At 41.1% G+C, this 72089-nt stretch overlaps 3 protein-coding genes across 3 annotated transcripts in view; 1 reads left to right on the plus strand and 2 right to left on the minus strand.

Annotated features, from left to right (window-relative positions):
* Window positions 1–3027, minus strand: part of LOC124273363 (AP-2 complex subunit mu-like) — a 15309-nt gene extending 12282 nt beyond the window's left edge. The window contains exons 1-2 of the mRNA XM_046708600.1: window positions 2953–3027; window positions 2217–2310 (exon numbers count right to left, since the gene is read on the minus strand). The gene's annotated coding sequence lies outside the window, so the exon portion shown is untranslated. The remainder of the gene's footprint in view (window positions 1–2216; window positions 2311–2952) is intronic.
* Window positions 3028–3355: 328 nt separating this feature from the next.
* LOC124273364 (60S ribosomal protein L22-like) lies at window positions 3356–5889 on the plus strand. The gene is made up of 4 exons (XM_046708602.1): window positions 3356–3509; window positions 4625–4756; window positions 5109–5230; window positions 5684–5889. The coding sequence occupies exons 1-4, from the start codon at window positions 3501–3503 to the stop codon at window positions 5826–5828; spliced, it is 408 nt and encodes a 135-aa protein (XP_046564558.1). The 5' UTR covers window positions 3356–3500; the 3' UTR covers window positions 5829–5889.
* Window positions 5890–15291: 9402 nt separating this feature from the next.
* Window positions 15292–58203, minus strand: LOC124273365. Its single transcript, XM_046708603.1, has 7 exons — window positions 58046–58203; window positions 25577–25846; window positions 23448–23606; window positions 22173–22442; window positions 21804–21860; window positions 20852–20933; window positions 15292–19421 (listed from the first exon to the last, which is right to left on the minus strand). The coding sequence occupies exons 1-7, from the start codon at window positions 58098–58100 to the stop codon at window positions 18941–18943; spliced, it is 1374 nt and encodes a 457-aa protein (XP_046564559.1). The 5' UTR covers window positions 58101–58203; the 3' UTR covers window positions 15292–18940.
* Window positions 58204–72089: the final 13886 nt, after the last annotated feature.

The following is a 72089-nucleotide window of genomic DNA, read 5'->3' on the forward strand; positions in this document are numbered from 1 at the left end:
GCTACAAAACGCCCCAGCCAATTTGGTCAAAATGCCCCAGATTTTTGGTCAAATCGCCCCAGGTTTGGTCAAATCGCCCCAGCTACAAAACGCCCCAGCCAATTTGGTCAAAATGCCCCAGATTTTTGGTCAAATCGCCCCAGGTTTGGTCAAATTGCCCCAGGGGGGTAGTCAAAATGCCCCAGTGTATTTAAAATATTTAAATATATGCCATAAATGCATAGTTTTTGTTAACTTCCATATTATATACTTTGTATAATAATATATAGTAATATTTCTGATAGATTTTCTATTAGTAAACTGATAAGAGCAAAAGTAATATTCATGTATAAACAACACTATCATACCAATTATTTGCATGTTATTAATGCTTTTGTAAAGAATTACAAGAATAAAATGAAATGTTTGTATAAAATGTTTATTGGCCGTAAATGCATAGGTTTCTCAACAAGTATGGTATAATGCTAATCAAAACAATCTAGAGCTTTTGTTAATTAATCTTGTCAAACAGTGTGGATAAAAACAGGCTATTAAAACATGTTCACTAATTGACATTCAATGCTGTGTTTAGTTAAAGGAAATGTTGAGGCTCGAATGTATGAGCATTTCAGGCTATAAAAACATATTCACTAATTGACCATCACCTATCGAGATTCAAAAAATGTAATTTTGAACGATTTTAATATCTACAGTCATTTTGACTTAAATTTCGGTAGCAGATTTTGTCTAATCATACATTCTCGTCTCGAACTTGAATGTAGTGACCTTAATGCGCACAAATATGAAAGATTTATATCTCTGACATCATCTTGCTCTTGTGGCCATAACTATGAAGACTCTGCTCATTATTTCTTTTCATGTACTCTTTACAACGATATACGTCAAATTATGTTTTTTTATACTAAAGGATTTGACCTAAAATCAATTTTGTTTGGAAACCAACGCTGTTCCTCAATAGTAAAGAAAGAACTTTTAATTTCAGTGCACTCTTTTATAAATTTAACAGGCAGATTTGATCCCAAAATATTTTGTTTATATGACATATACCGTTTAACAATGATTGGCGTTATTTCTCGTTTTTGCAGCATTTATATATCATTCACATTGTACATTCATCATGACGAGTTTATTCTTCCTTCCATTGTATCCCAGAGCCGTATTCATATAAGCTTATGCTTGTTTACCAATCCGGTTCCTTTCTTTGGAAATAAATATGTTTAAATAATAAATATTATACCATACTAGTTATGATTACATAATGCCATTTGTTGACCAAAAACTATTTACAGCCAATAAACATATTATACAAACCTTTCATTTTACTCTTGTAATTCTTTACCAAATAATTAGTATTACAGTGTTGTCTATACATGAATATTACTTTTGGTCTTATGAGTTTACTAATAGAAAATTTATCAGAAATATCACTATATAATATTATATATAGAATATAACATGGAAGTTGACAAAAACGATGCATTTGTGGCATATATTTAACCAATTTAAATACATTGGGGCATTTTGACTACCCCCCTGGGGCAATTTGACCAAACCTGGGGCGATTTGACCAAAAATCTGGGGCATTTTGACCAAATTGGCTGGGGCGTTTTGTAGCTGGGGCGATTTGACTGGCACCCATCAGAACCACAACATCTTTTTTATTTGGCCTTACCAGAAGGGAAGACAATAAGATAGCTGGAGTTACAATATGTATTAAGATACATTAATCACAACAGGCCTAACCCGCTCAGCCACCGCCACTTTTGAATTTGTACTTTACTGACAAAGTGTAATCCAAAATACAACATATGCTACATTTGACCACTTTCTAAATGGCACTGTGTATTCATGAGCATTGATCTATGCAAATAGGGATACAAGGAAATGTGTCAACCACTGAACCAGGTCAGCAAGCCTGACCACTCCGATCCCCGTTAGTCGCCTCTTATGACAAGCATGGGTTGTTGAAGACCAATTCTAACCCGACTCTTCAAGGGCAGTGGCTGACTTGAATACGAGCAAGTTTCTATTGTCAAGATTCGTTAACATGCATCATATCAAATCATCAAGCTTGTTCACTTGATCCAGTTACAACCCAAATTGTTGCTAGACTAATGTTCGTATATCTGTATGTATACAGATGTATTTCTGTACTACTTATCTACTTGCATTAATTACTGCTTTAAAAAATGAACATGATGAAAACATCTTCTTACCCAATGTCATCTCTGAACACTCGGGAGATAAGGACTTCGCCCTTGTGGTTGTATATAAACAATCCCCCCAATCATATTGCTAGTTCGCCATCAACTGGAAATAGATATCAAATTGACAGTGGCAATATTCGATAAATCAGTTCAACTATTTTGATCATGAAATTCTTCAAAGGCATTTAGAAGTTGGTGTAGTAATACAAGACAAATCTTATGGATAAGATTCTTGCCCCTTCTTCAGGTGAAGAAGGGGCAAGAACTAGCCCAGAAACGTTGTGAAAAATAAACCAAGAAGTTGTTATCCATAAGATTTGTCTTGTATTATATTGATCATGCTAATTAGTCACGTTAAGTGTGTGACACACCATTGAACACTCAGTCGGACTAACAACATTGACAGGTTACGCCCCTTCCTGAATGTGGTTGCATCGTTTGGCAATACTCAGTTAACACACACATCGCCTTTGCATAGAGCATATGTGTCCATCCTATCATAATATTAATTCGTTCTTAATGCAACACATATGACAGGTTTATTCATGAACACCGAACAGAAGAGCAGGTAGCGATGTAATAGCGAACCGGTAATTTATGCGTTGCTCGGTGTATGATGCCCGCGATCACATATTTTACTGATTCTTTCTTGAGATCAGGTAAGATAACTGCGCACAGCATTCATTGAAAAATCGTATTTTTCTCGTCAGGGCTCAGTTTTATTAATGTAACTAAAATACCCTACCTCATTTGCTGCGTCAAGGGGAGGTTCCGCTCGTTCAAGGCGGAATATATCCCACAATTCCCTCACCATATAGTTGTGTGTCGACAAGTGTTATGTATTTGTTTCGAATTTGAAATAAAAGCGTAATATCATTTCAAATGAATACATAGAGTATATTACAGACATATTCTGATTTATGTCTTGTTGACATATGGTTACTTGATAAGATATGCTTTAATATGGAGTAAGAGAGACACATTACTTCCATTGATATAAAGTTTATCGTAAGGGTAATAGTCCCCCGTGGCTTGAGTTTGAGGCTGGGCTCCGGCTGTTTGATTTTGTGTTAGCCGTTAAGAAATTCGCAAGCGCGAAGGCATTTGCCAACCAGTCTTACGGACTTTTCGCAAAAAGCACACATATGTTTAGTTTTAACCTTTTAGCTAGTGTTAATGAGGTAATTTCTTATAATCTGATGTTACAAATAAATATCATAAAAATAACACAACCACTCTAAATTTCCGGTGAAGAGACCCACGTGCCTGCCTCTTTGACTCTAGGCCGCCATCATGCCAGGAGTGAGTTTCATATGCTCGGGAATTTTCTCGCATTTCTGAAAATATCTTGGTTCCTGCTTTTTAAAAACACATTTTACTTAATATCTTATCTAATTGTCTTATTATGTTGGCGTAAAATGATTCATTTCATTATAATAAAGTCAGAATGCATAAATAACACGTGAGCAGCGATATGGTACTGCGGGATGAGATAGGTATTATATTAGTTTAGCTGCTTTGCAATCAGACCAGCAACCAATGAAGAGAAAGAAATGAGTGTTTGCAACACCTGCACAGATACCAAGTTTGCCATTTCAGCAGCAACATATATTAAAAATTCCCAAATATAAAGTTATGAAATGTCGCATTTAGAGATCTATGTTCTTATTTACTGAAGTTGTGAGGTATTTTAATATTGCAGTCGATGTAATAACGGAAAGTTCAGCATGAAAACAAGCCTTGCTGGTTCTGTTGTGCTGATTAGATCCCTCCCCCATTGTGGGTTCAAATCCCAAATGGAATGGGGGTGGGGTGATAAATTTTTAAAGTGTCACACCTAAGTGTGTGTGTGTGTGAAAATATCCACATATTTCAATGGATGTACATCTGAGATTTTTTTATTTCGGAACTCTAGTTCAGGATGCGGAATGACTTCCGCCCGTATCCCCCCTTAAATTTCTAGTCGAATCATATCACCTGAATATATATATTCCTCATCTGGTAAGGATGAGTTTTAGCATTTTCTTTAATTGTATCTTAACATACTGAAAGACATATCCAACTTTTAAAAATGCCTCTCAAAGTAACTTTTCCTCATGGTTAAAAATAGGGGGGATACGGGCGGAAGTCTTGCCCATTAGTTTTCAAGAAAGCATTTGTCTCAAAATTGAAGAAATAGGTGTGGAACATATTTTTACTATTCATCATTGTGGGTGATATTAGGTATCTATGCCACTTGATTGGTGTATTATTGCTTTGCTACCTGGATTATTCATGGTGTATTGCAGCTAGTGCAAAGATATAGATCATAGCTGTGCAAAAACTTAATTTTCACGACACTGATCTGAATAAATTATTGATGAATGCTGAATTGAACATTTTGCAAGCATCTCGTCATGATGAAGCTTTTGTTTCAGAAAGTTACAAAACGCAGCAAAGGTCCCGTAAAGAAGGGGAAGGGCAAAGGCCGCAAGAAGCGAGTCACCCTCCACTATATGGTGGACTGCACACACCCTGTTGAAGATGGCATCATGGATGTAGCAAGCTTTGTAAGTACAAAAGAGGCCATCCACCGTCTTTTCTAGTGCATTGAAAACTAATTCCAGTTCTTAAATCCAACCATTTCAGATCAGTGAAATCCTTTTATGTCAAAATTGGAATGAATGGCATTAAATTAGCTTATCACAAAGCTCTTTGAAGTTTAACTTTTCTTCTGTTTAGTTCAAGTCAATACCAGATTTTTGTTTTGTAGTATGTCACTAAATTGAGTTTTATGAACAAGGCTATTTTAAGTATTTGGGTGTACTAACACATGCTGTGGGATTAGGGTCACCTTCCCTAATCTGATTAGGGCTATCTTCCCTAATCTGTACCGCCATGTCATGGCTTGTGTTTTGACAGGAAAAATACCTCCATGAAAGGATCAAGGTTGATGGCAAAACCAACAACTTTGGCAACAATGTCACACTGGAAAGGAAGAAGAACAAGATTGAACTTACCTCTGAAATCCCCTTCTCAAAGAGGTATGTGTTCGTAGCAACACAATTATTCCAACCTGCGTTCTCAATCCATATACTGGATTTGTGTTATGTCAAGTACATGAACATGTGAAGCCCATTTCTGGTGTCCCCTGCCGGGATATTAATGGAATATTGCGAAAAGCAGCATAAAATTAAACTCAAGTACATGTTATTAAAGTAGTGGACATGCTTTAGAGGGTTAATAACAAGTTACCGAGATACAATTTTGGAATGAATCCTTGTTCGCCCATAATTTTGTCAGCAACGTACCTGTGCTTGTATGATTTACTGAAGACTTAAACATTACTCGAGGTTTTCCTCCTACATCAGATGTCATGCTGTGACATCTGGAACAATTCCATGTAGGATTAAATCCATGTTACCATAAATGCTTTTTGTCTCAGTGTAATACTTCCTACAATTTATACCTTTGCCTTTGATTCTTTTTGTGTCTAGGTATCTGAAGTATTTGACAAAGAAGTACCTAAAGAAAAACAACCTCCGAGACTGGCTCCGAGTGGTGGCCAGTACAAAAGAGGCCTTTGAACTGAGATACTTCCAGATCAACCAGGATGAAGAAGAAGAGGAGGGTGACGAGTAACTTGCGTCTCATTAACAATGTTACTTTGTATCTTGTGAAGGCAATAAAGACATTTATTGCAGCTTTGATTTTGTTACAATATATAGTGGTATCGGTTGTCCATGCAAGTTATCAGTTTGAAAACTATATTTCTTTAAACTTTGCTTGTTTGGTGGGGGTCTGGACGTGAACTCAGGCATTTGATTGCTCAGGATATTTTGAAGAAATATATTTCATGTTTTCAAGGCAAGTTACTTATTCACCAGTTAACAGATTCCTCTGGATGGTTGATTCCGGGTCATGATGCCATAAGCTAGTCCAAGCTGATGATTGACTGGTCTGATAGGGCAGGATCGAATCAATTTGTTTCTACTTTTTATTGAACTTAAATGTCATGATGCATCTGTACTGTTAATGACTTGCATGGAAAATCGAATTCCAAACACAGTAAGACTTCTAATGTCTAGACCTCGTACAGTGGATGCATACTTCTCATTGGATTGTTTAATCCAGACTTACATTTGCAGAGCTGGTAAATTGGTGGGTGTGGCATTAAACATCAAGCAAACCAAACTTGGCATATTGTTGACCTATGGTTGCCCTGCTTGTTTGGTGTGTAATGCAGCTATCAACTATGACTGTTCTCTAAATAGTCACATTTCGAGCAGACTATCCAGTGACTGTAACAAGAATTGACCCAAGTTACTGGGACAATGACATGCATCAAGCAGGACAACCCGGTTCCATAATACTTTTCATCGAAAAGGAGGGTCGCTGAAGACCAATTCCCACCAGGCTCACATGAATAGTGACTTGGTGTAACTTGGCACCCCTTGAAAGCAGCTTCTAAGTGAGTGAGTGAGTTTATTTATATGCTGCTTTTAGCAATAACCCAGCAACAACATTGCGGGGAACACCAGTAATGGACTTCACACATTGTGCACATGTAGGGAATCGAACCTGGGTGTTTGGTGTGATGAGCGGACGCCTTAACCAGGAGGCTACCCCACTGCACCCATAGTGAGATGAAGCTTGTTTTACTTCAGTTAGAACTACAGCTTTACAGTAGGGGAGAATATACGGTCCACGGACTGCAAGACTGGCAGAAGTCCTGTATACCATATGCAGTTACCCTCCGTGTCAGTCCATCTGTACGAAACAGGGAATATACTCTATCCACTTCTCCACAAAAAATGCTCTGTGTAATTCAATGAACTTATACATGGGCTTTCTTGGGACTCTAATTGTGTGCATCTCATATTTTGTTTTTATCCCCCGCAACGCGTTTTGCAGGGGGTATTAAAATGGACTCTGGACTCTGTCCGTGCGTCCGTCAGTCCGTCCGTGCACATTTGTCTTTTCCGGAGCAGAACTCTAAAACCGTTCGATATTTCTTCACCAAACTTGGCACATACATGGATCTGGTGGTGTACTGGTGCCTTTTGGTAGTTTTGGAATTCTGAATAAAACATTTTTGTCATTTCCATGGCAACAAGTTCGACTTTGACTGAAATTGTGGTAGTGCTCTTTTCCGGAGCAGAACTCTAAAACCGTTCACTATTTCTTCACCAAACTTGGCACATAGATAGATCTGGTGGTCTACTGGTGCCTTTTGGTTGTTTTGGAATTCTGAATAAAATATTTTTGGCGTTTCCATGGCAACAAGTTTGACTTAGACTGAAATTGGTGGTTGTGCTCTTTTCCGGAGCAGAACTCTAAAACCTTTCACTATTACTTCACCAAACTTGGCACATAGATAGATCTGGTGGTGTACTGGTGCCTTTTGGTAGTTTTGGAATTCTGAATAAAATATTTTTGGCGTTTCCATGGCAACAAGTTTGACTTAGACTGAAATTGGTGGTTGTGCTCTTTTCCGGAGCAGAACTCTAAAACCTTTCACTATTACTTCACCAAACTTGGCACATAGATAGATCTGGTGGTGTACTGGTGCCTTTTGGTAGTTTTGGAATTCTGAATAAAATATTTTTGTCATTTCCATGGCAACAAGTTTGACTTAGACTGAAATTGGTGATAGTGCTCCTTTCTGGAGCAGAACTTTCAAAACCTTTCAATACTCTCCTTCCACTTTTCTATATACACACCTAAATATTTGACATAATCATAACTCATAGACATAATCATGAAGAGTATTTTGCCATTGCGGGGGATATTGATGACTTTGTCATCTTCTTGTATTTTATTGGGTTTTTTTGCAAGTTTAGAGACATTTGAACTTAGGTAGATTTTGCTGAATTTCTCGATGATAGTTTAATAGGGGATGAAGTCTATCCACTTCTCCACAAAAACTGCTCAACAGAATTGAATGAACTTCTACATGTCTTTCGTAGGGACTCTAAAGGTGTGCATTTCATAATTTTTTATGCAATTTCTTAATTTTGTCACTTTTACAGATGTTTGAACTTTGTTGAATTTTGTTCTATTCAGCCTGTTCGTTCCATCCAACAGGGGGTGTATGTTATCCACTTCTCCTCAAAATCTACTTTATGGAATTCATTTAGATTACACATGTGCTTTATAGGGACTCTAAAGGCGTGCATCTCATATTTTGATTTTGTATTTTATTTATTTTTCAATTTTAATACCGTTTTCATAAATTTTGTTGAATTTCTCTCTGAATATAGTGTTATAGGGGATGAAGTCTATCTACTTCTCCACAAAAGCTGCTCAACAGAATTGATTGAGCTTCTACGTGAGTTTCATTGGAACTCTAAAGGTGTGCATCTCATACCTTGTTCATCCAATTTCTTAATTTTGTCACTTTTACAGATGTTTGAACTTTGTTGAATTTGGTTCTATTCATCAGGTGTGCATCTCATACCTTGTTCATCCAATTTCTTAATTTTGTCACTTTTACAGATGTTTGAACTTTGTTGAATTTGGTTCTATTCATCAGGTGTGCATCTCATACCTTGTTCATCCAATTTCTTAATTTTGTCACTTCTACAGATGTTTGAACTTTGTTGAATTTGGTTCTATTCATCATGTTTGTCCCATACAACAGGGGGTGTACTTTATCCACTTCTCCTCAAAAACCACTGCACAAAACTCATTTAGCTTACATATGTCGTTTTTGAGACTCTAAAGGTGTGCATCTAATATTTTGTTTTTGTATTTTATATATTATTTTTATGTTCAGAGACATTTGAACTTAGATAAATTTTGTTGAATTTCTCTCTGATGATAGTGAAATAGGGGATTAGGTCTGTCCACTTCTCCACAAAAACTGCTCAACAGAATTGATTAAGCTTGTGTTTCATTGGGACTCGAAAGGTGTGCATCTCATGGTTGCATAGATGTTTATTGAACTTGTTCGTGAATTTTGTTCAATTATTGATCTTTATATGATGATAGGTTGTGTTATCTAACCCCTCAACACATTGTTTATTAGTGTTTTCAAGTGCTTCAGTGGGACCCTGAATGTGTGAACTCCTACAGCAGCGGGGGCATCCGTGTCCCTGGACACAATTCTTTCTTGTTATGGATGATAATGCCTGAGAAAGAGGTTTTAACGATGTTGTTTAGATCAACATCACACATATGGACTGGCCTGCAAGGTCACTTGATCTTAATCTCATTGACCATGCTTGGGACATCTTTGGAAGTCCTGTTTACGGTTTCCATGTTCACCACCGGACTCTGGATGACCTTGAGCAGGCGTTACAGAGAGAATGGCAGAACATTCCACAACAACAACCTTAAAGGCTCATTTGGTCAATGTAAAGACGTGTAGAAGCTTGCATTTGTGCTCATGGTGGTCATACGCGTTACTGAACACTGCTTCACTGTCCAAAACTGACTTGAAGCTTAATGTTAGCATGTTGCTCCATCAGTGCAGCACATTTTGCACGACTGTTTCACGGGTACATACTTTTGATGATTTGTTAATCGTGTGTACATATGTTTCACCTTTCCATTGCATCATTCCATGATTTGCAATTTCAATAAATATAAATGTAATGAGACTAAAGATTTGTGTTGCTTAACTTTTTGTGAGGAGTTTATTTCCAATCCACAAGCATCTTGTATCTCAGCTGATGTGATTTGTTACTAACTGGGTACAATGTGTTAAGGCATATTTGATGTCCCTCGCTGTGATAATGCTGGAATATTGCTTACAGCAGCATAAAACTAGAGTCACTATCTGGAAACTGTTAGAATGCAAATTTAGGCAGTTGTGACAAAGGTCAGCGGGTTCTACGAATGTAGTTTTCCAGTGAAACACTGGTGTTGTGTATCCCACTGGAGGTTATTTTGTACTATCAACAAAAAGAATTCAGCATTCTTTACTCCAGTAATTAATTATGTCTGTGCAAGTTCTGCAGGAGGAAAATGCAATCGAAAGAAATATATTTGACAATTGAAAGGACAAATGTATGTGAACTACTAAATTGTGAAGAATATATATACACGATAATTTCGTTAAGCCACCCCTGACATCTCTCACGATTGAATGAGCCCAGATCTTAACCCTTGGGCGCATATCTGGGACATGACTGGTCGTCGTGTGCAACAAATCACAGTGGCGTGTCACGCTTAGAAACAGCTTTAGAAAGACATATAGGTATATAGACCCTACCCTATAATAGTACTATATATAGTACTAGGGTAGGGTCTATATACCTATATGTCTTTCTAATGTTTCTAAGCGTGACACGCCCCTGTGCAACAAATGAGATCCTCCTGTACAGAACATGGCCCAAATGGAAGCTGCTTTACACAAGGAATGGCGGAGACTGCCCCCTCAGAGGACCAGGAGGCTGACAGTCAGTGGGTATGAGGAGAGTGCTGGCTGTCATACAGTCACATGGAGGTTACACTCGGTATTGACCATGAATCGTGTAAGGCGCAAAATGGCATTTTGAATGTTCACATTCACCAATAAATTCAACATTGAACATTCCAGGGCCATACTTGTACAGACATGGTTTTGTATGACAATCAGTGTGTTAAATGAGCAATTATCGTCATAAAATCAACATGGATTGCAGTCATTGTGTCTTTTTTATGAGTCCGAGGATCAAACGGGTCAGAAAAACTCATGTTTTCCATCGTGGTCAACACGAGAAGTTTTATGTAGGTTATTAGAACCACTGTAGATTTTCATTTGAGGACTGGTTACGAAAGTCATAAGGCCATTATTCGCGGATGCAGGGGAGATAACTCTTCGCGGTCTCTTTCTCTTGGTTACGGATGATCAATATGCAAACCTGTGATGGAGAATGTGAGATTCGCCTATTGTTATGCATTTCTGTGATTTGCTTGTCGACACAGATTGTTAAACAATTGCTATGGCCAAGACAGTTTTCAGCTGTTAAGATACTCTTTGGAATGCTTCAGTTAAGAACCAGACGAAAAGGATTTCTTTGTTTTGGAGATTTTCCAAGTACTTTTTGTGTATTAGCATGAAGTAGTTGTTATGGAATGCAAAGCAGTGAGACTAGGATAAGCCACACAACGCTAATGACGTGTATATGTGTGTCTGACACCTCTACATCAATGTTGTGAAGGAGCATGAGTGGAATTGAAGAGGTATTTATCGACCATGACCTGGAACACCAATGAATGTGATGTACCAGTCCTAATTCGTCCAATGCCCCATGTGGAAGCAATGCGGCGGCAATATAGACTTGAGTCCGACAGTGACACCAGAAGGAGGCGGCGGACAGTTGGTCTGAGGGAATGTCGTCCCATCAGACGTCCTTTCACCACAGGCAGGGATGTCTGGCGTGGTGCAGGCTCCGAGAAGACCGCAACTTTAGGTCATGGCGTAGTATTGGTCAGATAAAAGTCGCTATCTAGTACACGTTACCGTCGGCTCCTTCCGCATAGGACCCGTGAAGATCCGGGTTAGAATTGATCTTCAGTAACCTATGCTTGTCGTAACAGGCGACTAACGGGATTGGGTGGTCAGGCTCGCTGACTTGGTTGACACATGTCATCGTGTCGCAATTGCGTAGATTGATGTTCATGCTGTTGATCACTGGATTGTCTGGTCCAGACTCAATTAATGACAGACCGCCGCCATATAGCTGGAATATTGCCGAGTGACGTCATAACGAGGCATATATATGATCCCTGCAGCTGAACCCTTTGCTGGTGGCTCATTCGTCTTGTGGGGTTGCATTGCGTATGACTGCAAGTTTGGTCTCATTACAGTACCTGGGACACTCCGTGTTCAACGGTATCAAGTACCGGATACCGCCGTCGTGGTACATATTGATAGCCATCTTCTTGCCAGTCGTCCGATATTCATGGATGACAAGGCTGGACCTTAACGTTCTCGACCCATTTGCAGAACACCGCCATTGAAACATTACCATGGCCGGTAAGGAGCTCCAATTTGAACCCTTCCCAGCAAGATAGCCTGATCAAATTCCGCAGGCATTGTGGAATGACAGGATTAGACTTGCGAGGTGTGCCTACACCAGGGACTGATGTGGCCGCCAGTGGTGGTTCATACAGTCACAACAATCATTATTTAAGAACTGTGTGCCAATCAGATTGTGGCGTAGTTGGCAGAATTTAGTTTTCAAAGCATACACAACAACTTGCAGGATTTTCTTTCTTTTCATATTATGCTCATGTATGTAGATGTTTATTACGCGAGTTTGTTCTAGGATGAGGTATATCCTGTATTAGAAATACACATTTTTTATCGAGCCATGGCAATTAGACGGGGAGTGACAACAGTCAAATAGTTCCCACGGAATCCGAGCGATGGGGTAGCCCAGTGGTTAAAGCGTTCCCTCCTCACGCCAAGGCCGGGTTCGGGCCCATTCTGGTGTCACCTGCCGTGTAATTGCTGGAATAATTCTAAAAGCGTGTAAAACCGAACTCGCTCCAACCGAAGCCTGTTACATAGGTATAGGCGGAACATCAGCTAAATCGCAACTGCCTGAGCACATTGATCCTGTATTTGCCCTTCGCGGCAACCAATTCGGTCCACTCGCGAGAGTCGAGTTCCTTCGTCAAAGAGAGTCTACTCTAACCCTGGTGATGGAAGCGTTTGTTTGAAGTCAGTCTGCCCTATCACACCGTTACCAAGTGCAGCGTGAGATTTACACACAACGAAAAAGTTAAACAAGGTTAGAATTCCGACATATTTCGGGTAAATCCAACTGTTCAAAACTGGGGCGAAAATGTCGGATATCGAATCGTTCTACCAAGGCAGCTGATCCAGTTTATCTCGACTCCTACGTAAATCGTTCATCAATTTATGTCCAAGTTTCCTCCGACATTAGGTGCATCAGTTTTGTCCCACCATGATTGTAAGTGTAGTATATTAGATCTGTGTATTCATAATGATTACCGTTTTCCCATGAGTTTCTCAATATTCCCAACGAGTAGCTTGGACTCAGTCGCCAAATGACATACTTCCCTACCCAGAGTTCTATGCTAAGTCATCAGTGCACCGGACAATTGCAATACAAAGTTTGTAAGCACTGGCGTTATGCTGCCGAGAAGCCTGTACATCGATATTATCTGATACTTTGCGATGATACTTCTATGGTGTGATCAACGTACCACGCCGAAGGTGTACGATGACATGCCGCCAACCTCGTCAAGGAGAAATACTTATCAGTAGATTGTACAACAAAGTGTATGCTATGTATAATGTGAACTTGCCTTACGCCCCAAAGTGTCTCTTCTTCCCTCCACTGTATAACCCTATTTAAGAAACATACGTTCATGCTCAAGTAGGTGCATTGCAAAATCATGAAACGAACCATACGCCCGACGTGCATTAATGTCCTTCTGTGATGAACCAAGGCAATTCTCTCTTTTCCTACCACTACATCGATTTGCGAAGTGGTGTATTTCAACAGATAATGCAACACTGGTTAAACCATGATGTTCCTTGGTTAAACCATGATGTCGTGGCCGAGGAACCTTGTCTATTTTCTACTTATAACTGCCGGTAAAAACAGTAACCACACTCTCTTTGAACGCAATCGTTGTACAGCCATCATTTCGACTGATGGATTAAAACCATTAGAAGACGCATTTTTCTTGAGTAAATTATTTTGAAAGGTTAATGGCAGCAAGTTTCACAGCCATAAGGACCACATCTCGGGGATATTAGCCCCAAGAGAAAAGGTCAAAGTAAGACGGCCTGAAAGTTTCTCAGCAGTGACGCAGTATTCTTTGTGTTTTCTTGTCCAACTCTGAAAAAAGGTCAGTAAAAACAATCAAATTAGCATCCGTTTACCTGATGATGGGGCCAGAACAAGCCCTGAAACGTTGTACTCGAGAATAAAAAGAAGATGTAACCCAGAAAAATCTCTATGTTCATCAAATATCATCTTCTAAAATGCCAATCAAGCATCAAACTAGGTTTATACACGGAAAACTCGTGTGGCTTTAACTAAGTTGTGTGTACCAGGGAAGATTCGGGTTATAATAGATCTGCGGTCTGTACATAAACTGTGGACCAGACAGTGCAGTGATTTACAGCATTAGCATCAATCTTCGCAGTTTGAATACGATAACACAATCAACCAAGTCAGCGAGCATGACCAAGAAAGGGATTCAGAGGAATAAACTGGTGACATAGGTTAAAGCACGATGGGCTCCAAGCCCTCACCATCGCGTTTTGACGCTGAAGCAGACACAACAGTTGTGTTGTTCTATTAGAACAAACCCGTGAAGATCCGGGTTAGAATATTGATCTTCAGTAACCCATGCTTCTCGTAAGAGGCGACTAACGGGATCGGGTGGTCAGGCTCGCTGACTTGGTTGACTCATGTCATCGGTTCCCTATTGCGCAGATCGATGCTCATGCTGTTGATTACAGGACTGTCTGGTCCAGACTCGATTGTTTACAGACCGCCGCCATATAGCTGGAATATTGCTGAGTGCGACGTAAAACTAAACTCACTCACTCTATTAGAACAATGCACAAATCTGTTTACGTCATTCGACTTTGACCCCATTGAACATCCTCCCCTATTCACCAGATTTGAGACCTCTTCCCCAACGTGAACTATTGTCATGAAATATACAAGTGACGATAACGTTGTTTCTGTTGTGGGTTCAGTGGGATCAAGGTACCACAGCATCGTTGGCAAAAGTGATTGTGTTAAAACATATATCAACCATCTCCATCAGCTCAGTCCATCAAACTCGGGCGTATGGCATTTCAGCGACCGCACACCTATGTCCAGGGTCGATGCTCACACTATCGACCCCTATCAATGATGCAGTGCTCCTTTCACTAAGGCATCCTCGTTATTCCAGTTCTTTCCTTGGGATTTCTTATTTACTGGTACCTAGTATTGCAATGTTCCTTCGATAATGTGCGTCTCACCAGCACACGAATATGTCATGATCAAAGCCTATATTCGTGATCTCAATATAGGTAGCTATGTCATATATAAAGTATATACGTTCACAGTCTTTGTGTAACCTGGCAAATCCTGGTGTCACCTCTACAGACACAAAAAGACAAGACAAAGTCGTTTCAAAGCGTTGAAAGTTTAATACAAAATCTTACTATCAATGATAAATTTGTATACCTTGGAACAACAGAAAAATGCTATGTACAATGACATGGACAGATTTTGCCCATTACTTAAGACAATAGTTACATCTACATACACAAAGCACTGTGTGATATCCATGGAATTGAAGATATAACTGAAGATATAAACAATGGTATATATAATGAAAAAGCGTTTACACTGAAATGTAGGTCAAGGCTGGCCGTACATCAAGGGCTGGTCAGACGCAGAGATTTTCACAACAGAAACAGGGAAGAAACTTTTCAAAATTTCCCATAAGACCACAGGACCAGTGAGTGGACAATAATTAGTGGTCCTGTCTGTACTTCACTGGACCAAAATAACATTCGGAGATTTACTGAACTATCAATACAAATTTCACTGGCCAGTAGTATAAGGAGAAATACACAACTGAAACTCAAAACGAATGCATATCCATTACACATGTCGAACCCTGTCAATGTATAATAATTTCGAATTGATTGTCAAAATAATGGGTGAGATTTATGAATATGAACCAAAGTGTGTATTCAAATGTATTAGATGGTATTTCATGATTTGTGGTGTTTTAAACTAGGGGCAAATACGCACGAATATGTATCTGTTGGGTACATTATACAGAAGCCCTCCTACATGTAACAAACGGCCTTTATACAAAAGTGTCAAAACACTTGACATAAAGTAACGATTCTCCGAACACCTCAGCTGGAAAACGTATTATCTGAGGCATCCACACCGTGAGACGTTTTTGATTGTTTTCGGATGGGCCTGTCTGCATCCGTTACAAATATTCATATAGTCAGTATGTCCATGACCTTTGCGCTTTTCAGTAAGAGCTTTGTTTCTAAACCTCTTGTTCAGAATGTACCTTGGACACAACTTGACATAATCACATGCACTTTGATAAAAATATAATATATTCATACATGCCCTGTACAATACGATGTCTTTTTACACATATTACAATATGATAACGTAAAAAGGCTAGCTTAAATTTCTATATGGAAATTGCACATTTAGTACGGCTCATGCTTATAAAATCTATTGCAATCATACATAGTTATTCTATAGCATGCCTACGAAGCACTAGTCTCAATACATTCTACATTCTTGTGTGACGTCAGTCAAGTACTATTTCACAATAACTATTTTTCTGTTTTCGTGTAGTCATAAATATTGTCGTGTAAGAAAGTTAATATTGTTTCATTTATGTAAAATTGTCTTAAACACTTGACAGTATTTGGGTTTGCTTTCAATTAAATATCAATCCGTTTTACTATCGATACCTGCAGAAACGTTGATTTGCAGTCCAGGTACATAACTTTGGTCGCGTCGACTATATCACACTACCATTAATCAACATTCATTCACAGGTTACAATATTAACATGCGTTTGTAAATATCTGAATATCGTAGGCTCCACGCAACATATCTCTCCTACTTTACAGTGATACAATGATGACATGAACAGTATTAACTGACTAGAACCAAATTGATTAAAAAGACCAGATCTCATTTTCACAGGCAGGAAAGTTTGGAAATGTAATCATAAGAAGCTATTCAATTCTGGTTTTTCTCCCGAGATTAATTAAAATAAACAATTGATTAAAACGCATAATGTATAGAACATGGTGCTCCTTGAACGGGCACCGGAAGTTAAAAAAATAACATTCAAATACTAGTATATCCTCCTTCACTGAGATCCGATTTCGATAGAACAGCTTCAAGCAATGACACATTGAGATAATTTCCAAAGAAGGCAGTGTTGTACTTTTTCGTGTCATACTAAGACACTTGGTACCCACAACATAGACACAGAAACGGAACACATACAAAGTATTCGCTGTCCGAAAGAGATCCTGAAAACGTGGTTGTCAAGAAGCAGTGACAACATAGGGCAGTGTGAGCGTCTTGTCCACGAGGACAACATCAACAGCTGCTGAGGTTGTACAGTTCTCAGTGCCAGGTTACATTGCCCTTGTAAATTATGCCAGTTGAACAAATATCACGCGACGGTCAGGATTTCACCTGTGATATCACATGCCATCGACAGACGCAATACATGTATAAATAAAGACTTCACTTCCACTATATGTCATACAAGCAAGACGCACAGAGTCAGCAACAGTAATATCTTTTCCGAACAACTCATTTGTTCATTTGTACAATTACTCCCAGTGCCATATATATTTTCTCGTGGCTAAATTATCAACATGCATACATAATGTTCAAATACAATCTCATACTCCCTTGACTTGTACAACAAGTGTATACGTCAGACACTGTTCTGTGTTATGTGGCAAGACACCTGTAAGTGATGTACATATCTCCCAGGCACTGCTGTCTTCTTGTCTCACTATTTCTCTCTATTACTCAATTACTGGGGATTGATGTTCTTTGAAGGTAGCGTACTTGAGGAGAGTTTCGTGACTTCAGCATTACATCTAAACGGATTAGACATTACGGCCCATCTCTGTTTCTAAACTGACATGATATACACACGCCTACATTTCTGTGATTGAACTGTGTTCTGGATATTTTATATGAAAAGTAAGCGTCAGTAAATAATGTCTGTTAGTTTCGATCTGGTTACTGGACATAAATCGTAAATGTCTCTGTGGTTCAGCTGATGGCAACAATAGAATGAACATACACGTGAACACTCTCACACAACACACATCCGCGTTCAATGAGTGAATGGTTTAGGGTTGTGGCGCCGCTTTAGTGCTTCGTTTAACGTCCTTGCATGTCCACTTAGTGGAAGTCCACAGACAAATACAGCAGAGCAGGAGTATGTCATTATCGTGAAGGCTGTACAGGGGATTCCGAGGTTCCAGCCCAGAAACTGGAATCTGGCAGCACGACTCTGGACAATCAATTGACGAGCCGAAGACCATCCTCCGACTAGTTCTCGAACTTGAAGTTCTACACGACGAAGATACCATACCATACCACTTAAAAGTTCTTGTCTTGATGAAATGACAACAGGAATAGGTACGGTAGATTTAGGGGTATGGAAACTGAGCACATCTTATTGATATCGTACTTACACAAACACCGTTATTGTAACCAGATACAGTTTGCGGTCATTCTGTGGTTTCTCAAACTATATCGTATAGTTTTAAAATATATTTATGATTTTACGTGCGTGTGTTGTGGCTGCACGCATCTCAGCAGAATTCGGTGGCGTGTTCGCTTGACGAGGGAGTCAAACCCGATGTGAATTATCGGTCACATACGTTTACCAAGCACAGGTATGGCATAGACCAGTGCTCGTTTCTGGAACACGATTCAACGTTCAGCGGATCCGTGCAGGGCTGAGAGGTACAACTCCGCCTTACACCACTGTGTCCCCGTACATTTGTTCAATGTTTTGTAAGTTGGCAGGTTGCTAGACAGGAAGACATTGGCACATGTGATTCATCTTATACATAAACAGTCAATCTCGCATCCTCCAACACCAGACATACGTTTCTGGGAATTATGAAATAATTCGATGTTTTGGTTACGATGTTTTGAACACACGATTGTGGATGTTAAAATAACTGCCCAGGTTTTTCTAGTAAGTCTTAGCACAAATGCCTAGGTCAGCGTGTCTGAGACAGTGTTGCCTCATGGCTCCTTGTTCTGCCTCGGAATGGAGCCCATCACCACATATCGCTCCTCCTCCTCAGGTGGTTTCTCGGAACAACAGCCATCCTTCTCAGCAAGAGCTGCTTTTAAGTTCTGGAGGTTTTCTAGACTCTCGTACAGGTTTTCCACTTGTTCCCCATCAGAGCCCATTGCACTGCAGCAGGGAAACGGCTTTGGAGGACAATCATAGTCACTGACCTTCCTCGTGCGTACCACATCGTACGCCCCCTCCATCCCCGACAGCATGACGTTGGCCCCGTACGTGGGGTTGCTGAGACTGAGGGAGGGGGGGATGTCGTACTGGTTCTTTGGAACATCATCATCCAGGAATTTCACTTCCGTTGCTCTCTCCCCGTCGTCTGAATCTTCGTGGCCTTCCGTGAGTGGTCGTGTTACTTCGCCGTAGTAAGGGTTCTCGTACACAACTCGCGGCAGGTCCTCTTGGTCCGACTTCTTGCGTCTACAGACAGAAATAATATGTATGAAACATAAAAGGTTTCTTTGAATATTTCAGTGAAATTATCCCACTTCAAGCAGAGTCTCAGGAATATTGGTTAATATAAGACAATAAACACAATGTCACATGAGTGAGGGGTTTAATTGAACGCATTGAACAGTACCTCAGGAATATTGGTTAATTTTAGACAATAAACACAATATCACATGAGTGAGGGGTTTAATTGAACGCATTGAACAGTACCTCAGGAATATTGGTTAATATTAGACAATAAACACAATATCACATGAGTGAGGGGTTTAATTGAACGCACTGAACAGTACCTCAGGAATATTGGTTAATATTAGACAATAAACACAATATCACATGAGTGAGGGGTTTAATTGAACGCATTGAACAGTACCTCAGGAATATTGGTTAATGTTAGACAATAAACACAATATCACATGAGTGAGGGGTTTAATTGAACGCACTGAACAGTACCTCAGGAATATTGGTTAATATTAGACAATAAACACTATGTCACATGAGTGAGGGGTTTAATTGAACGCATTGAACTGTACCTCAGGAACATTGGTTAATATAAGACAATAAACACAATATCACATGAGTGAGGGGTTTAATTGAACGCACTGAACAGTACCTCAGGAATATTGGTTAATATTAGACAATATACACAAAATCACATGAGTGAGGGGTTTAATTGAACGCATTGAACAGTACCTCAGGAATATTGGTTAATATTAGACAATATACACAAAATCACATGAGTGAGGGGTTTAATTGAACGCATTTAACAGTACCTCAGGAATATTGGTTAATATTAGACAATAAACACAATATCACATGAGTGAGGGGTTTAATTGAACGCATTGAACAGTACCTCAGGAATATTGGTTAATGTTAGACAATAAACACAATATCACATGAGTGAGGGGTTTAATTGAATGCACTGAACAGTACCTCAGGAATATTGGTTAATATTAGACAATAAACACTATGTCACATGAGTGGGGGGTTTAATTGAACGCATTGAAGAGTACCTCGGGAATATTGGTTAATATTAGACAATAAACACTATGTCACATGAGTGGGGGGTTTAATTGAACGCATTGAACAGTACCTCAGGAATATTGGTTAATATTAGACAATTAACACAATGAGTGAGGGGTTTAATTGAACGCATTGAACATCATCACGTGTCAGTATAATGTGGGAGAAAGGCCTGATACAGGACTTCGAAATTTTATACTTTGGTGAAACCAGTGGGTATGATGCTGACAATCCTAGAAACAAACCAGGAATCGAACCCACAAACGCTTTCACCCATGCCCCGAAATCAGTTACTGTCGCAAATGACATTATCATTTATCAGTTATTTCTGATTTGGCGGTTCAAATGTTTTTGCTTTCTTTTTCATACACTAAACTCACCGTCTGACGAAGAAGAACGCCCCCAGACACACGCCAATCAGCAGTCCAAGCAGGACAGCCAGGATGAGTCCGATCATCGTACCTGTGATAGAAAATATACACTTTCAGACTAGCTTCGTCACACTAGCTCACAGGTAATGCTTATAACAGGTGAGGTGAAATTGGGTTTAACGTCGTGCTTGAGAATATTTCGCTCATATGACGACGTGCATGTGTGTGTATGTGTATGTGCGGCTGCTTGTACTAGCCCAGACTGAAGCTGGTTTTATAGTGCTAGCTCACTGAGATACCATGCCGCAGTGAAGCATGAATACCCCACTCAGACACATTATACTGACTCCGAGCCGACCAGTCCTTGCTGTACCCATTAATGTCGAGCGCCAGGCAGGGACCATGAAGTACCATACTTTAACATCTTGTGGTATGGCGCGGTCGGGGATCGAACCCGCAACCTTCCGCTCTCCAGGCGGACGCTCTAACCACTACACCACGGAGGCAATGTGCTTATAATACACTGAAGTGGGTGAGTGAGTTTATATTTACGCCGCACTCAGCAACATTCCAGCTATATGGCGGCGGTTTGTAAATAATCGAGTCTGGACCAGACAATCCAGTGATCAACAGCATAAGAATCGATCTGCGCAATTGAGAACAGATGACATGACTCAACCAAGTCAGCGAGCCTGACCACCCGATCCTGTTAGTCGCCTCTTACAAGTATGGGTTACTGAAGATCAGCTCTAACCCGGATCTTCACGGGTCCAATACACTGAAGCAGGACACACTTTGAAGTTGACTATATCCATGTATTACTGTCAGCAAATAATTTCCTGAGTCTGAGTTGACCACTGATGGCCTATACATGTCTCTAACTCAGTCATATATCGAGACATGGATATGCATGCTACAACTGTTGTGGCACCAGATGACAGTTAATGTTTAGTGTTCTTACCTGTAGTCCAGCTAGCTGGCTCGGTTGGTTCTATCTTCTTTACTTCGCTCAGTTGTCCTGTATTCCGAAATACAGTTTAATGTTATTTCATTGAATATTTACATTGTATCATTGGAGGTCTAAGGAGCTGTATGCAGACTTTACAATATTTCTCAATAACCCTTCACATGTGAAGACTATATCAACAATTGTTTCGGTATGGATCTATAGATTTGACATTATAGTTGTCGCATGATCAAAAGGCAGACATGAAAAATCATGCCAAACTGTTTCCATGGAAACGAAAGTCACGGTCAGTGTGGTGTTAATGTTTGTCAGGATGATTGTCAAAAATTGACCACTGAGGTAGAATCAGGGAAATACACTGACCGATGACATTGACCTGTGGCCTCTCTGTGGTGGAGGCCAGTGTCGACTCGGTGCTCTCAGCTGTGGTGCTTCTCATCTTGTTAGCTGACTGAAGGTTCGTCTTCTTCTCCAGGGGTTTGATGACCACGTAGGTGATGGTTGAATTTGGAGGGCTTTCGGTTGTTGGTTTCGGTGTCGTTGTGGGTGTTGTTGTCGTTGTTGTAGTGGTTGTTGTAGTTGTAGTCGTTGTGGTGGTGGTCGTTGTCGTACTGGTTGTGGTGGGTACCATATCTGGAACAATTAATAATCAAGTTATTATTCTGTGCGTAATATTTAACCCAGAATTGGGTACTCGTTCACAGCTCATTTTATATTCAAATTTCTTAATCTAGTTATTCAGCCCCAACAGCCACAGTCTGAGTGAGGACTTCTGTAAATCTTCAGGCTGCTGTAAGACAGTTTATGGTCGACGACCAAATACAATTGTTGAATTTCCTACATACAGTAGTTCAATTTATCGAAAACTGTGGTCATAACGAACTCACAGGGACCTATAATTTTAGTTCGTTATAACCGCCCTTCGTCATGCACATATAGCAAGTGGCCTGAACACACACAAAAATTGTTACATCCGCCAGCTTGTTGTAACCGTGACGTAATAAACGTATATTACGGTACCCAAAGACAGACCACTTAGAACCCGTGAAGATCCGGGTTAGAATTGATCGTCAGTAACCCATGCGTGTCGTAAGAGTGAGCTACTGAAGATCAATATTCTAACCCGGACCTTCAGGGGTAGCGTGTCGTAAGAAGTGACTGACGGGATCGGTTGGTCAGGCTCGCTGACTTGGTTGACACATGTCATCGGTTCCCAATTGCGTAGATCCATGCTTATGCTGTTGATCACTGGATTAAGACTCGATTATTTACAGACTGACGCCATATAGCTGGGATATTGCTGAGTGCGGCGTAAAACTGAACTCACTCACTCAGACCACTTAACTACGTAAACCTTCGTCCTCATCTTTTTATGGACAACATGTAGACGTGTGCTATTACTGCTGCATAGAGAGCAGGAACATGTACTGAAATAATCTGCAGTTCACCTTTCCATTGTTAAATCAGTAAATACGTTAGTCTTTACGATTCACAAGTGATGTAACATTGATATGTAGGAATGACGTCTATACCTGAACCGACAGCTAGCAAGATGATCGATACCAACCTATATAGATATGAATGTCTTCATCATAATCATCTTGAGTATAAAGTGTCAAACTGCAGGTGTATACTCACTGTACTCGCAGACGTAGCTGTAGTGGAAGGCGAGACCGTCACACTTGTAGTCGTGCCATCTACCGCCGTCATCAAGTCGGATCTGTGCACAGTCCTCCATACACAAGATATGGCAGCTGGGTTGACCTGGCGCCCAGAAGCTGAAGCCCACTCCCTCACCTACAATTACACTCAGTCTTAATCCCAGCTTCAACAGAACCAAACAACTCCATATAAATTGGACCCCTGAAGATCCGGGTTAGAATTGATCTTCAGTTACCCATGCTTGTCGTGAGAGGCAGTTAAACAGGATCGCTTGGTCAGGCTCGCTGACTTGGTTGACACATGTCATCGTATCCCAACTGCGTAGATCGATACTCAATCACTGGACTGTCTGGTCCAGATTCGATTACTTATAGACCGCCGCCATTAGCTGGAATATTGAGTGCGACAAAAAACTAAACTCACTCACTTATTCACATAATCTCTGAAAACAAACAGTTTCAACAGATCCAAAAGCTCCATATATATTGAAATGGAGCCCCAGTAAATCTACACTTGTTTCATTTAGGGATTTTTTACTGCAGAAAGGGGCGGGTGGAAGGGAACGAAAATGGTTCTGGGACTATGAGACAGATTAACCTATCGTTTGTCGTAGCGTTTGCTTTATGTTGCTTCTCACTGGGGATGTAGGACTGATGCATGACTGTATACAGTTATTAGAAAACAAACTCAGAAATTACACACCACGAGGTTAATATCAATATTAAACCATATGTCATATTAGTATGAAATAACACTGGTGTGTTTGTTTGTTGGTTGGTTAGTTGTTAACGCCGCACACAGCGATATTCCAGTTCTATGGTGGCGGTCTGTAAATAATTGAGTCTGGACCAGACAATCCAGTGATCAACGGCATGAGCAACCATCTACGTAATTGGGATAATATGATGACATGCGTCAACCAAATCAGCGAGCCCGACCACACGATCTCGTTAGTTACCTCGCACGACAAGCAGAAGGTTGCTGAAGACCAATTCTACACGGGTAGAAATATTACTATGTGTATCAAGTGATGTACTTCTGCAAGCTTGCAGCAAATGCCCACTACTCATCAGGCAGGTGGGGGGACTGTGCTACTCCCTATACACTATTCTGACTTGTCTCCACAGAGTTACAGACTGTTCCAGTGTTATCCTATACCCCAGATCCAAATCAGCATAACACTTTATGTGCTTCAGAAAGTGCTTGCGTCGTGATAAAACGACAAGGGCAACATGATTCACTTCCTATAGCACTTACGATCAAACACCAGTATGTATATTTCAGATGACGCAACAACACGTTTCTTGTGCAGTTGGAAACCAGACCTGCAACGATTTTTATCGGTCAATGCGCTTAGCAATGGCGGCCCCAAATCCGTACCTTCGCGATGATCCAAACCGATAAGGACGAGGAAAGTTGCATGAAAGTACACATATTTGAAGGCAAGAGTTTTAGAAAGTGAATTGTGTTTGAAGTTTTCGTGGGTTAACGATTCATGAAGATTCTGGAAGGGGTTGTTAGTACGGGATGTTCCGATACAGGAATCTGTTACGAAAACGCCATTGATCGGGGTTGTAGCTCTGTGCGGCGACATGTCAACATCAAAGTCTACTATAGAGAGCAGCCTAGAGATTAGAGGTTTGACGATACAGAAATTTCACGATACGATACGTATCGCGATATCTTGGAACGATATGATTCGATTCGATGCATATCACGATATGCTTATTTTCCTTAAAAAATCCTATTTTAATAGCAAGAAATTTTGACATAACCATCAATATCTAGTGAAAATTAACAATGTTAAGGTCAACGATACAAATCACGATACGAAAAAATGTATCGATATATTTATCGTTAGATAAGTATCACGATTATCGATACTACGATTTATCGTCACAGCTCTACTAGAGATGCGGTTACCATGTATCGGTAGGCTGATGCAGAGAGTGAATATTGTTAAAAGCGGCATCAGCAATTCGCAGCAGCGCTGATTTGGAAGATGCATATCTGCGGTGTGCAGAGGAGCGTGCGCGGTTAAATATCTCGCAAGCAGAAATTGACCGCAACTTTACGAGCGCTTCAAGCTATTACTGATCATTTACCTGTGATCCATTCCCATCGCATCTCTCTTGACAGGTCATTGGCGCCAATCCAGACGCCATTTGTCCTCCAGTGGAGGTCTCTCAGTGACCTCATAATGAACTGCTGGGTGTCCATGTCCTTGACGACCACGAGGTGTCCTCCCCGCTGCCTACAGTCTCTGTTGGCGGCTCCCCAGTACTTCTCATACCTCACAAACTGGTAGCACTTCTCGCCAAAGCTTTTGAGGTAGGGGTTCCTGGACAGGTTTGTAGGACATCTGGACAGATCGGCTGTAAGGAGACAAAAACAACACGTTTTACCCAAAAAATCTTTCTGTGATTGCAAGCTTCACCCAATAGATGGTCTACAGTGCCGAAACGAAAAACAGGTCAAGTTCGTGATTCCAGCACTGGACAGACGGCGAATTGAAAACTCGCTTCAACTCGAATGTTGCCTCATATGACAGGAGCAGCAGCATAGTCTTGTGGTTAGCTAGTTAAGCCGAAGAACAAGATTTGAATTTGCATGACGGGTGCGATGTCTGAAGATCGTTACCAGTATCCCCTGCCGTAATCTTGCTGGAATGTCTGTACATTATGTATATGTATGTATCATCGTTTTATGGTACTAATTGCATTATTGTATTTTCGTAAACTTGCAACATTCTCTACAAATCTTCACACGTATTTTACACTACCAGGATTGTCATTAGGCCAGGGATATGTTTAACTTGCCATCAACTACTGCCCCCCCCCCTCTTTGATCCTTCAATTACGTCCGTGTATGTGTAGGCTACTCAAGATTGCGATCATGAACAATTCTGGGATATTTTTACATAACTGTCAACTCTTGAGAGTTGCAATGAGTGAGAAGTGTTTTCTAGGTTATTTAAAGATGTTTTTTATGTCATTTGGTGCTAGTTTATAAGACAAAAAACTTAAAAACATAAAAAGATCACAACATATTTCAGAATTTTCTTATAAACCGGACAATTCCGTTCTATAACAATGTTCTCTTAGCATAACAGCATGTAACATTGTTATAATGATAATTTTTTTAAATAATTAATAATACGTGAGTTAAGAGAGGTAAAGCGTGAGTGCGTGACATTGAGGTAAAATGCGTCATGCTCGTGTTAGAGTTGATAGGGAAGTAAGTAATTTTATGTAAGTGTGTTACTTCAGAAAATATCCAAAACAATGTCCATCCTTTCTTCAGAATATTGATAACGTCATGACCAAACACGGTCATGATTCTTTGATATTTGACGCTATGTTGTTACCAACCGTTTACAGATCACTAAATAAACATCGGGGAGAGTTCTATGGATATACAACTTCTTTATCATTAATTTTAGTGACGTTTCGGTGTAGCTACTAACACGGTTACCAATCACGTGACGATAAAAATCACTACATAGTTTCCGTGTTCTCGCGTGTGACTTCAGTGGTAACCAGAAATGAACATCATGCCAGATTATACAATCACAGACACGCTTCGAGATGACAATGACGGAAGAAATTACTAAAGTTAATCATTGTATCATATAACAGTTCCGACTGTACTGATGGCAGTTAACGCATGCTAATATCCAAAATACGTTGACTGAACGTGACTATCACACAATGCATGTCTCCAGCGCTGGAAGGTAACAACTACGATGTGACTTGTTTATGCAGTGTGATATTTGTTCTAGAAAAATACATTTAGTGCACTTAGCAGTTGTATAAGCTAAGTTAATAACCAGCTTCCTCAATTGATAGCTGACCTTTCCCTCCGAGCCATGCTGGCCTTTTGAAGGAGGAGGGGCTGAGAGCACCACACTGTTCCACTGTTATATACGCATATGACAACTAGCATACGACATTTGGACTTTTCTGTTCCACGTCCAGCTATACCATGCAATGTTCTATGCCCGAGCGAGCGTGCAGAAAACCACCAGCCTTGTGTATGTCATTAAGCTACCCACAGACACGCATGCATTCCCATTATTCAATCGCGACGAATATTCGTTCCCAATTTCTCAGTTTTCAGCAAGAATTAAAATTTGTGTTCATCCCAACAAATGAGCAACATGAATGATTAAATCCAGTGCTCCAGATAAACACCGTATCGGCGTATGTACGGATATAAAATTAGTACGATACGGTTGGAAATCATTTAGAAAACGTAGCAGATACGCAGCACAGCAATAGTGTACGTACGGTCATTTACAAACGTATTTATCTGAAAAATATTGTTTTATTGTTTATTGACCTGTTTACACAAGAGCAGCAATGTGGTGGTGCATATATGAAACGAAACACAAGATTACTGATACTCCATTAAATTCCATTCAATACTCTAAATGTACTCTTGTTGTTTTCCAGTACTCCTATTTTAATTGAAAAATAAGTACGTACTCCTGATCATGAAACATTATCTGGAGCCCTGATAATGATGAAACACCACCCTACCGATAAGACTTTCTATTCCTATGAAGGAAACATGTGCAAAATACAACAAATGCTCCCTAAGCTTTAACCCACATTTAAATTCAGGCAATTTATCAAGCATCTTGATGCATTACGTGTCAATACATAAGGAGCCTGAGAGTTAGATTACAGCCAATCTAAATTCAGCCAAATGTGGTGGAAATTTAACTGTGATAATGTCAGATTTGGGTAAGAATTTTACATGAAACTTCAGTCTGATATCTCATGCTAGACACAGTGGGTTCGAACATTCTCTCTTTCTTTCCGTACCACTAAATGTGATATCCTTCTTGATACCCTCCTCTAAAACTGAGTGATGTTTTTGTAAGTTTGACAACTGCTTGACGCTGACAGCACTCATCGGATTTGTCGACATCGTGTATTCTGCAGAATGATGTTAGGGGATTTATCAACTGCTTAAGCGAATCCCTCCCTGTCATGTCCTGAGACAATGCGGCGACCCACAACGCCAACAGCAGACGAAGCAGCACTAAGCTAATATTGCGGCGAAGACAGAAGCATATTTCTGCATGGACTTGAAAATGAATGTTATCACTTCTCCCTGAGAAACAAATAGAAAACAAACTCCATGCTCTGGTGCCAAATTCCTGTCTAGGTCTAGACGTTCTAATAAGTAACATTTGTAAAAGTTAGGAAAATATTCACAATGTGTTTAGGCAAATTTTTAACTGTGTGATTCATACACGTAGTAAAATGTATGATGGACAAAAACAAAGTGGTCACTGAACGACTTCAACCTCTTCGATTTTGTTTTAGGGAGCGTCGGTTCTTTCGTATATAAAGTCCTACAAAAACGAGTGAGTCAGATAAGCTTAAATATTACAATATATTTTAAACTAACGCTTCGGCCCTGAATACATAATTTTGATAGTAACAAATAAACGCATTTAAATTGAAAAAAAGCCCCAGTGAGTTGGAGGAAATCTAGACTTGCTTCATTTAGGGCTTTAGCATTGCAGGGAGGGTTATGCAGTAGGGCAAATAATGGGGTTCAGGGACTGGGAGACCGACTAATTATATTTGTACTGTCAATTTAACCATCTTAGCTTACACGACAACGTATGGTATAGATTTACAACTTCTTTAATATATTTACAACACGACGTTTCTGGGCTTTTTCTTGCCCCTTCATCAGGTGAATGACAGAATATGATACAAGCAAATATATAGTAATCTTAGATTAGTAATCAACGATTCATCGTAAGAGCTCAAAACTTGCACAGCAGTACTGCCTTTACCAGTTAAGAATGCGCGGTATCTTAATCCGCCTTTGATCATGTATCGTCACGTACACACCTGCCAACGTTTATACAGGGTCACCATGCACTGCGTGACTTGTAGGAAGGGCATAGGAGCCCAAGAGCAACGTCAAAATGCTGCATTAAATTTAACCCGCCCGTGCAGCGCATAACAAAAGACGGACGTGTCTTATTGTAACAGTTATGCAGCGAGATGCGTGACGTGGGTTTCTATGTGCTCAGACGCTCGTAAAATCGACCTTATTTTAGTTTCTTTTCAAATATTGACAGCGTGTTTAGCTTCTCATGAATGGTCCGCGAATCAGCTGGATACAGTGAGTCATTGATGAAATATCTTAAACGGGTTTCTCTTTCCGAGTTCAGGACCAGTGTGTTAAGAAAAACGATATCTCGGTATTACAAATGTTAATGTAATCATTTGGAAATGACACAGGGGCTACATGCGTGGTGACATATTTTCACTTCCTCAGTAGAAACCCCGGAAACCTAATTAGCCATTTGAGCTACTCAACTCGTATACTATTGGCAACAGAGACTAACACTTAGTCTCTGAATATATAAGTTTGATTGTAACAAATAAACCCATTTAAATTGAAAAGGAGCCCAAGGAGTGGAAAATGATATGGTCCAGGGACTGTGAGACGGACTATTGGCAACGCAGCTGTTACCGTTCTGAATGACGGTAGTTGGAAAAAAACTTCAGTCAGCATGACAATATATTTCGTCAAGTGACATTATGTAAACCTAAATATTTCACACGTAGGCCTGTTTGGCCCTAATTATTAAAAGTACTAATTTTGCGTCAAGAGTTGCATACCTTTGACACGCCAGAATCCCATGATCGCGGGTTCGAATCCCGGTTCGTCAGACTATGATTCTTGGTTTACCAGTACCATACCCACGTACGTGGGGTTCACCATAGTCTGTCTCACAGTCCCTGAACCATATTATTTTCCCCAATGGTTAGCCCTCCCTGTAATGCTAAAGCCCTAAATGAAGCAAGCCTAGATTTCCTCAGGTTCATCTCTGGTCTCACTTGGGCTCCTTTTCAATTTAAATGGGTTTATTTGCTACTATCAACATATATGTATTCAGGGACTAAACGTTAGTCTAGGTTGACCAACGCGGTATACATCCAAGCAGTTTAAGACATAAATCACAACGGGCTTTCCTCCCACGTCAAGCTGTGACATGGCGTGATTTTAATCAAATAACCACTTTTCACAACAGCGTTTGCCCCCAACTCACCACAAGGACGGGTCACGTTTCAGTATCTCTTATACATGGTAACATGTTGATACACTGGCGTGGAGCAGGTGCATCTGCAGTGCTATTTATGCCTGGGTGCTTGTGTAGGTGATTAGCCGTGTGTTGACAAGTATACGCATGTCCCTGCTGTGACCCAGCCCACGCCCACGGCGATGTCTAATGTAGTTACCGACTGCACCGCAAGTGTGCCAAGTCCTAATACGACAAACCCATCGTGATGGAGGAAGTGGATCTCTTTATTGATTTAACCATACGAGTTGACATTTCATACATTTCATTATTAAGACATGTTTTTCTTCCGGAGACCCAAAATACCACAAGGACAAACTCAATCAATTTGGCACATACATTGTACAGCTTTTAAAGTCTTGACACAATTCACTGACATTCAGTGATAAAATCTTGAGAGCGCCTCTTGCAAAAACACGTTTCAGTGAATTAATCAAACGCGACAGAAACGTATAGCAAGCCATTCTGCCGGTAGTCAGCCATGCGACTGAGATAGAGAAAATGCGATGAAGTATCAGGAACCACGTAAGTTTTTGGGTATCGTACTTAACATAAAGATACAACTTTGCTCACCATGATGATACTATTCATAGTGCGTTTCATCGTGACCAAACTGTTTTTGGGCGACATCATATTTACCCGTGGAAATCCGGGTTAATTGATCTTCAGCAACCCATGCTTGTCGTAAAAGGCGACTAAAGGGATCGAGTGATCAGGCTCGCTGACTTGGTTGACACATGTCGTCGTATCTCATTTGCGTAGATCGATGCTCATGATGTTGATCACTGGATTATTTGGTCCAGACTCGATTATTTACAGACCGCCGCTACATAGCTCGATTATTGTGAGGTGTTAAACAAACAAACAAAACAAACATACATCATATCATATTATTGCCGGAGACTTTATATTGCAATTTCAATGGAAGTAACCCACCACAGGTATACAAAATATATCAGTGTCACTTTATGCCCTTTTGCGTTACTTTGATCTGTGATTGCAGGAATGCTGGCCATGTGATTAGAAACAACCGAAAATGATGTGAAATATTCATGAAAAGACGAGCAAATGGTAGAATCTGACGTTGATGCCACAGGGACTTACAGCAGCCTTGTCTCTAGAGTGGTGGCCGAGGTGCCTAGACTTCAGGACTGTACAGCAGCCTTGTCTCTAGTGTGGTGGCCGAGGTGCCTAGACTTCAGGACTGTACAGAAGCCTTGTCTCTAGAGTCGTGGCCGAGGTGCCTAGACTGCAGGATTGTACAGCACCCTTGTCTCTAGAGTGATGGCCGAGCAGGTGCCTAGACTGCAGGACGTACGTGAGAGGTGTCATCTGTTCCAGAGGACACGGTTGGTATGACATCAAGCGACGGCTTGGCTGAAATAAACCTCAGCGTTCCGGCCTTTATTGCCGTCGCATTTACAACTGCAAGTCTCTGATTAAAACGGAAATGCACCTCTCTCACTCTATGGATCCTCCCCGGGGAAGGACGCGAGCATATACACACGTTATCCCTGCAGTGGTAGTGTCCCTTAGAAAAAATCATCAAACGAATTTTGATATATTTATTCATTCATTTTGGTGCCATAAATTTGAAATGTCAAGCTGATATTTGGTTCTGTTCTTGAGAAGAATAATCTTTGGTCAAAAGCATCGTTGCTTCTGACCAAAGATAAACAGCACCAGAACGAAATAAACAGAATAGGTCACATGAGTTGGAAGAGGCGCGGCTGGAATAGATTCCTCATGGCCTGGAACCGGGGACCATCTGTTTTAGATTCCGTTAGGGTAGCCTGTGCCTGTTGTTTACATGTTGCATAATTCTGCCTTGAAATTCTTCACTGGCAGACTATTGTTCCACACGTGTAAAAACAGAGGACTTTCACCAGTGTGTCTGTGGTAAATGTCAGGGTAAATAAGGTTCGTCTTTCCTCTACGTTTGGCTCAAGTTTCAGAAGCGCGACAACTCAATCTGCTACTTGGGGACGATGGGCGTCACACCCTGCTCTTGTAACGACTTGATAACCAAGAAAACAGGATCATTTTACCCACGAAACATTTCTTGCTTTGATGAGTTATTTAGTCTAAAATAGAACTGTTTCTCAGTTTTCTCCTAATGTGTGTTAGTCGTGATAGAGGCTTCCAGTCTCTCACGCAGACCGTATAATGTCACACAATCATACTAAAAAAAACCCCTGTCCCAAGCTCTTGAGATGTCATGAAGCATTGAGGTGCATACATACTCTTTGTCTTATTAATGTTATACATGGACTTTCACTCTGTACAACATCTTACCCGTGAAGATCCGGTTTAGAAATGATCTTCAGTAACCCGTGCTTGTCGTAAGACTCGACTAACGGGATCGGGTGGTCAGGCTCGCTGAGTTGGCTGAAACATGTCATCGTATCCCAATTGCGTAGATCGATGCTCAATCACTGGATTGTCTGGTCCAGACCGCCGCTATATAGCTGGAATATTGCTGAGTATGGTGTAAAACTAAACTCACTCACTCACTCTGTGAGTGGACACTTGAGTGCAGCATCACACAGCTGTGACTTCCGCCATCAGTTGCAAGGATTGTGATGAGGAATGTTTCATAAGCTTCACGCTATTTCCGTCCTTCCAGGAAAATACACTGCATCGTCATCAATTACTGGTCACGTTTTCCTGTGTTTTAGCAGCTGTTCAGCGAATCAAAGTTGAGGTTTTATAACACAGGACATTTCTCTTTATCAGTGTTTCAAAATCCCTATAAGGTAAATGTAAATTATGGACACTGCACAACGACGCCACAAGACATCATGACGTACTGCGGCGCCCCTACTGGAATTCACACAGTTTCTGTTGTATTCACGGTCAGTTTGGGAAAAGTCTGGAATTCAGTTCAACTATTCCGCCCTTAATAAGGATAGTTATTATCTTTTCAAGACACACAGAACGGACTGATAATATACTGGACAAGTTAGGGATATTGGCATTTTTATGGTTGATATTTTATCAGCGTGTCAATGAATAAATAGATCATTATTCATAATTTCAAAATTTACATATATCCCTAACTATTTTTGTCCAGTATATGTCAAGTGCATATCTGAATAGAATGGCAATAGTGCCTTGCTAATTGTATGTTTTCCTAATAAAACTTTTCAAGGTAATCAGTTACACCTAGACACCATACTTAACTAATATGCTAACTGCACATCATTTTCAATTTGAAAACCCCATATATGTTGTATGTTCAAAATGAGCTATAACCTATTAAAAAATAACGCCGGCGCCGGCTCACTTCGAAAGATTCACCAAATTTGATCAAATGCAAAAAGCCTCTTTCAGTGAAATAACCAGGACAGACAAGAATCACTGAATCAGCCCTTTGATCATAAAAGAAGAGTTTGTCAAAACAAGAAGAATATGTTTTGGCATTCTTCAGAAGTGCCATACCGGTGAAATTTAGCTGTATCATTTCGTCTAAACTTCAGTTGGCGTTGGGTCTCCCACGCTTGAATATAATGGGGCTCTTGTTTAATGCCAGAAGCAGCATGGGTTGTTCTAAGTTTGGCACGTATTAAGCTTTCATACAATTTATGAACGTTTACAGCCGCTGAAACGCTTCAAATGGGACACAAATAGTTGCAGGGAAATGTTACGTCCTGACAAATGATCTCCCTTTTTTGTAAAACTAAACGAGCGAGCTGACCATGATCTACATGACAACACGATCACAACTCAAGAGATCGTAAACAGACAGTGATCGTAAAAATAGCAAAGGTTATCGTGAAAAGGTAGTGAAGAACTTTAAATGAAAGAGTAGGGTTTTACGCCGCTTTTAGCAATATTCCATCAATATCTCGACGGGGGACTCCAGAAATGAGCTTCACTAATTGTACCCATGTGGGTAGTCTAACGCGGGTCTTCGGTGTGACGAGCTAACACTTTAACCACTAAGCTACCCCACCGCCCTGGTTCACTGTTAAATGAGTGAGTGAGTGCGTTCGGTTTGACGCCACCTCTGACGGTACTCCAGTTACGTCATTGCGAGGCAGCGTAACGTGGGAGGAAAACCCGACGTAGCGCAGGTCTCAGACGTTTTAACAAGTTTAATAAGAAAGTTTAATAAAGTCCACGAGCACGGGATGACGAACCTAGACATATATCCGGGGCGTACCGGGATTCGAACTCATAATCTGTGGTATTGTTGGTCGTCAGAGCGAACTGCGGCGATCAGACAACTGCGATACACGGGCACCCCAAAATTACACGCAGGAGTTTGTTTGTGATTCTGCATACAGTTCATCGTTGTGTGTTCTTGAAACCCTAATGAGCCTCGGCTCTTAGCTGTCTTTGCGGTATGAGAGGCGGTGGGCTAGCCTAGTGGTTAAAGCGTTCGCTCGTCATTACGAAGACCCGGGTTCGATTTCCCACATGGGTACAATGTGTGAAGCCCATTTCCGGGGTCCCCCCGCCGTGATATTGCTGGAATATTGCTAAAAGCGGCGTAAAAGTCAACTCACTCAGACTATTTGCGGTGTGGACTACAACATAGAAGTAATTAACTAGTAGTGATACTTGTGAAAAAGACAATGATGCAGTGTGACGTCACTGACGGCCTGAATGGTGGTCAGACTGACAACAATTTGTTTTCGGCAGTCGTAACGCAACTGTACATAATTCTTTCGACTGGGCTCCATTGTGATGACCGTGTATATAACTCCCTAACAACATAAACCAAAGTCATCGTGATTTCTTCAAAGGCGTTCTTCTCGAACTACCTCCGCAACGGGCTGATTCATTTCGACATGGGTGTAGTTGGTTGTTTGGGCGAGCGATATCCACAAACATTCATAAATACGTCCATATTTGGAGTTAATTTTATTACGTCTATTGTCATTACGTAAGCTCGGTTGTTTCGAAACACGAGTCATTCTTATAAGGACTCAACGTGGAATTACAGTACGAGTTTCAATCATATTGCAGTGAAAATGTTAGACAACGGGAAGGTGAAACCAACAGTAGGTGTTTCCCAGTCATATATTATGACCTGCTTATGGAAAGTTTCGAAACATGATTGGCCATGACATAGGTCGTGGCCTTTAATAGACAGCGGGTCTGAATTTGTTGCTCTGGTGCTGGAGAGGTTCGATGTTGGGCGAGTGCTTGAAGGACACTGAAGTTGATTGTGCCATTTGCATTTGTAGGTATGCATGTTGAACGGAACATGTGAAGTATGACACCGTTAAGGCGCCTGTACTTATCACACCCACCATATGTGTGTACGTACTCGAACAGCTCAACAGGGCGGTGGGCTAGCCTAGTGGTCAAAGCGTCCGCTCGTCACGCCGAAGGCCCGGGTTCGATTCCCAACATGGGTACAATGTGTGAAGCCCATTTCTGGTGTCCCCCGCCGTGATATTGCTGGAATATTGCTAAAAGCGGGTTAAAAATAAACTCACTCGCTTTCAATAACACATCGGTATATGGGTGTACTGAAGATCCAAATTTACCAAGAGTCATTGGCATGTATCACTTTTGAAACAAAAACATCACCAAAAGTACTGATTGCCACACAAAAAATAGAGAAACATTAACTGCGCACTTCTTTGATCAACACAGTGTACGTATATGTACAATTCCGCGAAAACACCCACACGTTCGTGGAAGTCTCAAAACAAATACCTAGGTTTCGCTTTTGACACACATTCGACAAAACAATTACATGTCTGGAAGTTCAAAGTCCACACACACTAGCAGTTACCCAGATTGTGGTCTACGCGGGCAGGCTATGAATCATTCACTGAGTTAACCCCCACGGCAATTTAGATAATATTCCAAACCTTTGTTTTGAAATTTGCATAATCTCAGCTTCATCTACATATGTAGCAATGAAATATATGGCACATGTAAAAGATTGAAACATAGCCTGCACAACTGCAAAATTCGCTGAACCAGATCATGGTAAGACAATATAGCTAAAATTAAGTACAATTTCACATGGGGCAACACCAATTTTACTCAAATGACAGCTGGAAAGAATGGATGCACTTAGCTTAACGAAAAAAACCAATTTCATGGCGACCCAGCCTCGTGTTTTCAGAACACGTTTGCACAAAATGGTCATAAACACGGAATTGGGTTGCTCTCTGGAGAAAATCTCAAATTCTTCAAAGATTTTTACTAAACTTTCAATCATGCAAACCCAGTCCAGTAGCCAATTTGCCACCGAGCGTAAAGACCGAGAAATCAATGACCAGGCTGGTGCAATGTTGACCGATTTTAATCGCTTGCTATCTTCAATTAGATCCATTTGTCATGGACACCGATCAATCATTGGGAACACATATTCTACACGAATTATGGGGATATTCAATCTTAACCCCAGACATCATTCCATGTCAAGTTCATCGTACAGATATGCATGGAAAATCTCCCCACTTGCGAGGACGAGAACCCGGAAGGTTCGAGTGGGGTTTTTTTTCTGGTGTTTATATATCCTTCGAAAAAGAGAGGACTAAACTGGCTTATTCTACCAAGACCCACAATAGCCGCTTGAGACCCTTGAGCAAAGACACAGGCATCTCTCAATGACTATGGCAATCCCGGTGTAGTTCTGCTGGAACCGTCTCACCAAATACGACCTTCAAGGATTATAATCATCAACTTGAATTTCTTCCAATATATTACAATTGACACATTTGAAAGCGATCAAAAACATATTTGCAGTATTTGGCTGATGCGTTGTTTATATCAATGACAAGTTCATGCTGTGAGCAGATTGGGATACTATGCGGGGTTACACACAACATTGGCAAAATATTAGGACACTGTCCGTGCATTATTAATGTGCATTATGCCAACTATTGCTATTTCGCATGACAATCGATGTATTGCTAACGGGCCACAGACGATACACGTCGTGAAGAATAATGACAATTTGTATGGATATACAACTTCTTTTATTCTGTGAAAGGCGACGTTTCGGCATAGATTGCGACGTTTCGACATAGATTCTAATCTAACGTCGCCTTTCACAGAATAAAAGAAGTTGTATAATTATCTATATAAATTGTCATCATTCTTCATCAGCTCAACTTCTAAAATGCCCATCAGACAAGTGAAACACATCGTGGCACAAAATGCAAGTCCACAATGTCTGGAGCCTTATTTAGCTTAGGTTTCCTCCAGGCACTGGCATGACAGATGTATTGTCCTCTATCTGTGGACTGTGGTTGTTATACAAGAAACATAATCGTTTGTGTGTATTTCGTAATGACAAGCCAAACCGAAATATAAGGCAACGAGAAGTTACCTTGGCAAGGACACAACCGTGATGGCTCAAAACATATTACCTTCATAAAACATTATGATACCTTCATGAGGACACTCAATGCATGATACTTTCATTAAAAACATTATCCTGTTGATCATGCCTCACTAAATATTACCTTCCTGTTGCTGCAATATATCAGAGCTCCAGATAGGATTTAGCTCATGTGGGTACTGTACCCACTGTATTTTATTGGAGTGGGTATTATGAATGTTGAGTGGGTATTTCATTTTCCATTACCCACTGCTTTCAGATATGTGCGTATTTCAGTCATTTTACACACCTAAGTATTGTGTCATTGAGTAAGTTTACTAAGCAGGTATGTTCTGCCTTATGTCATACCTAATCAAAACCAACTTAAATATAAGGGAAATGATTTCATAAAAAATCAGTCGTCCTATACTGACAGTACAACACTTGTCCTATACTAACAGTACAACTTGATAGCAATCGATGTCTTTTTCATTACGCAAGCGATTTTTATAAGTATATTCCGTACGCATTTGTTTTAAACTCTTTGCGTATCTAACATTTTAAATGCGTAATTGGTACGCAACAATTATTTTTCAATGCGTAATTTGAAATTTTCTATGCGTATTTTACCCGGATACGCAGCTTATCTGGGCCTCTGAATATATCACCTCGATACAGCCACTGTCATGTTGCCCAAATACAAATTTCCTTCACAAAGCCACTATCCCGTTGCCCCACTACAAATGTCCTTCATAAAGACATTGCTCTATTGTCTCAATGCGTATTACCGCCTGACAATCACTCCTTATTATGCCGTAATTCATTTTCTTTAATACGCTTATGGATGCTGTTGTCTGTTTCTCCGGCAAAGTATTTTTCCTTCTAATCTGTGAATGTCAAATCTGTCTGACAGGGAATAACTTCATTTTCAACAAACATATCACAGTGTTATTATTCGCCAGGTCTGCCCGTGAGTTTTATTATAACACACACGGACGGTTCCAGATATACCAGGAATCTCCATGTACCACAGACAGCTGCTGTCGTTAGTAGATAATGAAATGAACATGGACGGAATAAATGACTAGTCTGAGATTAGAAACTGGCAACCGTGATAAGGTCAGCTTATTGTAAGAGGTGATGATGGCAAGGAGAGGGTGGACACTAGATAACGCCTACCCTACACACGTAATCTCAGTGTTCACAAACAGAACGAAGGTCAAGTCAATGCGTCCTATATTGATCCTCGGCAATGACTGATTTTCTGAGTTCAGTAACCCTCAAATGTCACTTCGTACCGAATGTGAAGGAATAATAATATACCAAGGCCGTTTCTATTTTATATTTCTTTGGCTAATGAATGCATTCAAACAGGTTCAGTAAGCCAAAGGAAAATCATGTCCTGCGCGCTTAAATTATATCTAAACATACCTACAAGACCCTTTGAAATTGTCGGATCTGTATGGAAATGCTTTCGCTTGTTATTTCGCTCTGAGTTTGAAATCTTTTCAAATTAGGAAAAAGTAAGGGAAAATCCTTGTAACCACGGCAACGAAACTATATTGGAGCTTCAGCCTACCTCCCACACAACTCTGTTTTATATTAACTTTCAGGTCACGTTGACCTCATCTCGATGTTCTCAAAGATGTATGAATCAATAGTCAAATCTCCCCCAGCTTATGGTATGACACAAGTGACATTAAATATGCCAGTATGTAACAGCTGCCAATTATCGGATTAGAGAACTGGACATGGGATATGTGGGTCTGTTCTGTCTCTGCATCCCCATGGGATGGGATGTAGGAAGATGCACAATAAACAACCAGCCTTGGCCATGCAAGAGAGTCTAGGGATGTTAGACTGACTGACTGAGTTTGGTTTTTACGCCGCTTTTAGCAATATTTCAGCAACATCACGGCGGGGGACACCAGAAATGGGTTTCACACATTGTACCCATGTGGGACTTCGAACCCGGGTCTTCGGCGTGGCGAGCCAACGCTTTAACCACTAGGCAACCCCACCGCCCCAGGGATGTTAGAAAATAAGGTCACATGTTTAATATCATTGAGAATCACCAGAATAATCAAGGTTCTGTTCCACTACAAACGTCCATGCGAAATCCAACAAATGGCACTTCAGAATTGACCCATTCGATACGGAAGGAATACTCAATCCGGTAACAACCCACTGTAACACTAACACTGTCCAAAAAAACACATCCAAGTTATGTATGGAGCCCAAAACCACTTCCCCTTAATAACAGTTTCATCTGTGCAAGTGATGTCTTAAACAATGACCCAGGCAATAATCTATACATTTCTTTGACGTCTTCAAATAGCTCTTACGTCTGGCGAGGATATTTGATAGATCTCATGAGTCCCATACCATAAATCAACAAGCCTACAAACTGTTTCCTGTGATTTGTCTGCATTCTTTTTCGACTTGAGAATACCTCAGTATTACTTTGCCCTCGTAAGGCACAGAGGCATCCGGCCACGCAAGAGATAATTACATTGTTACGTAAAAACTACATAAGCCTTCCACCGATTCTCCGTGTGATAACGCTGCACTTTCCCCGCTTCCAACATCTCATGGCATCGGTTCTGTCACGGGGGAATTGCTGATCGATATTTCTCTATGCTTTTACAGTTTTTACTAACAGTTGTTTCCAACTTTGTTTCAAAATTAACATGGACTTGTATGGCAGGTGCAAACACTGAAATTATCTGTCAAACGTAAGAAAATGTCGACACTAATATTTTTTCGTGTACTCGTATGTTTTTATCGGCTTTCATAAGAATGTTTCTGATCAATTAAAGATTTGAAGGATATAAGAAAGCAAGACCTATTGGCTATAATGGATATGTTGAGAAAAAGAAATGCGCAAGATATGAATTAACAAGTCCAAATAAACATGTTCCCACTCGACATGTTCCTGGTTGTAACTGGGGACCTAGTAAAGAGATTTCGATGTATACTGTTTGATCTGAGACGATTAGTTCAATACGGAAAACATCAGTCACTAGTCGCGACCAAAAGGTGACCCATCTGTCCAACCTAATTAGCCGAAATATGCCATGGAGTGTCAATTAATTAGCGTCTAAAGAGTGTTAGACCCACATTGCTTACCCCGGCACGTTATGTAAAAGTCTCATCAGGATCTTATTTCACGACTACAACTTTGATTATAAGAATTTAATAGAAAGGGTTATTATCCGACCACTGAAATAGATACCTTAATCTACGGTTCTATAGTTGGGCATCCCTTTGACGTCTAAAACACAAGCAGTCGAACAACTGAAAGAGCCAGGAACCCTGTTTTCAGACAAATTACTCCCAAATCCGTCATGGCATGTTCAATAAAAATTCAGATTCAGCGAGAGGAGATTTCTGAGAAATTAATTACTTGTTTGATCAAGTAACTACCGGCGGTTCCCAAACGAACAAAACGTAGGAAGGGCAATCTTAATCTCTCCTGACTGACACCGTTAAAGGGAAGCCGGGGTCTATCGCGGAAGTCGGATGGGGAAGATTACACATCCCATCTCTCAGTTCTGTGTGTTTAACAGTTGAATTGAGGTGACGTATCACATACGACTACCATATAATGACGTTATCCTAATTTCGTGACCTTGTCACACGGGCTGAAAAAAAGTTCGCAGTCGATCGATTGCTTCAAATCAGCCCTGTAATTTATACGCGGGTCGATGTTGCGATTAACTACTAGCACGTGCAGCACGTGCTGTTTGACAGCCCTTGCACAATGTTGCATTCCGGTATCGGTTAAATGATGAACGAAATGATTTTCAGCAACCTCTTGAAGTCCCCGCGCAACCCCCTATTGTCTGCACAGTCCAGTACAAATCACTGTCATTTAACTGAGAGCAAGTGATTAAAAATAGTTTTGCTCTACTTTCAGCAAGATTTCAGCAATATCACGACAGGAGACACTAGGAAGGTGGGTTGTTACATTGAACCCATGTGAGATATCGAACACGGGTCTTCAGTGTGACGTGCGAACATTTTAACCACGAGGCTACCCCTCACATTACTGTCTTGAACACAGAAGGTATTTAGTATTTTCAAGGGAATATAATATGCACGTTATTCTACACAGACATAGGTTCCCCAACACTGTTGGTGCAGGTGCGCTGGGGGGAGGGGCGCGGTGGGGTAGCACAATGGTTAAAGCATCCTCCGCTCGTCACGCTGAAGACCCGGGTTCGATTCCCCACATGGGTACAATTTGTGAAGCTCATTTCTGGTGTTCCCCGCCGTGATATTGCTTAACTATTGCTAAAAGCGGCGTAAAACCATACTCACTCACTCTACGCGGAATGACAGAAGGTAAAACAATGTAACAGGTCTGCTAAATTACCCATTCATGATCTAACGTACAAGATAAATTGGCCATTGGCTCCTTGTCCCATGAGACCCCAACATAGGATGTAGCAACGATGCCTGTTTGGGCAGGTTACCACGTTAGGGGCGATGGCGTCCTTTAATTGTGGACGATGCTTACAGAAGGTCAAGTCATCCTGTACTTGTGCAAATTAGTATTAATGACTTTTCTGCTCTCATTTCTGGGAACCGTTGAAATCTAATTCTCCCAAAGGGTGATCTTCGATCTTTTCTTTCCATATCCAATTGGCAAGGTTTTTTAAGGCGGGCTTCCAGGACGGAGCCAGGAAGGGCTACCCTCAAGATATTGGTTCACTGCGACCGGAAAATTGTCCCTTCTTTTTCTCTAAATGAATTTCACGTTCACTTTAAATGATGCCATAATACATTGTTGTTGCCCTTTTATTTAAAATTGCTGCAAGCTTATTTCAATTTTAAAATCTGAGAGTCATTTTGCAAAACTTCAAATCTTATTTTGGTAGCCGCAGGAAATGCATGGCGACCAGATTGGCTGGATTTGCTTCATGAATAATTACAGTTCGTGAGCGTGAAATTCCCATTCCATTTTTGCAAACTCTTTCATTCTAATCCATTAGATTAAGGTGCATATTTCAATTTGACATCAGCTTTTTAAAAACCTGGTCACATCATGGCAAGCAAAGTAATCAATATGATCAAAACACAAGCAACTATGATGTTTTTCACAAACATATCATGCATCCAGTGACAGAGAGCAGACCCTTTGTGGCAAAAGATGAAAGAGTAATGACGTCCTCTTTCTGTCACAATGCATCAGACCCGAGAGTATCCAGTTAAACTTGGTGTTAAGCAACCCATGTTTGTCAAACTCCAAGACGACCCGGGATAGAATTGGCCGTCAACAACCCATGTTCGCCAACCCCCATGAAGATCCGGGTTAGATCTGGTCTTCAACAACCCATGTTTGCCAAATCCGATGACGATTCCGGTTATAGGATTGACCTTCAACATGCCATGTTTACCAACCCCATGAAGATCCGGGTTAGAATTGGTCTTCAACATACCATGTCTGCCAACCCCATGAAGATCCGGGTATCTGGTCTTCAACATACCATGTTTGCCAACCCCATGAAGATCCGGGTATCTGGTCTTCAACAAACCGTGTTTGCCAACCCCATGAATATTGTGGGATCGGGGTTAATTGCAATGTCAATTGTGTAGATTGATGCATATGATGTCAATCACTGGATTAACTGGCCTAGATTATCTACTGACCACAGTGTGCGAAATAGCCACTGGCCCGCTAGCCCATGGCTTGTAAAATTCCAGTCGGGCCATTAAATCTCCACAGTCACTGGCCCGACTTGCTAGTGAATTTTCATGGGTCTGTTTTGTAAATAAATCACTCTCTCCGACTGATAATACACTTTTAACTCATGCAAGATTATGGCCTGATAAAAATGTTCAGCATATTAACAATTTAATGATGAAACACGTACCATGCCGACAATATATCTCATATATTCTCATCTATTTTGTATAATCTTTTGCTTAGTTTAAACATTCAAAGTTCGGGCTAGTGAATTATTTTGTGGGCCAGTAACTAACCTGGTATAGCAAAATTTGGAAACTATTTCGCACACTGACCGACCATCGTCGTATTGCTGGAACATTGCTGTGTTTGTTATATAACAAACAATGTCACCGAAAACCCTATTTCATACCTTAACCATGCCAAATTTCATGTTAAACGATTAGATATTATCGGGGATGTTCGCGATTATTTAAACATCCAGTTTGGTTAGCCAGATTCAACTTTGCTCTTTTTATCTAAAAGATTTCCTTTCACAAGGTTAAAAGCCACACTCGCTCCATTTGCCCCTGTCAGGTGTGCTCCTAATGTTGCAAGACGACATGCCAGCACAATGACAAGTTAAAACAAAACGTCAAAGGTTTGAATAATCTAACATGACATTCTGCTAATGGAACGGGAGGCAAGACAAAACTACTCATGAGAACATGATCTGCATGTCATGTTAAAACACATGCCTTCATTTCAAATGCAATATCTAATTCTTGCTCAAGTGCGAACGTTTCGCAATGTCGCGACCTTCATCCACACAATGCCTGCTTACAAGCTGACATGTGGAATAGATCATCATGACATTCTACCTGAATTTAGTTCTCCTATATTCTTTGTATATTACACCTATCATATTTTGACATATTTGACATATATTAGAACAGCCACATCACTTCAGATGCGCTACCTGGTACACAAATCACACCAAGCGTAAAACAAAAGGGCTTGGTCATCGGTCGGGCGAGACAATGCTTTCAGTCTTTGAATTACTGTTCATTAGAAAGTCACAAACAAATAGATCATTATTGATTGAGTTGAGGGGTGAGAAGATCCCCAACATGGAGGAATGTTGAGATGTCCTGTAAGTTTGGTTTGGTTATTGTTTAACGCCGCACTCAACAATATTACAGCTATATGGCGGCGGTAGGTAAATAATCGAGTCTGGACCAGACAATCCAGTGATCAACAGCATGAGCACTACGCAACTGGGATACGATGACATGTGTCAACCAAGTCAGTTAGCCTGACAACCCGATCCCTTTAGTCGCCTCTTACGATAAGCATGGATTGCTGAAGACCAGTTCTAACCCAAATCTTCATGGGTCTGCCCTGTAAGTGATGAACCGAATGTGTTTTTTAGCCATCGCCCTACGCGTACAAGCCTACGATTGTCCTGGTGGAACATGCGCGCATGAACACCGTTTTTTTGGCCTACTTCGCCATACACTTTCACATTTCACTAGTCGGCGGCCAACTGCAAAGGAAGCGTGACCTTTACAGTATGTAATTTCCCCGGAGATGTCGAGTCGTATTACTGCAATTGAAGATGATGCGTCCAGTGAGATTAATGTCGGGAATCTGGATCCAAACCCTTCAAACCGACGATTCGACATTAACGGACTCCTAACACTGACGCTTCCACAATAACGGACTGGCTGACACGATAGCTGCTCCACACAGGCACCGACTCATTGCTATTACCGTACAAACTTCTATCACGTCCTTTACAAAGGCGAAACCTACAAAGACAATATTCTTAACGAAAACTGATCTTTCAGACAATTAGAAACTTCCAAATTGTTCCTCTCGCTGAAATTTAAACTCTTGACGACGCTGAGGCTGGCTAAACCATTATTAATCCTCATGACAAATCCCATGATGGAGAACAACATGTGTGATTACTATGTAGCATGGCAGCAGCTTTAAGAGTAATTACCATTTGGAGACGACTGTAAGAACAAAGGATCTGGCTTGTGTTTGACCTTCTGCAAGGTTTCTATAATGCTGTAAATATTCTAAGCTGCTAATACTAATTAACAGAACCACGTACATTTCGCACATTGGTTATAATCATTTTTACAGGGAGCCATTGAAATTGTGGCAGGTGACAACTGATTTCATATCCATCGGCAACAAATATGAAATTGAGGTTGAACGAGAGCCTGATGCTTCACAAGGCAGTCAACAACACTCTAGCTATGTATTGCTCATTCCTTGGGAGGGGACAGCAGAGTTGAAGAGGAGAATAATGGGCCTCGAAGATGATCCAAGATCAGGAATATTTTCAATTGCATCATGGAAATGAGTATGACGTCAGTTTCGCTGTGGAACTCTTTCTACACCACCTGAAGAAATCCCACACTTGTATTATCCACCACTCAGACATCGTGAGCGGGAGGGAATTATGACGAAAAATAATGAGCAGCTATCAATGTAGTCCATCACAGCTCTTGACTTCTGCAGTATATTTTAAAGTATTTCTTTAATATTTCCCACTGAAAACATACACATCAGTATTCTTGACAAGCCGTTTCGCATGGCTGGCCGTCAGTGAAGATGGAATGTCCCTCTTCAATTGGGTGGACGTCACTGAAAGGTTAGCCCAGTTAATCACAATATTGAGTGATGCAAAACGCCATCGGAGCCCTCCAAGCGGCTTCTCCATCATGTCCACACACTGCTCGGAACTGGTAGTTCAGGCAACAGTCGCCTGTCAGTAGCGTGGAGCACACGCTTTATCCTCACGAGCTGTAGCAGTCTAAACAACCTCCATCACAACTTGCACATCTATCAATGTCGACAAAACCTACATTTAGATTGCGTGCTTTCCTCTTACGTTTGGAAGACAGATGTTATGGTAATTTCTGGAGAACTTACATCAGTATTTTGTTGGGGATGAAAAGCTTTAAGGCTTATACTCAACACTGGCTGATGGAAATAGTCACACGTGAATAGGTGGGGTGAAAACCGGTTTAACGCCGCGTTTTTTGGACATACATGACGACGTGCATGTTTGCGTCTGTGTGCTTATACTGATCCTGACTAATGTTGTTTACTGTGCTGGCGACCAATGAGCTGCTCATGCCGCAGTCGAACATGGCTATGTCACTCAGAATACTGACTGACTGAGTTTGGGTTTACGACGCTTTTAGCAAAATTCCAGCAACTTCACGGCGGGGCACACCAGAAGTGGGCTTCACACATTGTACCCATGTGGGGATTCGAACCCGGGACTTCGGCGTGACGAGCCAACGCTTTAACCACTAGGCTACTCCACCGCCCCTCAGAATACTGACACATAGGGCTGCAACGATTCGGTTCGATTCACAGTTAATCGAATCTGACACCTTAGTTTCGATTTTCGATAATTATTATCACTATTTCGATTCGATATTTGAATACCTATTTAAATCATTTCCACACAGCACAGCCAGAACGTAAATTTGACTCCACCTCGAGCAGTTTCGAGCGCTGAAATAAGGCTGACGATGGATTTCACGCTAAAAAAAGCCGACTCTGAGAGTTTAATATAATCTGCTGTTTTACCTGTATGAAGAATCGAAACGAAAATCATCGAATCGAGGGTCCAATATCGAAAATCGAACCGAATCGAGGTCTAGGTGAATAGTTGCAGCCCACACTGAGACGACCTGTCCCTATTGTTCCTAAGAACGTGGGTAGGAACACGAACAGTCTCTATTCTCTGGGTGTCGTCTGCTTTCACGCGGTGAGAGGGTGTGACAAATATAAGCCTGAAAACTGAATGGGGGATTTTCGGTGATGCTCATTCATACTAGTACTGACACAAACGCACTGCCCTCTTCAGGTCGTCTTCTTTCATAGATTATCAATGGCACACACACACACATGCATGATGCATCGACCAAGGTTCCGTCACTACCATTATCTTCATATCTGAAATATCTTATAGCTTAAAAGCTTGCACTCTCCTTCGCAACTCACAGACCAGGGTCCCGTTGGTAAATTCATATCATCACTACGACTATCGGAAGCCTCCTTCATATGTAATGGTTAAAAGAGTAACAAAAAACAAAGTTTAGTGGTTCTTTAAAGTGAAGGTCCCTCGTACTTGGAAGCCTGCAAGCCTGCAAGAGCTACCATCATTACACCACTAAGCAGTACTGACGAGATGCATGTGCATCAACATACAGGTCCCCTACACGCTAACACGATAAAGGTGGTTAACCATAGACGTTAGTTACGTACGAGAACAGAAGGTGTCATATGATTCCACACGTTTCTCAACAGCTTCGTGGGGTGTGTTCGTAGCTCGAACAGATAATTAGAGGTGTCTTCTTCTTGCCAGAGGCGGACACACTCAAGCTAAGAAAATACTTCTCCTGAGCAGGTGCGATGGGGATATCGCTGTTCTGATAGAAGAGGCAGGGCAGCACGTCTTTCTTCATGGCGTTCAAACTGTTTGATACCTTGAGCGTATGTCGGTGATTTTGAAGGTTTGGTATGTGGATGGCGAGGCCACTTCTCAATTCATCTATTGTGGATTCGTCATTTTGTTAACGAAAATATTCTTACATGTGAAATTACAAACAACTGTGTTTCTTGGGCTGACATTAAATTTGGTCTTACAATTACTAGGTTGAATCAGAAGTGTGTTCGACACAAAATCATTTCAATTAGACCTGAACAACGAAAAGTTATATCCGATAAAGGTAATTCAGCTTAAAAATTACGTCGATGTTATGGATGATTTATGTTGGGTCAACGTTTTTGGTGTTATTGATAATGACGTCTTACTGTTCGTATACAGTAATATAGTATTTGGTTTAAGGTACTGCAAAACTCCTTTTGGACACACATGTTTAGCGTGTCTGACTGACTGACTGACTGAGTTTGGTTTTACGCCGCTGAGAACTGATGACGAAAGAGAAATAATATCATCTCTTGTGGGTTTTTTTTTAAAATCAAGGCGACATCTGCCAGCCATCAACGTGTTCTTCTATGACCTCTTGAGTTATTGCGCATGCCACGATATTCAAAGCGAATTAATAGTCAGTCATGTTGCATCAAGAAACGACAGTTTAAATTAACTCGGACGACAAAATCCTTCGATTTTATGTCGTTAGAGCTTAATTCCCCCGTCAAATAACACACAGCGACACTTCCTTGCATTTCTTAATCAAACTTCTCTCCACCCTAGCAAGGTCGCTCCGCTGGCTGCGTGTTGGTTTACGTCACAACACCCACGATGTGCTAAGCTTAAGTGGTTTCTCATGAAAATTCAAAGCTGGAAACACTTGCCTGTGAAAAACACAAGATTTCTAGGCGTTGAATTCCCAGCTCTTGTTCCGCTAACCAGGCAGTGTTCGCTGCTCTCAATACAGATGAGATGGACAATTGTTTATGCAACGATAACCAAGCGGATGTATTTTTTTTAGTTTAATTATGCCTGATTTTCAAATTACAATTCATGTGCAAATTACGTCAGCTGCCCAACACTTGTCCCCAATGAAAGTGTTTCGAAACGGTGACAAAGAACACCCAAACTGTCCAGAAACAAAGGAACGCACATCATGATGCGGTTTCATTGCTTCATGAAGAACACTGCAGTAGGAGTTCATTGCAGAAACATGGCATTGACGCAACACTTGATGTGGTTCATTTACTGATACACATGTTGTTGATCACTGGATTGTCTGATCCAGACTCCATTGTTTACAGACTGCCGTCTTATGGCTGAAATATTGTCGAGTGGGGAGTTAAACAACAAACTTACTGATGCACTACAATTGCCTACATCATTGCGTTAAGTCAATGAAACAATTCTAGTTCATCAAACTGCTTGAAAACGGAGCATATCCAAAACATATACATGTATCCCAACCAAGGGCATGTCGTTACTGTGACAACCGGATTTAAGACAGCAGACATTAACTAAACGCATGTCTAATCGGGATGAAATTGATACCGGGATGAAATTGATACCGGGATACGGGCAAATCTCATGGTTAATTGCCCGTCTTGTCCATATGAGATATCCCGGACATGGCTGTGCCACGGTCATAATTAGTATCACTAAATGCTCACTGCATAAGCAGCACCAGGGTGCAGTTGGCCAATGTAAAAATAAGACCCATGTGCCGCCTCTTTCATTTGGACAATGATATTGATCCCACAGTTGCCACCAAAAATGTAAACATAGCCATTGATTAAAGCGGACGAGTAATCCGGAGACAATTGAAGCCCATTCGCCACCTAATCCGATACAGCTAATCAAGGCATCCCTGGGTTAAAGAAAACTGACAAAAGCACCTGCAAGTAAGATGGCGGCGTAATAGGGGTGTCCAAGCTAATTAGTGTTCATCTCGAAATGCAGGATACTCCTCCAATGGATCTCTTGAGCAGAGTCTTGGTGATGTTACATAGCCTACAGTTGTGGTCCCTATCATTGACGCTTTGATTCCAGTATACCATTACAATGGATACACGCCTCTGGTTCATTGTTTCTCGGGAGTTTTGCCGTTGTTTTCTCCCGAAGGCAAAACACATCGTCACGAAATGAACAGTCGTCAGTGTTGCCTACGGCCAACAGAAGTGCCAATTAAATACTTCTTTTTTTTCAAAGGGTTTATTGTTTTGTGCGTATTTCTTGAAAATAATCCCACTAAAATTCGCCCATTGTAATAACACCCAAAATGCATCACAAACATTGTACATTCTAGAATATTTACTCTCGTGTTTTCCAAGTTCCCCATTCATTATGTAAAGGCACAACAAATGTAAGCATTAGTCTATATCGCAGACCCTAAAACATAATGAAAAATGAGTCTGGCTCAAGTCTCGAATGATTGGGTAGTCCAGCTTGAAATTTGGAATTGTGCTGGGTTACGTTTGGAAAAAATACTTCTTTATAGTTGGGACTAAATATCGATCTATATCATTGTCATCATCTGTGAAACGACATTGAGTACAATGCAGTGTAAACTCCCTGTTCTCCAGTGATCAACTGCATGAGCATCGATCTACGCAATTGGGAACCGATGATATGTGTCAACCAAGTCAGCGAGCCTGACCACCCGATCCCGTTAGTCGTCTCTTACGACAAGCATGGGTTACTGAAGATCAATATTCTAACCCGGATCTCCATGGGTCTATACATAGAATATGATCATCAGGATGAAGGGTTATGCAACTCATGTATCAATGCAGTGGAAAGGTTCAACAGTGTTGGGCCCGTGCTGTCCATCCAATTCATGAACGTATAACATACAGGGGTGCAAAGCCACCTATTTCCTTTACTTCTTTAATGATGATAAACATAATCATAAACTATACTTATAAGTGCGAGAGACCAGTGATCCGGGTCTTCAGCAACCAATGCTTGTAAGAGGCAAATGACGGGATCGGGTGGCCTGGCTCGCTGTGGGGTTGTTAAATGTCATCGTTCTCCAGTTCTATAGATCGATGCTCATGCTGTCAATCACTGGACTATAGGGGTAAACGGTGTACCGCGGTATTAGCAGAACTGGGGTATTTTGCCTTGGGTCCGGTATACCGTAATGCAATTCTTAAAAAATCGTTATTTTCTGTTTTCGTACCGCCATTTTATTAACCTTTCTAAACCTTTCTCTTAAATGTCTAGAAATAGAATCATTTTGTCAAAATCTATGCGTTTCTTTTCTTTTCTGCATTATGATCATATCACATATACCGAACCGAAACGGACCGAACCGAAGCGGACCGAACCGAAGGCCTTGTACCGCAATACCTACCGTACCGAGGTAAGAGCGTACCATTTCACCCCTATGTGGTCCAGGCACACCATTGTCCAATAGCTCGAATATTTCCGTCAAACGGTGTGAGAGCATCTTATTACGAGTTGCTGTTTTATGCAAACAGAATATTATTCTCATATATACCCCTAATGGCATTCTGTCAGGTTTTCACACATCATGAAATTTGGGGTGCCATTGAAGAAATATATGTTGTATTAGTAAATTCTACCGAAAGAATTTACTGTAACCAACCAAACAATCTTGTTCTAGACGTAAACGGGCTTTCTTGGATAAATTTGTTTCAGGGTCTGTGTGACAGACTAGGGCACAAAGTGTGAAGCCCATTTCTGGTGTTCCCGCTGTGATATTGCTGAAACGTTTCTTAAAGTGGCGTAAAACCCAGCTCAACCTCACTCACTGTTTACACCCTTCTTTCATTTCAATATATACCTGATTACAATACATCACAGTTGTCTCAAATATCAAACAAGACCGGATGGTACATTTTAAAACAGCTGCCCGAAAAACAACCTAGACTATAGAATGCTGCTTGTATTTAAACAGAAAATGATCCATATCACATGACTACAACATGTGCTCGACTTGGTGATTGTTTGCAGTGCTAATTATACCGACACAGCGGTCTACGCCATCTACCAATTCAGTGGATAATAGGCGATAATTACAGGCACATTAATCTGGGTCAGCTTCGGAGGTTAATCGATTGATTTATTTGCAACATACTCGGATTTGTCTTTTAATAATTCCCAGCTGTGGTATTGTTCTGTTGTACATATGGCAGCCATGGATATGTATTAAAACAGCTTTCCGCTAATTGCAAATCTGTACTAAGTCGGCAGTGTGGACAATTTATTGTCAAGTAAATAATAAACATCATATACATGACAATAACCTTCCAGTGCAAATAAATGCCATTTCGTTTAAGTGGCACATAAAATGAATTCGGTCATATCCATTATATCATTAATGACAGTTGCATTAAGCCCGCTTATTAAACATTTTATACTCGGCTTTCATCTGATTTTAATAATCAACAAGCCACAAAAGAATGAAATTATTTGCAGTTTAATGAACAATGTTCAATTATTCATGAAGATTAAGTGTGTTCAGATTATTATTTCACACTGATGCAACAAAGCCGATAATGAGTCGCTTCTATGGGTATTTCCACGTCTCATGTGATAGAACGCGTCAGTTTATGAAACCTCTATTAACCCCCTTCAACTTCCGATCCAGTCGATGGTTACCGCTATTACGTAAGATTCCACTGACCACGAGCGCCATTGTTGCATACGGGTAATCATAAAAAGTCCCGGATGAATCATGAAAAGAGCGTAGGGCCGGAACTGAATACATGTGTTCAGAAGGGGTCAAAATCGACTGAAATAACTGGCATCTGAAATTGCATGAATAATTCAAGAGATAGATGGTAAATTGGTTAATTTCTGAGCTGTGTTCGGAAGCGGCGTAAACCTAATGATGTGGAAACAGAAACGGGTCGACCATCTGCGTCTGCTATGTAACTCGTCATATGTACGAAGGAAAACATACATGCTCCTCCAGTAAACAGGTTGAAATGGGAAATACTGAATTCTGAAACAGGTTGCAAGTCTTTCTCTGAGTGAAGGAGGCTAGCTCCATTACCAGCACATGTTGCCCGGGCGATAAATGTTGAGGAATGTTATGGAATGTAGTCTGGAGTCCCACAAATGTGCTCATGGTAGGATGCGGTTTGTCAAGAGCGTTTTGTTCACCAAGGAGTAACTATATATTTCAATATTTCAATTACAGGAAGATAAACGTCAGTGCAGAGGGCAGGGAAATACGAAATCAACGGGGATAACGGCAGACTGTGCAATTCCGATTGGTATCCAGTGCTTTTGTACCGGAAATACTCTTCTTCATTTTCTACGATAACTTGTGTAAATTGCATTTGAAAACACAAGAGGCCGCCACAAGCAGCAGCCAAAGATCAGAGGACGGGAAGGAACATCTTACATGACTCGGCCTCATCCCCAATAAAACAACCCATGGGTATATAATAAACCTGACCCTGTAGTCAGTCTCGGTGACATATCATCTTGCAAATGAAGATTGGCTGAAGGGCTGCAATCACCTATATCACAAATTAATCTGGCCGCGCGATGTTTACACGTGGCCGAAGATTACACACATTAGCTGAACGCTGTCCCTTAAGTCAACAATTACTTTTGCGTTATGTTGTCCAGTGTGGTGCTGCTCCTCAAGGCGGGGCAATATACTCGAGTTTATCATTAATATCAGTAATCAAAGATCGTTTGATAATACCCATATGCACTAACACAAGGCTCTGTATCTCAAATATTGACTTGCAAGTAGGCAGGACCAGTCCTTGATACTTTATGCCACCAGTTCAGAGTTGCGTATTAACAATGCCTGGCAAATGAACGTTGGCCGTGGTCACTTCAGAAACGATGGTGTGTGTCCATCAGGCCAACTTTGCAACTCTAATTGATAATGCTGATTCGCGGATATCTATATCTTCGACGCCTTGTATCCCTACTGTCTCTATGTAGAGCATTACGTTCAGTCTTGTTTCAAATCAACCTATTCACAATTTGGAGTACATTATTCCGTCATGTAGCCGCAGTTCATTCTCGAAACACGTGATGATATGAATACAGTGTTCAAATCATAAATGGGATATTAGGATGCTAAATGTCAAAGCTCTTGACATCGATAGCTCAGAAAACGACTCAAATACTTGGCGATGATTACTCGTCAAAAGGTTGTCAGCTTGATTTCAATTACATCTGTGTACATTTAAAGCTGTGTCAGAGACCCGGGATTTGTTCAGCTGAGAAAAACAAAACAATTATGTGCAAATATGGCGTGCATGATCAGATAGGGTTGCCCCCGTGTCGCCTCTTCCTGACTCTGCAATCAGAGGGTCATCACGTGACACGATGGATAGGCTTTCCCACCATGCATGACAACCGGAAGTCACATGGGAATAATTTGGAGGCAATAACACAATATGACTGTCGCTGCAGCTAAGAACAAACTCATGCGTTGAACATTTCACAACGATTTCATATCATGGCTTATGATCACACACGTTTTTACCTTAAAGCAAAGTCTCGAGTCTGACAGACTTTGCAATTAAACCTCACCTAAACGCAAACGTAACGTTTGAAATGGATGGATGCCGACCTGAGCTTGAATTTTACATCCTGGTTGCACATATTCCCATGAAATGAATGCACTTTGCAAGTCAGACATCGCCAACGAAAAAGACAAAAATCTCCATGAAATCGTTTGCAGCTCATAATTTTCGGAACCACTGAAATGTGGAACATACTCTCGACTTTGCCATGATGGCAAACGTACCTACCAAGTTATTTAGTTCTTAAAGGTCTATTGTTTATCCAACGCTAGAGCAATAACATGGTGTTGAAAACGACAATAGGGTTGGTACGTTTCATAGTAACAGGATACCAAACGTGGCCATCGGGATGACCGATTGCGGGTCTTAACCCACAGATAACAAATGGACGCTGTAACTGCTATGACGGTTTTATTGCTCCGAGACAAGCTGGTAATTATTGCAATTACTAGACAGGATGCCAGACGTTTTCACCCCAGCTACAGGTTACGGGGCGACATGCAGGGAAGTATGTGTTTGGTGGATGTGCTTGGCCACACTGGATTTAATATCCCCCGTAATAAGTTCTATATTCTAGTCCCTTGTCACGAATTCAATGTTCTACTGCACTATCATAAGATTTATGTTCTAGCCCCCTGTCAAAAGTTCTATGTTCTAGTCCCCTGTCATCGGTTGTATGTTCTAGTCCCCTGTCATCGATTATATGTACTAGCCCCCTGTCATAAAAGATTAATGTTCTAGCCCCCTGTCAAAAGTTCTATATTCTAGTCCCATGTCACAGGTTCTATATTCTAGTCCCCTGTCAAAGGTTCCATGTTCTAGTCCCCTGTCATAGGTTCTATGTACTAACCCCCTGGCATAAGGTCTAGGTTCTAGTCCCCTGTCATAGGTTCTATATTCTAGTCCTATGCCATTGGTTCCATGTTCTAGTCCACTTTCATAAGTCCCATGTTCTATGAAGGTGCGAGCAGAGTAATCTGACATATGGTAGTAATCACAGAACAAAAATATTGCGAAAGCTTGTAGACATTGACGCAAATGGAACTGCACTCGACAATTTAACACTGTTAACATGGGTGTGACCTAACCAAGGGAGTGCATGTTCATTTTCAAAACATTCATCTGGAGATATTGTAATCTTAAAGGGTTTGCAATGAGACAAATAAACACAGGGCAGTGTCAGCTACGGCAACTGGATATATGTACAGAAACTGGCCCTGCTACTGGGGACTCAACCTCACAATACACTACAACCGGCCAACGCTCTGCCACATGTAGCTGCACTGCACATGTCATTGTTGGCTACGGTCATGTTGATGGCCAGTTGATATGCTTCTTTTTTAATTGTAACAAATAAACTCATATAAATTGAAAATGAGCCCCAGGGAGACAAAAACCTTTGAAAACCTAGACTTGCTTCATTTAGGGCTTTAGCATTGCAGGGAGGGCAGCACTGTAGGGAAATATTTTGGTTCAGGGACTCTGAGACAGACTAACTCTGGACAGCCACGTGGCACGTACACAGAGCTTCTAAATCAGTGATGGGCTTTTTGCTTATAGCGAGAAATAAAGGGAACGTTTTATTGGTGCCACGACGTTTCGGAGTACATTTTACTCTACCTGATGTCAATCATTCTCTAAATGCCACTCAATGACTTTACCGACAACCAGTCAGTCTGAAAGATTCGATTTTGAAGAAACTGGGTCAACGAGGTTCAGTGTGACATATATCTTAACTTAGATCAAGTACAGAAACTATATTTCTTCAAAACAGAGTCGTCAGCTGAGTAATGTTTTCCAAATCAAAGGTTCCCCTTAATCGAGTGATGCTGCTTTCTGACATGATGGTGTACCTACGTGGGTTTAAACATATGGTTTCTGGTAAAGCGATCTACATATGCACAACAACAAAAATATGCATCGTCTTATTTTCAAACATGAAAGAGAAATTATTATTAGATTCCTTAAGTGATATTCCGCCTTAACTTGTGTCTACCATGCATGTTTTTGACAATAAAATATACCACGTCCTTCTGGTAAATGGAAAATGATGACCGATGCTGGCAGAGTGCGATGTGTATGAGCAGTGTTCATGGCCTGTGGGTGGGTAGACAGGAGATACTTCCCATGTTCTATCTACCAGATCGTGTCTCACCTAACATATTTTAAACTGCTGAAAGTGTCGATAGTTTCCTAGCCATTGCTGCAGTAAACATACGGCAGCGGAATGCTAGCATTGTTGGACGGGAAACCAAAGGGTGTCTCGACCTGTTATTGACTACATATGTGAATCAAGTCGGATTGAATGTACTCGAAACAGTGCTCCGATGGTTTATTTACACGAGCGCTGTCGTAAACAAAGAAATCACCAGCTGAGGTAAAATGATCCTTACTCACAGATGTTGTGTGGGGGTGCTAATTGTATAAAATAATTAAACTGTCGCATATTTTCGACACGAATGCTTCTTAAACGACAGACTTATGAGAAGCTGGTTGATTTCAACAAATGCGGATCAAAACCATGTGGGTGATAATATAATTTTGAATTAGGTCTTTTACATTTTTTTTAAATCATGTATATCATATCAACCTAAATGTTTATGTCAAAAGGTGTAACAATGTGTAAGTCGGAAAAACCACCAAATCGGATGTCCACACTTAATATCACTCTGAAATGATAATATCTCTTCTGTATTTGATAACAAACGACAGGGTATCTCATCTCTGTGTATTCTGTGATAAAATAATGTCAGCAAGGGCGCTAGAGTCAGTATGGGGGATTTCATAACACACGCACAATGCGGTTATATATCTTAATTTTAAGTTCTTGTTATCAGTCCACAGGAAACGGCCAAAAAATTAACTTGTCTCTCTGTCTTGCCAATAGAGTAATCCACACCCACACCCAAATCTACACTGACAATCCGATAGTTTACGCGGAAAATGGAGTGTTTCACATCATCTGTCAAACGACATCGCGCCGCCAGGCTTTGTATACAATACATAGCATTGAATGCAACCACTGTCCTCTCGCAGTCCTACACTCTCAACACAAACCGCGATATGGTTTGGGAGCGGCTTGTTGCGACGTTGAGATATGCACCACACAAAATAAACTCCCCCGAAACATAAACATTGCTATGTCGAGGGGGCTGTAAGAAAATATGTCAGTGTATAAACCAACAGCAACTCTACGAACGCTTATGAAACACCAACTTGACCAATTTCAAAGAGCTGGTGGAATCCTTTTAAGAAATTGATATCGTGCGATGTGTAAGCGAAAGTTTCAAAGTGATAGAATCGGTAATAATTCATGAACATAGCATGGAAGCGTCGAAACACCGTGGTTATAATCCCGAGCGCGTTGTAGCGGGGGATATACACAATTCGGCAGCATTCACTTGTAGGGTGACTGCCATACCGCTTTACACAGCTGAAAGCTGTGACCCCAAACTATCGCCAAAATTCCGTGCAACCTTGAAAGAATATCAAAAGATTACCTTGAGCTCCAAGAATAAGAATCCCAGCTAACACGATGTAAATATTCACACCCATCCCGCTGGAAATCTACAAATGCGTAGCCTCTCGTCTGCTCATAAAAATTTGTGAACTGTAAACTTCCCGTTTGTTTGGGTCTGGTCTGTACACGACACGCAGTTGCAGTACGCTCGACCCGACCGCAGTTACTTCCCTTAGGTATTACCGTTGTGAAGGTATTCTTATGGCTAGTTGTGTTATTCGAGCCGCGGGCAAATCCGCCCCTTTTCATTGGTCGGCGTTGGCTATCGTGTCTATTTTTAGATGTCAAGAACCCCTGAATGGCGGAGGGATGAAAGCTGGCCTCACACTGACAATCTTTAGTTCAGAGGTCGATATGAGGTTAATAAAAATTACTGACATATTAATTCATGGATGTCCGTCAAATTCTCCAGCATCCCAAGGGATAACTGACGCTTAGCATGATAATGCACGGCTTTATTAAATGTTCCGTAGAATTCACGTGTCATGTTACAATGCAAATTAGATTGCAAATATTTGACGCTCGCTGACGAGACACAATTCTCACAGAAATGAAAAAGTGTAAAAGGAGGAGAGTTTTAAATCACTATTTCTTTCAATTTTTACGATCATGTAATCTAATTATTCTTCTTTTCAGGTATTTCTTATTTCGGAAAAATAATTATCTTTCTTAGTATGCTATTCCCAAAGGTGTGGAGATTTCACCAACTGCTTGATTAAAATTGTCTGCAGCGTTACTCCAATGAAAGTTTAATGATAAAGTTTTAGAAGTTTTCCCATTAAGTGTAAATCCTTGCACTCCCCACTGTACCATCGTGGCCTCGGGAAACGTAGATATTGGAAAATATGTGACTTGTTTCTGTCGGTTGTGAGATGCAGACAACAATGCGCCATTCGACTGAACGACAGTAAGTGTTTCGTCACACAGGGAGCGCCGAGCTAACTGTACTGGCGAGTATTGATCAGGCCACTCGAGTATCGTACGATGTCGGCTGTTTCCGTGAGTGGTGTGACAGCGTACGCCCTGAATGACACGCTCTGCTGTGCACGAATGACTGCGCGTTATGCTGAGGTGAGTCGGTGTATAATGTTTTTAGCAGCAGTTATCAGTATTGAGTCTGTTCGAGTCCGGTATGACAAACAAGTGGTTGATACCATGAACAAAGATCCATGCGACCGGGAAATGATAACACACGGTCATCATAGTGACGTAATGTGTACGAACACAATCATGTTTGTGATTGAGTGAGTGTAGTTTTACGCCGTTTTTATCACTAATCAAGCAATATTACGGCAGGGGACACCAGAAATGGGCTTCACACATTGTACCCATGTGGTCGGGGGCATAGCTCAGTGGTTAAAGCGTTCGCTCGTCACGCCGAAGGCCCGGGTTCGATTCCCCTTGTTGGTACATCGTGGGACACCAGAAACGCATTTTTTGGTGTCCCCCCGCCGTGATAGTGTTGGAATATTGCAAAAAGCGGCGTATAAGCCAACTCACTCACTCGCTCAACTTACAAAAGCGAGACAAGGGGCAATAGAAATGACTAGGCGAGAGAGCCGACAAATGTCTGACACATACGTTTCAGAAGCCGGAAACTAAAAGTCGGGATTTCAGTGAAGGAATCCGAACCTGTGCTTTGGTTTAGTAATTTATAGAAATGTGACAGTTTTCTCCGTGACTTCCAGTAGGTAATCCTGATTTCAAGGAAATATTTTATATTTTTATGCATTGTCTAATATGGGATGCTTATTCTACTTTAAATATGTTTGTAGTGATGTATCATGTTAACAATGAAAACTAAAAATACAAATATGGCTGTCACTTCATAACGTTAAGCTCAGTAAACACTCTGTGTGTGTGTATTTCACATTCTATTTGAATTACACGTGTGTGTGTGTATTTCACATTCTATTTGAATTACATGTGTGTGTGTGTATTTCACATTCTATTTGAATTACATGTGTGTGTGTATTTCACATTCTATTTGAATTACATGTGTGTGTATTTCACATTCTATTTGAATTACACGTGTGTGTGTGTGTATTTCACATTCTATTTGAATTACATGTGTGTGTGTATTTCACATTCTATTTGAATTACATGTGTGTGTATTTCACATTCTATTTGAATTACACATGTGTGTGTGTATTTCACATTCTATTTGAATTACACGTGTGTGTGTGTATTTCACATTCTATTTGAATTACATGTGAGTGTGTATTTCACATTCTATTTGAATTTCATGTGTGTGTGTGTGTATTTCACATTCTATTTGAATTACATGTGTGTGTGTATTTCACATTCTATTTGAATTACATGTGTGTGTATTTCACATTCTATTTGAATTACACGTGTGTGTATTTCATATTCTATTTGAATTACATGTGTCTGTGTGTGTATTTCACATTCTATTTGAATTACATGTGTGTGTGTATTTCACATTCTATTTGAATTACATGTGTGTGTGTGTGTATTTCACATTCTATTTGAATTACGTGTGTGTGTGTGTGTGTGTGTGTGTGTGTGTGTGTGTGTGTGTGTGTGTGTGTGTGTGTGTGTGTGTGTGTGTGTGTGTGTGTGTGTGTGTGTGTGTGTGTGTGTGTGTGTGTGTGTGTGTGTGTGTGTGTGTACAAACCTACATGTTCAATACACCCCATATATATAGAAATGTGACAGTTTTCTCCGTGACTTCCAGTAGGTAATCCTGATTTCAAGGAAATATTTTATATTTTTATGCATTGTCTAATATGGGATGCTTATTCTACTTTAAATATGTTTGTAGTGATGTATCATGTTAACAATGAAAACTAAAAATACAAATATGGCTGTCACTTCATAACGTTAAGCTCAGTAAACACTCTGTGTGTGTGTATTTCACATCTCATTTGAATTACGTGTGTGTGTGTATTTCACATTCTATTTGAATTACATGTGTGTGTGTATTTCACATTCTATTTGAATTACATGTGTGTGTATATTTCACATTCTATTTGAATTACATGTGTGTGTGTATTTCACATTCTATTTGAATTACACGTGTGTGTGTGTATTTCACATTCTATTTGAATTACATGTGTGTGTGTATTTCACATTCTATTTGAATTACATGTGTGTGTATTTCACATTCTATTTGAATTTACACATGTGTGTGTATTTCACATTCTATTTGAATTACACGTGTGTGTGTGTATTTCACATTCTATTTGAATTACATGTGAGTGTATTTCACATTACATTTGAGGTCATGTGTGTATTTCACATTCTATTTGAATTACATGTGTGTGTGTATTTCACATTCTATTTGAATTACATGTGTGTGTATTTCACATTCTATTTGAATTACACGTGTGTGTATTTCATATTCTATTTGAATTACATGTGTCTGTGTGTGTATTTCACATTCTATTTGAATTACATGTGAGTGTGTATTTCACATTCTATTTGAATTACATGTGAGTGTGTATTTCACATTCTATTTGAATTACATGTGTGTGTGTGTGTGTATTTCACATTCTATTTGAATTACGTGTGTGTGTGTGTGTGTGTGTGTGTGTGTGTGTGTGTGTGTGTGTGTGTGTGTGTGTGTGTACAAACCTACATGTTCAATACACCCCATATATTTTAAAGAGTATTCAATATTACTTCAAATAACAGCATTTCTTTTTAAAATATATTTTGATGTTTCAATAATAGCACCTCGTCTGTGAGAGTATTTATACTTGTACAATTTCCCGGGGTGTTTTATTTAAAACATTCCGACACAGTTTCATCTTTTGATAGCCTGTGAGCGAGTTTGTCTGATGGTGTTAATTGACCCTGGCCTTGCAGCTTACTGGCGCGATAGTTATTGGTTTTGATGTGGTGAAATCTACTTAGTCCAGACAAGATGCAGCGTCAGTATAATGCGCGTCATTGAGGCGTCAATGAGACGTCAATCAGCGTGACACCTGCCGTGACGTTAGTCCATCAATATCAGTCGGCAGCGTTGTTTTGAAAGACACGTGTACCCATCGCATCATCTCATTTACAGGCACAGAGTGTTTGAGGCATCATTATGTGTTTTGTTTTCTTGTTTTGTTTTCATGTCAAAGTTACTGGAGCAAGTGAGTTGAGTTGAGTTGAGTTACCAAGCAGAGCCCAAACAGAATGTCAATTCTGTCACGTCAGTGTCTGCTTATGTGGGTAAGTGAGTGAGTTTAGTTGTACGCCGCACTCAGTAGTATTCCAGCTATATGGCGGCGGTCTGTAAGTAATCGAGTCTGGACCAGATAATCCAGTGATCAACAGCATGAGCATCGATCTACGCAAATGGGATTCAGTCGCCTCTTACGACAAGCAAGACAACTAAGATTTCACGGGCTCTGCTTGTGTGGGAGTAATGCCCGAAGTAATGCAGATCGTAAACCTTTACAACTCTGGTATTGTGCTCACACACACACCCCCACCCCTCCACCCCAAATATAACCAGGTCAAGCAGGATTCGAACTTTGAGATCAAGGTCGTTCTTGTCCCGTCCACTTCATGTTACTGACCGCCTCCGTGGTGTAGTGGTTAGAGCGTCCGCCCGGAGAACGGAAGTTCGCGGGTTCGATCCCCGACCGCGTCATTTTGGCATGACGCTGTCGGGGATCGAACCCGCGATCTTCCGGTACTTGTTGGTCCCTGCCTGGCGCTCGGCATTACTGGGTACAACAAGGACTGGTCGGCTCTGAGTCAGTATAATGTGTCTGAGAGTGGGTATTCATGCTTCACTGCGGCATGGTATCTCAGTGGGCTAGCACTATAAAACCAGTTTTCAGTCAGGGGTTAGAGATAATCCAGTGATCAACAGCATGAGCATCGATCTACGCAAATGGGATACAATGGCATGTGTCAACCAAGTCAGTGAGACTGACCACCCGATCCCGTTAGTCGCCTCTTACGACAAGCAAGACAACTAAGATTTTCACGGGTCTCTGCTTGTGTGGGAGTAATGCCCGAAGTAATGCAGATCGTAAACCTTTACAACTCTGGTATTGTGCTCACACACACACCCCCACCCCTCCACCCCAAATATAACCAGGTCAAGCAGGATTCGAACTTTGAGATCAAGGTCAGTTCTTGTCCCGTCCACTTCATGTTACTGACCGCCTCCGTGGTGTAGTGGTTAGAGCGTCCGCCCGGAGAACGGAAGTTCGCGGGTTCGATCCCCGACCGCGTCATTTTTGGCATGACGCTGTCGGGGATCGAACCCGCGACCTTCCGGTACTTGTTGGTCCCTGCCTGGCGCTCGGCATTAATGGGTACAACAAGGACTGGTCGGCTCGGAGTCAGTATAATGTGTCTGAGTGGGGTATTCATGCTTCACTGCGGCATGGTATCTCAGTGGGCTAGCACTATAAAACCAGCTTCAGTCAGGGCTAGTACTGCAAGCATCCGCACATACACATACACGCGCATGCACGTCGTCATATGAGCGAAATATTCTCAAGCACGACGTTAAACCCAATTTCACCTCACCTCACCTCACCTCACCTCACCTCACCTCACCTCACCTCTTCATGCTACTAACCATGGTCACAGACACGTTCAACAATTTCCTTAAAACAATTAATGAGACACGCGGTTCGCGCGCTTGGTCTAACAATGGCGGAGTAGATGTTATTTTGAGATGAACAGGACGCTGAGGATATGAGTCACTTACTCAATTCACAAGTTCTCCTGACTGAAACCCTCGCCGCCATCTGGGTCAGCTCCTCAAGCCGCCAGGTCATACGACATGACAATACTTTCTTATATTATGAGCGCATAATGTACGTTACGTGGTCAATGTTGAGAGATGTCACAGAACATACAGATGGGATATGAGTGCGTGTGTGAGCGCGTGCGTGCGTGTGCCTGTGCGTTGCGCGTGCGTGAGTGTTTTTTTGTTTGTTAGTTGTTTATCGCCGCAATCAGCAACATTCCAGTTATATGGCGGCGGTCTGTAAATAATCGAGTCTGGACCAGACAATCATCATGCGATCAACAGCACGAGCATCGATCTACCTAATTGGGATACGATGACATGCGTCAACCAAGTCAGCGAGCCTGACCGCCCGATCCCGTTAGTTGCCTTTTACGACAAGCACGAATTGCCGAAGGCCAATTTTAGCCAGGATTTTCACGAGTTCGTGCGTGCGTATGTGCGTGTGCGTGTTCCGTGAGTTTATTTCGTTTAACACCGCACTAACCATGTTTCAGATATCTAACGTTCGCCAGTAATCCTTGAACCAGACAAACCTGTCATTGATAGGCTGTCAACATCTCACGTCAGAGCACAATCACATACAATCAACCGATTGATAATGCTTCGTTCGACAAGCATTACACTCTGTGGACCTTTTGTAAACATGAATCCAGTCGGCGCATTCGAATATCCAGCTCTTCGAAAACGATACACCTACTGATAAATATAATACAATTGTATTATGACATGAATGAAGGTGAGGACTAAGGGCTCCACAATTCCGTTTGAAGAGTTACGATCCAATATTGAGATCAGATTCAAACTGACTGTGGTTATTGGTTTGTTAGTACAATACCCGTGCAGTAAGGGTTTCACCAACATTGAAAATGTTTAAAGCCTGAGTCACTTTGGATTCCCAGTGACGTAAGAATTAAGAATACTGCCTTGCACAGAGGCATTAAACACAGACTCAATAATTCAAAGGGTGGATAAGGAAACGTTTTATGGAGGGACAGGGTCGTGTGTGCGATCAACATGCACACGTCGTACTGTAATTACGAACACATGGGATCAAGAGCAAACCCAATCAAACAAATGGCAACAACTTCCCGTGGTGTTTATTTTTAAACACACCAACACTTTGATATCGAATACCTTTATCCTTCCGTGGATGTCCAATGTGCACGTTTCCGGACAGTTGTTGTGAAAGTATAGCATGTAGGCCCGCCTGCACAGTGGTACAAGGCTCTGAAATATAACCAATACAACCCGCCTTTACGGTGGTACAAGGCTGTGAAGTATAACCGATACAACTAGCCTTCACGGTGGTACAAGGCTGTGAAGTATAACCAATACAACCCGCCTTTACGGTGGTACAAGGCTGTGAAGTATAACCGATACAACCCGCCTTTACGGTGGTACACGGCTATGAAGTATAACCAATACAACCCGCCTTTACGGTGGTACAAGGCTGTGAAGTATAACCGATACAACCCGCCTTTACGGTGGTACAAGGCTGTGAAGTATAACCGATACATCCCGTCTCTACAGTGGTACAAGGCTGTGAAGTATAACCGATACAACCCGCCTTTACGGTGATACAAGGCTGTGAAGTATAACCGATACAATCCGCCTTTACGGTGGTACAAGGCTGTGAAGTATAACCGATACAACCCGCCTTTACGGTGGTACACGGCTATGAAGTATAACCAATACAACCCGCCTTTACGGTGGTACAAGGCTGTGAAGTATAACCGATACAACCCGCCTTTACGGTGGTACAAGGCTGTGAAGTATAACCGATACATCCCGTCTCTACAGTGGTACAAGGCTGTGAAGTATAACCGATACAACCCGCCTTTACGGTGATACAAGGCTGTGAAGTATAACCGATACAATCCGCCTTTACGGTGGTACAAGGCTGTGAAGTATAACCGATACAACCCGCCTTTACGGTGGTACAAGGCTGTGAAGTATAACCGATACAACCCGCCTTTACGGTGGTACAAGGCTGTGAAGTATAACCGATACAACCCGCCTTTACGGTGGTACAAGGCTGTGAAGTATAACCGATACAGCCCGCCTTTACGGTGGTACAAGGCTGTGAAGTATAACCAATACAACCCGCCTTTACGGTGGTACAAGGTTGTGAAGTATAACCAATATTGACCTGTTTGTACGTTGGTAAAGTCTCTGAAGCATAACTATTACAGACCCGATTGCACGGTGGTACAAGGCGGTGAAGTATAACCAATACAACCCGCCTTTACGGTGGTACAAGGCGGTACAAGGCTGTGAAGCACTTCTGTACTGCGACAGAAGGCTCGAACTGATGTCAGAACCATGTTCTGTGATACATACATAGGTCTGTCCGTCTAAACAGTATGATTAAATGTAGCAAATGTAATATTTAGGATTACTCTCACTCAGTAAAATACAACCTCTAGTAGGCTTGAGGTTAAGACCCGGGATTCGAAACCCCACTCTCAGAGTAAGGCACCAGATAGCCAGCACACAAAGCCTCGAATTAACGTGTACACAAATTCAAGGTCTCGAAGTACTGCACGAGATCTCGGAGAGGTCTGGTTCTGAACCGAAAGAGGGGAGGCCATCATGATTGCATTTTATATTTTCGTATATTAGTCATATGATGCATTATATATCAATAATAAATTCAGTGCAAATCATGTATTTTGTACTATTTGGATTATAGATCTATCACTATATGTGGTTGTTACATGGAACCTGAGCTGATGTACTGTAATAATACTAGGGCTCCAAAAACACAAACAGTTTGTATCAAGCGAATAACGTGTCATTAAAACGAACTACATTGATTTGTGTGGCGTCATACTTAAAAGAATGTTTGTACAGTCGGTGCAAGATATCAGGTTTCGGCCCCATGACAAAAACCTAATGCAAGTATTTGTTAGAATCGTTATTGGAGCTATTTGGATTCACAGCCGCGTTGCACAAGCAGTAAATTTAGGTTTTGAATCTTGGCTGATATTTTATAAAATGATGAATGGTGCACAACATTTGAAATCCTAGTTGTACTGTTCTATGGAAACAACGACTGAGTCAGACAGTTAATGCCAATTTTTACACGTTTCCTTGACAACAGTGCGAAACGGAACGCCAAGGTCACCAGCCAACATCTATAGAAGAACATAGAGATGGCGCAGGTTATACAAATGGGACATCTGAAAGTTGTGCTGTTGATGCTGTCCTCTGTGATGCATATGATGCCGGCTTCAGTGTTGCATTTGAGTGAGTGAGTGAGTGAGTAGGGGTTGACACCGCTTTTAGCAATATTCCAATATCAAGGCGGGGGACACCAGTAATGGGCTTTACACATTGTACCCATGTGGGGAATCGAACCCGGGTCTTCGGCGTGACGAGCGAACGCTTTAACCACTAGGCTACCCCACCGCCCCAGTGTTGCAGGTGATGCTGGTCTCAATGATGCAGGTGATGTTGCACACAGTGATGTAGTGGATGATGTCCACATGGAGGTAAGTGATGCTGTCTACAGTGATGCCGCGTCAATGATGCAAGTGATGCTGGCCACGATGATGCACATGATGCTGTTCACTGTGATGCAGATGCTGCTGCCCATATGATACAGTTGACGCCGTCCACAATGATGCAGTCGATGCCGTCCACAATGATGCAGTTGATGCGGTCCACAGTGATACAGTTGATGTTATGATTACACAACGCCATTTTAGAAAGTGGTCAAATGTAACATATGTTATATTTGGGATTACACTTTCTTATAGTAACAAATAGCAAACTTTGTCAAAATTATAATGATAGTTTGTTAAAGAACTTTTTTTTATTTTTAGGACGTAAATTCTGCTAAAAGATCACAGAGTTGGTCTGATGTTATGATTATGATTAGTGTTTCATTGAGTATTATATGTTTAGTAGTTTTCGATTTCGTTTAGCAATTCATCGGTCCGATTTTGAGCCAAACCGACTGTAGTAAAATAATGGCATTGTGTAATCATAGCTTTCGGTCGTGGAAACCGTGCCAATCTACACTTATCAGAGGGGTACACAAAGTCCGCAGTCTAGACTACCAGTTATCCAACTTCCATATTTGTGGAAGTCGCGGTGGCTGAGCGGGTTAGGCGGCTGACTTTATGTGCTGGCGATTTGGTGCCTGACTCTCAGGGTGTGGGTTCGAATCCCGGATGGGACAACCCCCAAAGTACTAGAATTTGTACTTTTCTATGAAAGTCTAATCCCAAATATAACAAATGTCACAGCTGATGTTGTCCACAATGATACAGCTGATGTTGTCCAGCTGATGTTGTCCACAATGATACAGCTGATGTTGTCCACAATGATACAACTAATGCTGTCCACAATGCTACACCTGATGCTGTCCACAATGATACAGCTGATGCTGTCCTCAATGATACAGCTGATGCTGTCCACAATGATACAGCTGCTGCTGTCCACAATGATACAGCTGATGCTGTCCACAATGATACAGGTGATGTTGTCCACAATGATACAGCTGATGCTGTCCTCAATGATACAGGTGATGCTGTCCACAATGATACTGGTGATGTTGTCCACAATGATACAGCTGATGCTGTCCACATTGATACAGCTGATGTTGTCCACAATGATACAGCTGATGTTGTCCACAATGATACAGCTGATGCTGTCCACAATGACACAGCTGATGTTGTTCACAATGATACAGCTGATGCTGTCCTCAATGATACAGGTGATGTTGTCCACAATGATACAGCTGATGCTAGCCACAATGATACAGCTGATGTTGTCCACAATGATACAGCTGATGTTGTCCACAATGATACAGCTGATGTTGTCCACAATGATACAGCTGATGCTGTCCACAATGATACAGCTGTCCACAATAATACAGCTGATGTTGTCCACAATGATACAGGTGGTGTTGTCCACAATGATACATCTGATGCTGATGCTGATGCTGATGCTGTCCACAATGATACAGCTGCTGCTGTCCACAATGATATAGCTGATGCTGTCCACTATGATACAGGTGATGTTGTCCACCTTGATACAGGTGATGTTGTTGATGTTTTCCACATGGAGGCAAGTGATGCTGTCTGCACTGTTGCAGGTGGTGCTAGTTTCCATGGTACAGGTGATGTTGGCCACAGTGTTAGAAGTGATGCTAGGCACAGTTATGTTGGTGATGCTGTTCACAGTGATGCAGATAATGCTTATCACAGGGTTGCTAGATATGGACTTCATTACAACCTGCAAAAGTTTGGTGCAGACAGACCAAGCATTCTAATCAAAATTACGTCGAATCCATATTTAGCGGATATTGTACTTTTATGGCGAGAATCCTTGCACAATGATATTTCCCTGCTTATACCTTGGCGATGGAGTCAAGCTAAATACATTTAAATATCTAGGCAAACTCTTGTGCAAGCTATAACAGTTAAGATTACTTTGTAAGTATTTATTTTTGTCACTCAAAAACAGATTTTTATAAATGTTATGTAAATGACTAGCCTATTTAGGAAGTTTTCAGTTAAGCGAATGTTACCTAGAAATCACTTCAACATATCCGCTCGTATTTTGACAGTGAGAATTGTCTGTTCCTGTTGTCACGGATAACTCTTCAATGACTTCCTGAGTGCGGTCACAGTCTCATCTACCAAGCCCGACACTCTTGACCCGTGGCACCACTGGCTCGAACATGGCCCAATTGCAAGACACACGCCAACCCAGGGCAACCAGGTTACAAGTTGGATCGCACTTACTTTAGATAAAGTTGCAAAATCGGGTCTCTGGAAGTTCCAGTTTTATACAACACAATGAGAAGGAACACAGATAAAGGAAGCAACTTTAATATACAAACATACCGACATTGTAACAATGACGGCAATCCTTATCAGTATTTACACTTCCATGCAAAAGGAAATATATATTTAATCCCCTTTGGTGTTTAAAATGAAACAATTTATAATGCTTGTTCAATAATGATGTTTTTGATACTGACATCACAGTTGCATTGTAGACCTGTAGTTTACATTGATTTGAAGAAAGTTTTCAGCATGGTAACGTTTTGATAACGTTTCTAATCTTCTGGTGAAATTTGATAATTATTTTATACATACTTTCTTTTGTGCGAATGTCTATTTGAATACGTTTGGTGAACTTTGATATTGAAAGTAGAATGAAATAATCTTTAGTCTCAGTGGTATTTAAACAGTTGTTTGGTTGTGGTATATAGTGCCAAGATCAGTAACTGAGTGACAGAATCCTTCCCTGTATTATATACCAGGAATAAAATCCGGTCTTTCGACGTGACAATCGAGGCTACACGAAAACCCTTGAACAAAATGAAGCAAATACCGTATAAATCAGGAAGCCGAAACCATATTGTTCAGTAATTAATGCATACACAGATACCCGTGACGATCCGGATTAGAATTGATCTTCAGTAACCCATGCATGTCGTAAGAGTGAGTTACTGAAGATCAATATTCTAACCCGGACCTTCACGGGTAGCGTGTCGTAAGAAGTGACTGACGGGATCGGGTGGTCAGGCTCGCTTGCTTGGTGACACATGTCATCGGTTCCCAATTACGCAGATCGATGCTCGTGCTGTTGATCACTGGATTGTCTGGTCCAGACCCGATTATTTACATACCGTCGCCATATAGCTGGAATATTGCTGAGTGCGGCGTACAACTAAACTCACTCACTCACTACGCCAGTACATGTTGGCCCTGACACCGATTACGGACATTCCCCATAGACTGCAAGACCTCGACATGTGACATGTACAATCACGCCTGGCCTTGTGAACATCTAGTTCTATTCACAGACCACTAACCTGGGGAAATATAGACTTGCTTTATTTAGGGCTTTAGCACTGCAGAGGGGGCTTGGCAGTAGGGAAAATAATGTGGTTCAGGGACTGTGAGACAGACTAACAGACCACCATCATAAAGTGCTAATATTGCTGAGCGCGGAGTTAAACAACGAACCAACCATGCATAGTATTACATAGAACTGGTTCCCCTTGTGTGCTGCGCAAGTGATTACATTATCAGGGAACCAGGCTGGTTGAAATGGTTCAGCCTCGAGTGATTGAGTGAGTATGGTTTTACGCCGCTTTTAGCAATATTCAAGCAATATCACACCAGGAATGGGCTTCACACATTTGACCCATGTGGAGAATCGAACCCGGATCTTCGGCGTGACAAGCCAACGCTTTAACCACTAGGCTACCCCACCGCCCTGGTTCAGTCTCGAAGTTGGTGTGGTTAGCTCTATGTTTAAAGAAGCCGTGTGCTGTGGTTGTGTGGATGCTGGTTTGTATGTGATTGTGATGCAAACAGAGGATCTCACACTCTCACGGTGTGAGCCCGATATAGAATGATCCTGTAAAGTCACACATGACACAATGGCCTCACATCATTAACTCCATTTCATGGAAACAAGATGTATTCTCTTAAATAACAACTGAACAGACAAACCAATTACAAGGTTATCAGTCAGTAGGTACTTATCTCAATTATACAAGCGACGCTACACAGGATATAATGTGATGGCCATTAACTTGACAGTACAGCAGAACGCCTAACTACGTATTAAGTACGATACTGCTATTTACCTGACAACTGTCATAACAGCTGTTATGCGTGATTATGCCATCTGTAAATTCCATCCAAATACATATGTCAGATATACATACGATACATACTGTCGAAAATCGTGACTGTACATTATTTAAGTTTCAGTCAAAAAATCGAAAATACAATATGCATCTTTCAAAACATATCAATGAAGTCATTTCCTCGATTTAAAGGCTGTCGCGTTTTTCGTGTGCGCGTTAATGAGCGGAGCCCAGTCTTGCGTGTTTGTTTGGATATTAATACAGGTGTTTTTGTAATGTGATCAGCACATAGTGTTTGTCTATGATCATTTAGCTTTCAGATGCTATGATAAAACACTTATGTTTTACCGTCAAAACGCTTACGTAATGTCATAGTGGGCTGGAAGTCAACGTCTTTTTCATGAGTATTCTGCATGAAGGAATGGCGCTATAAGAAGTTGCCAGACATCTTCATGTTCCTCATTACAAGCAATAACATCTCATCGCAGCAGTGATGACTTGCCAAAAGCCGGTCGTTAATGAGTGACGTTACGTCAATTGGATAACCATATTCGGTTAGTGCATGTTCTGAATCGAAACCCAACTGCAACATGAACTGTTCTGAAAGTTTCTGCATTGATCGAACCGATGTCCAGGTCTGATGACTGGGGAAGTGTCTACAGGCGTCACAGG

The sequence above is a fragment of the Haliotis rubra genome, unplaced genomic scaffold, assembly GCF_003918875.1.
Source record: "Haliotis rubra isolate DU_JTF1 unplaced genomic scaffold, ASM391887v1 Scf18, whole genome shotgun sequence".
Lineage (NCBI taxonomy): Eukaryota > Metazoa > Mollusca > Gastropoda > Lepetellida > Haliotidae > Haliotis > Haliotis rubra.

Excerpts from the sequence above, each read along its gene's own strand:
- LOC124273364 (XM_046708602.1), top strand. Across the intron at positions 4,757-5,108 it reads TCATGGATGTAGCAAGCTTT|GAAAAATACCTCCATGAAAG; the intron begins GTAAGTACAAAA and ends GTGTTTTGACAG. Across the intron at positions 5,231-5,683 it reads GAAATCCCCTTCTCAAAGAG|GTATCTGAAGTATTTGACAA; the intron begins GTATGTGTTCGT and ends TTTTGTGTCTAG.
- LOC124273365 (XM_046708603.1), bottom strand. The coding sequence starts at position 58,100 with ATGGGTGTGAATATTTACATCGTGTTAGCTGGGATTCTTATTCTTGGA. Across the intron at positions 23,607-25,576 it reads GCGATGGGAATGGATCACAG|GTGAGGGAGTGGGCTTCAGC; the intron begins GTAAATGATCAG and ends GTGTAATTGTAG. Across the intron at positions 21,861-22,172 it reads GCCACAGGTCAATGTCATCG|GACAACTGAGCGAAGTAAAG; the intron begins GTCAGTGTATTT and ends TTCGGAATACAG.